Source organism: Temnothorax curvispinosus, unplaced genomic scaffold (assembly GCF_003070985.1).
Source record: "Temnothorax curvispinosus isolate PA1 unplaced genomic scaffold, ASM307098v1 QBEX01014279.1, whole genome shotgun sequence".
Taxonomy (NCBI): Eukaryota; Metazoa; Arthropoda; class Insecta; order Hymenoptera; family Formicidae; genus Temnothorax; species Temnothorax curvispinosus.
Window position 1 is genome coordinate 1 of NW_020224059.1, and position 71,476 is coordinate 71,476.

Here is a 71,476-nt window from a genome sequence, read left to right on the forward strand (position 1 = left end):
TCCGCGGGCGCGTCTACGGCATCCAGCTATCGCTGTCGCATCGCCTCGAGTTCGACGAGCAACAATCGGCGGAAAGGAAAAACGCGTCTCTTCGCGAGACCGGGCCCGCGGATCCCCGTGGAAGACCCGTCGGTTCGTCTTCTCAGGCTCCGGCTGCGATCGCAGGTCCCGCGTCGTCCCCGGACGCGTCGGCGACCGCGCGATGCGGATGGTCGAGGGCAGGACTGCGGCAGCGGCAGCGGCGGCGAATCGAACGTGCCGACCCTCCGAGGCAACCTACAACAATAATCGTCCGACTCATGGCGCGCATGAAGCGATTGGGTAGATTGTATCGGACACGCTCAATTGATCTATGGACATCGCGCCGGGACACGCGTCTCCGGGCTGCTTACGTTATGGCAGGTGAAATCGTGAGCGCGCACGTGCCCGACGCGCATCGTTTTCTTACGAGGCGGCTCGCGTAGATCGTCCGAGATACTTGCCGTTACGTTGCTAAACAATACTGATGGCGCGCTTTCGAAGCGAAATCACTTTGGACTGGAACTCATACCGCGTTTCGGAATGGAAATATCAATGATATTTAAAAAGTATATAAGCTACGATATTTTTCAGAATTCTCTTGGAATCGTTTCATAAATTTGGAATCATTCTGTGAACTAAAATAATAATTCACGAACCATATGCATAACTCGTTAAAAATAATCGGTATTACTTCGTATTAATTTCCTTCCAAATCCAAATCCTTCAATCCGTGCTTATTCAAAGAATGCGTATATTATTGGATAGAATATGTATTGAAGTTGAATAAATTTGAATAAAGTTGAATAAAATTTTATAACCAAGCGCAACGGCGACTGTGAAACACACATTCTATTTCTTTAACTCTGTAAAAAATTACGTGCTTATTTTTTGCATACTGACAAAAATATCGCACTTGTACTTTCTGTATAAAATTAACATTTTTGTGAGCACGATACCGCGGTAATTCCGTTTCGCGATTCAGATAATGCCGGTAATAGAAGCAAATCCGCCTAACACGACGATACGAGCGCTATCCGCGAGCACGTATAAGTAATATCACGTAGGCAGATGTGTACGCCGACGATCGCTCAAGAATTCAATACGTTTCTAAATGCCAGTGTCATAAAGAGCAAGTTGTTCAACCGGACACCTACGCGAGCGCGAACGAGAACAAGGGAAGACGCTCACCTCGATCAGGCTTCTTGAAGCTCGCCCTTCACTCCCGGTACGCCGTGGTGATGCCTCGAGGCGAGCTTGTTCGCCAATTCGTGCATCACGTCTCGGTATATCACGGTGTCCAAATTCTCACCCAGCATGTAGAGGAGAAACCAATCGCCGACCTTGCTGCGACGCACTATGGTCTCCACGGCGTCCCTCCGTACCAAACGAAACCTCATTCGCAACAGGTAGACCCTCGTGCGCGGCGAAAATATTATTAGGATCTGCGGGGCAAATAGCAAATTACGTTGCAAGAAAAAAAAGAGCTTAACTGCATTGTTACATTAATTATTATGGGTTACAATTTTGTAATCGGAAGATGTAACAAAAGTACGAATATTATTTTATCATCCAGACGATAATAGACTTAAAAAATTGAGAAGTTCAAGTGGCATGCTTAAATAAAAAGTATCGATTGCGAGACAAATTGTATTTTTCGCAGATATTATTTGTAAGATACAAAATACCGAAGGTATTTTTTTCCCGAGATTACTGACCCTATATAAAACCGTAAAGAAACTGAGCACGCCGAGGAAAAGGAACCAGAACCACAGAAAGACATAGATCTTCTCGTTCACGACGTTCAGAGGCAGTATGCAGACGGCGTCGTGTCTCTCGACCTCTCCGCTGACGCCGTACTTGTAGAAGGTGCACTTGGTCATTCGTGGAAAGACGTAAATCATTGGGTCCACTCGGTCCTCCTGATCGGATTCGAGGAATCTGAGCACGTCGATGCCAAAGGTCAAAAAGGCGCCGTCGAAGAAGCGGTTCATCAGAAACATCTGACCTGCGACAATGTGCTCGTTGCTTTACAATTTTCCGTTACCCCCGTCTGTCTTTATCTCGAAGGAACTTCGACAGTCGCTTATAAAAACTATCCATAATATGTTTTAGCTTGAAAATATTAAATCATGATATTGAGATAATAATATCGAATCATAACTTCGCATTTAATCAAATTATACGATATGTATTAGATATACATATATTTTTATATAGCTTTCATAGTTGATTGATTCACACGTGTGAACGATTATATTCTCATACACGTTTACGTTGATAATCATATCACATTGCAATTGGAACGCGATAGACATCGAATAAAATTGACGAGCTATCTCATAGCAAATCGGGTAGTCGAGTTCGCAAGCGGTTGGCCAGCTGTATCGCTGCCAACTTGTACCGTGAATCATTCATTCATTCGCCGCTCATTATACGGCATTCATTTTTCTTATAACGCGCGTTTGTAAAATTAACGCGGACGAGCTAGTCTAGAAATAGCTCGTTGAATTCCATTATTATCCTTTCTATGAAAATGATTGCATTGTTGCGCATTGCACAATCTTGAAAATTTGTTAACGTAGTTAAAATGCTTCACGTCCATAAAGAAATTTAATTTTTGTGTCGTTTAGGTGTATATATAAATGCTTGCACGAATTTTGAGATTACTTAATCAAGACTGACATAAACATGAATATTTCTTGACGCTTTAAAGATATTTGACGCTCGGCAGATATTTAATTGTTTAATTTTTTATCACGGCGTCTTTATCTGCTCTCTTGATATTATCGACGAAACAAGGTAAAAAATATAAAATAATGGAATATATATTTTTTAAACATTTATTCAATGTATGTATATCTATAGTAACGTAACAACGTAAAATAACAACAAGAATTCTACTTCTTAATCTCATCTGCGCGGGCACATGCATCTTGAAAGCAGCGAAAGTGAAACGCTTTTAAATACCATTATTCTTAACCGCGTAACTGGTTTATGTTTATCGATCGTAAACGGAAGATACGCGGTGACGTTCGCTGCCTAACGGGTCCGCAAATTCCGGAATTCGCTCGTGTTACGACATCACGACGGGAACGTACTCCTCGTTGTTGATCGAGGAGCTCAAACATTGACTCGACGCGGACCGAAAAAAAAGAAGGAGGGTGGGCTACTCACCGACCACATTCAGCAGCGCGAGGACCTCGCATAGGTAGTACCTGTAAGCCCACCAATTGTGAAAGCGAAGGTTCTCCCAGAGGTAGTCGAGCAGCATTTTCTTCTTTTGCTTTTTCTCCACCTCGGAGCAGAGTCCGATGTCGAGATCCATCATAAGGGCATGAATCTTGCCACCCTCCCAGCCCTTCCAGAGCCAGCGCGGGGTATAAAAGAGGATCGCCTGCGAGCAAAGTGCCGAGTGAATAAATACGCCGACGAATCGGCCAATCGGCTGATATATTACGGGGAGTTCTGTGGGAGGCGGATCTCTACTTACGTACCAGTGCATAACCGACCGCGATAGCACGCGAAGGGAGTTATCATTATTGTATCTCGCGCCCGATAATTGCTGATTAAAACAATGCACGGGGGCCGCTCGCACGTATGCGAATGAAATCCTATTTTATGAATTTTTGGCCGTTAAGTCTGGTTAGCCGCACCTCCTTTCGAAAGGCGGAGAGTATGTCGCAAGCTTAATTATTTCATATCGTTATTGCTATTTATCACGATTAGGCATCTGGGTGTTGTACGAAATTACATACCGCCCATTACTCATAATGTAATTGCGCTGTAACGAATTAACGGCAAAATTTAATTTGCAATTAACTAACTTATTAGTTACGTTACTTCACTGGACTTTTAACAGCCTGACACTCTTTTTTCATAACTCGGTTATAAATTAAGAATTAACGCTTAACGTACGATAACATTTAACATAGATCACGCAACATATTACTGTCGGAAGACTCGAGTCCATCGTCAAGTTTTATCGCACGCGATCTTTATCGCGATATTTTATTAACTTCCTGTAATATTTTTATTTGATAATATCTCAGAATACATGGCAGATTAATAGTCGTGCCTGGAGGGGTAATCCGAGCTAATTGAATCGAGGCAATCTTATCTCACATTAGAAATTTCCGAAGCGATGTCAATGCACTTATCGAGACCACGATGTGGGAGTAAACCCTTTCTCACGGTATATAAAGCTTTCTGGCTTATCGCCAGGGGCCTCGGGTCGTGCTTGCCGTAGTACGCGATCGAATATAGATACGTATACGCTCGTCGCGCGTTACCCCCTTACAACGTGTTGGCGAGTGTTCAGAAAATTCGAGCTAAATTGCAATTTACGGAAAGCTCGGATGATTGTTAATGAAAGTACGTGCTTAAGACGTGCGTCGGAACTTTAATGGGTTTCCCAAAACGTACTTTCCGACGAGCCACATTGTTTCTGAGAAGCGCAGAAACGACTTATTATTTTGGCTTGGAGACAAATGACGGTGCAAAATGACGGTATAATTTTGTTGCAGAGAATACTAAGCGGTCCCCCTGTATAATAATTGCGTAATATTGTGCAAATTCTATGTATATAAAATCTGTTATAAAGTCTATATAAAGTACAATTCAGTAAACCGGAGTAAAATTATATAATATAAACGATAATTTATTTACGACAACTTTTAAAATAATAAGCTTTTTAAAAAGTACTTTAATACCTGCATTAGTACCTATACCTATAAGCCGAAAAAGTCACGGCAACAAATGGCAGGAAGTTAAACTACTCTCTTATAAAGTTTTGCAAAAATGAATTATATGGATTATATAAAAATGTATTGAATGTTATATAACTCGTTCAATAACCTTAATGTACGATGATTTACGCATCGGCGACAGGATTTTTCAGAATGGGTGGTCTGACCTCGCTCTTGACGAGATTACGAAGAAACATAAAATAAACGCGCATGTCAGACCGATTGTACGATTCGCAGCTTTTAGTATTATCGCGGGAGAACGCCTGCGTTGTAAAGAGAAAAGGAAAATGCGTGACCGAAAATAGATCTGTGTGCTTCTCTTCTTCTCTCTTCCCTTGCTCCAGCTAGGATCGAACTGCGACCACATTTGCTGCCCCGCTGGAAGGACATTTATATCTCGAATCCCTTTCAATGTTCAAACTTGTAGATTTGCATAAATTCCTTTAGATATGCAAATAGGCTCAAACACATCGATGATTACGCATTTGCTGTTTGCTCTTTTTATACAATAATACAAAATGAAATAAAATGAAAGTAACGTCGTAATTAATTCTCCGTAGACTTTCAATAAATCATATAATGCTCATATATTTAAGAAAAACAAACAAATTGTATCTGAGCTTGAGAATGCTATAAGATATTCTATAAGATATATTTTTAGTTGTAATGGAACTTTTGCAGAGGGATGAAAAGGTCGTTATAAGGATATTTTTCTTATACAATGGAAGTCTAATAACCATAATTCAAAATTAGACGTGTAATAAGACGAATGGAACGAATTTATGTACGAATATATACTTATAACGAAAAATATTTATTTGAGAGAAGGAATCGTGTATATTTCGCCATGATTCCCGGCCGATGCGTAGCATCTATGTGTCACGTTTGCCTCGAATAAATTTATTTAAAACAAGGCTTAAAACATTCGAGAAGAAAGAAACGAAGAAGGAAGAAGACGGGACAAAGAAGTGTACTTTTAACGTGCGTAAAAATAAGTGTAACGTAAAATATAACTAATTTTTCAAGCTATTAAATATAAATTTATATATGTAATCAACAGAAAGCGTGTTTTACTAAATTTTATGAAATGTTTTTATTAAAATGCATTGTTATATTGTTTATTTTATAACTATTATCGAAAATTACTTATTTGAACAAAACAATTTATTTGGAAAACTTTCTATGTACCTAAATTTATTTTGCAGCTTGTTGTCTTGTGAATAAGAATTTCTTTCAAAGTGTTATTAATTTTGCAGGGAGATGTAAAATCTTTATAAGACTGAAAGGCTAGTTTTTTGAAACCATCCGTATACTACGTCACGTTTTCAATTTTATTAAACGTTAATCATGTTAGCGGTGTGCTTTGTCAATTTATTAGCGGTATATGTTATGGATGTTTTGTGTCAAACGTTGTTTAGAAAACACATTCAGATACGCAGCAATCAATTGCAAAATAAAAGGCGGATGCGCGATTAATCTAAGAGCGAGAGAGTTGTAGGAACATCGGACGTATAAATAGAGGATAGTGACTCAAGAAAAAGAACGATATTGTACGTGCGCGAAGACGAGTAATGCTTGAGGTATGGGAGGCGGAGGTATGATCAAAGATAGCATCGAAGGTACATATGCATTTTAAAGGCGCAACTATCTGTAACCTGTATTTATGTATTGACGTTATGAACAAGGATTATCAATCATAGATAAACGAATACACGCATTTGCCGATCGTATAGTCGTATACTGCTCATCGATACTGATTCATTCCTGCATTTTCTGAACTGTCTTAATTTAGATATGAACATTCGATCGCTTTCGCATGTTTCGTCATGTAAATAACTTTTCGCTTTTTCATATATTGTATAAAATTAAAGGCGCTCGAAGATTTAAATGTTAATCGATGTCCAAAGAGTCATATAATTTGCAAGAAGGATATTTCACGCATAGGGATAAATAAAAAATGATATTTATTATGAAAATTTCTAATATTCTTTAATCCAGTCGTTGACTGTTAGCATTTACTACAGAGAAAAGGGTAATTACAAAATAAAATTTAATAAAAGATAAGAAAAGAGATGAAAAATAGAGAAGAGGGTATAACGAAAGGTCGACAGAGATGCGAAAGGACGATAAGAGATCATTGCTTCTTACTTGCAGTAGCAAGAGGAAGATAACCCACTGATAGTATTTGTGCTGCTTGATCAGCGGGTGGGGCGCATGGCCGTGCCCTCCCTCGCCCTTGGTGTTTGACACCCCGGGGTAAGGCACGGCTTGACCGATGCTCATGTTGAACGCGCGTACCACGCTGTACGTGGTGTGAAGCCAGCAGAAGGTCTCCAGCACGGCCTTGTCCACGGCCGTAGTGGCTTCGCAGTGTATCGGCGAGCCGGAGATACTTTTACAGGCGAGGGTGAGGCAACCGGCCAGCAGCACCGCCACCGTGGCGCGATAATGCAACCGAAATATCATCGAGTCCTCGGCGATCCTGTGCACCTTGAAGAGCGATCGAATCGAGCCAAACAAATCGATCATTTTGAGCATCAGCGTCATGTTAAACAGATGGGGATCGGGGGAGAGTGACTTTGCTCAAGTCGCTTGGCAATCCCTCTCGCGACGTCTCCGTCCTTTTTGTCCTCTTCGTCGTTTTCTTTCACCAGCGAGCTGACTCTATTTTTGCACGGAGTAGTCTCGATCCCATTGGAAGTCCTTTGAACAAACTGCACGATGTTGAATCGCTTTTAGTCTTTCCTGGCTCATTTGAATATCTCGAGGCTCGAGGTAGCAATATCGAATAAAAGTGTAATTTTTATACTGGTTTATACATCTCTCTATCGTTGATGCGAATTTTAATTTTATATCTAAGTTGATTTTGTCGGATCCGAACTTCTGTTTTACTATTAAAGAAGCAGGGACGCCATTATCGCTTCAATTAAAACGTCGAAAATAGATACGGAGTAAATCGTTGGAAGAGCACAATTGCAATCGTACAAGTGGACCACCCGCGTAGTTCTCTTCGTGCTCTCTACGAGTCTTGAGATTGGACTAAAGGCGTAGTGTACACTGTATGCATTTTGTGGACATACAAACCGTCGTAAAAATCACATGGTACTGTTTACTTTCCTGACTTCCCTTTAATTTGCTTTAACTCCCTTCGTTTATTCTTCTCACTTCAATTCTCTCTTATTTTTTTGTCTTTCATATTTGAATAAAATATTAGTCTTCGAGCTTTAATGCTCTCTCCCTTATATGTAACACGTGCTGATTTCTTCTCATCTTTATAGTTGTATCAATGAAAAGAATTGACGCAGTTCGCCATATGTATTTTTTTACAGGTTTCATCCTTAAAAATGCCTTTACAAATTACAAGGCTGTTTTATAAACATGCAAGATCATGAAAACTACCTACAAACACTATTTATTCATCACTTTATTTAATTTTTAATAGAAAACTATTGTTTATATTTCTCGCACCTCCAACTGTTCGCACACTTTTATTCTTATTTTTTATTCTTATTTATTGCCGCAGTTAATGCATAATTCCATCCACTTTGTTTTGCGGTAGAATTTAATTTAATCCGAAGTTTAGACGGGACAAAACGGTTACGAAGGAGAAATTAAAAACGATAAACTAAGTTGGAAAAGAAACACGCACGTGAGTCTCGGATACAAGCTGTCAGAAGACTGACCGGACTTGAGAGGCATCCCTTGACCTCGATACTAAACCCATAACTTATATTATCTTGCAAGCGTCTGGGTCAGCATGATCAGCCAAAGGCTGATCGACGAAACATCAAAATGTATTATCCGCAATCTGACATAGTGTCACGCATCTGATATAATGCACGAATAGTTTCACCGAAACTATTTGACATTCAATGTATAAGAAATATGTTTTCAATTTTGTCATTTTGTTGCCAAGTTTGAAACGAGCCCACGAGGTCTAATATTATAGCGAGATTCTGCACATCTCTCCGAAATCATCTATGACAGAATTATGAATATTAATAAAGCTCGGTCACGTCATCGCGCGCGGTGTATATCGCACCGATGACGTTTCTCGAAGGTCAAAATTAAAACGGAAGAAAATTTTGATGCATAGGATACATTGATTGACGTTACATTGACGCGTAAACATTTATAATGCGAGATATTTAGAGCAAACTTTACGTGCGCGTAATTGAATTCGCGCGCGATAACGTATCATGGGAGAAATCTATTTTTGTTCCGAGGTCAAGAAAAGAATATCCGAAAGCAAGGTAATTAATGGCCGTGAGACGTGAGATTTCGTTTCCTAAAATCTTTTTATCTTTCCTCGTTACGTTACATGACGCGACGGTTACATTATCATAAGTATGAGAGCAACGGATTCCTGTAAGCTCATCGCTCTAATTGTATCGCGGATATGGGAGGTAGAAAGCGGTTCGACGATCTCCATCATCGAAAATACGCTTAATCGACCGTATTACGAGTGCGGCGCGCTCCACATATTCCAGGCAACGAAATTAAGCGCGTCATTACCATGTGTAAAAGAACATTTCGGCGGACCAAAATGTGGACACGAAGCCGCATTTGTCGTCACCCCTTTAAACTCTTTCCCCTCCCGGACCCCTCAAAGAATATAGGGAGCGATAAAAAGACGATGAAATCGACACAAGATATTCGCGTTCTGATTAAGAGAACCGGGATTGATCTGCTAGGGTACTCATTAAACCATCCTTTTCGTCGGCTCTTTTAGCCGCGGGATTTCGAGTAATTTCGCAGTCGTTAACGTGATCGTCCAATCAGAGAAACTGAAAAGAATGTTAATTCTTTCGTCCCTAATGTTCTCTGTCAGAGAGATCATCTTTTTTTCGTGTGTGATTTATATCTGAGCTTTTCAATGCTTTTTATAATTTTACAATTTAAACAAAATTTTTAAATAAATAACTATTAATTACGGAAGGATTAAAATAACATTTGTGGTGTACACGTTACGCGATGTAAACGTGGCAAAGAGCAGACGGAATACACGCGTATAACAGGCAGGATAAAATTCATTGTTCGATAAACGGCGAAATTAGCTCAACGATAATTATAGAAATACGTGAGGAGATATATCGACGTAAGGGAATACATCAGTAAAAAAGCAGCGACTACTCGCTGTAAACAGTACAGTTTGCTTTGAGACGCCGGGCGAAAAAACACACGGCGAAGGGAGACGAGGAAATAGAAAGAGAACCTTCGTAGAGGGATAGGCTGTCGTCGACTGAGTTTATTTTGAGACATCAATGCGAGTAGCATGAAAGAAACGCGAGAGCACAAGGAAAATACTACGGATCGCTATTTCAGGTGTTCGCGCCGCGCGCCATTAACCCGTTTCACCCAAACTTTCCTACGAACGATTTTTTTTTTTTTTTCATGAAATAATTAGCTGCGACAGGCGACAGCAAGTGTTCGATACTCGCTTTTTAACGGCAACATTATCGTCTACACTGCGACATTCGTATTTCTTCCGAATAATTTGCATATATGATGTTACTATCGCGCCAAAGCTCACTTATACATATTTTCAAGTTACGTAAATTATGTAATTTATAACGTACGGCGTTGTGTAATGTATGACGCCAATCATGCAACCGTGCGTGGCACACGGTTTAACTTTCCGGGGCCGAAAAGGCGAAGCAGTCCGCGATCGTACGACCGTCTTTGATCGTAATCGTCTTTGATCGAGCGCACGAGGCGACCGCACGAGCAGCCCTCAATGACGAAGTTTAGTGTATTGTTATACTTAAGGTTTCTTTCTTGGCAATGGACTAGATGGTAAGCCTTGAGCGAGCGACGTGTGCAGGTCGCTCGAGGCTCGAGCGCATAAGCAGGAAGGGATTGATGGATGAGTAACGCTTAACGAGTGCAGCGCTAAAAGCACCGGTACGTTTTATGGCCCGTACGCAAAACCGCACATTCGACGCTAAACGTGGGTGCTTGATGTTTCACTTGTCTGATAGACAAGGTGCGCGTTCGCGTTCGCGAAAGGCATCAGTTAGGCATCCGCGCTATTACATTTGGCGTTAAATAGACGCGTATAAATTTTGATGGGATTTTTGAATTACGAATTTCTGCGTAGCCCGGCCAGTTTTGCGTGCGGGCAATGTTTCGATATCCGCACTTGCAAAAACAGCCACGACATATATCACGTTAGTCACACACACTCGCGCAGTCGGCAGCTTGTTATTATTATTCAGCCATCCAAAGCTTTACTTGTTAATAGTATTATTCTGCCATTCAAAATTTTACTCGTTAATATTACACGCATTTACATGCATATATTTATACGTATGCATACATCTATCTTTTCTTATTTTTTTTACGCTTAAATTTAAATGTTCTACTAAATCAAATCAAGATATCTGAATTCTTCGCGCATACTTAATTATTATTAACGATAAATTCACCCGAATACAAGCGGTCGAGGTCAAGAACGCTGAACGAAAAGAAAAACGGCATATATCAATGATCGATCGATTACCTGGAGGAACAGCATGAAGCAGACCCACTGATAGTATCTGTACTCCTTTCGCTCGGTTTCGGGATACGATTTGGAATTGTCGACGCCGGGAAAGGGCACCTCCAGACCTTCTTTCTTTCGGTACGCCGCGGTTATCGTATATGTGCTGTGTATCCAGCAGTATGTGTTCAGGACGTCCTCGGGCAGGTCCTTACTGTGTATGCAGTCGATGGGATTGCCGACGTACTGGCGGGTTGTGACGATCAGGGAGAACGCTATCAGCAGGATCACAGTCAGGCTGTAATGCAAGCGGAAGACGGCGCTGTCGATGTGGATGTGCGAGATTTTTATGAGACTCTTCAGACCGCGAAATATGTCCAGCATTTTGGTATCAGAACGATACCAAAATAAGAGATCGGAGGCCACGCCGGGGCACGGCGGGTCCCCAGAATAACGCTGCCGCAGGACTTCGCGTCCTTCCACGTCGCTCTTTCGTACTTTCTCTATATTTTCTACCGTTCCTGATTTCGAGACCGTTTTTCAGCCGCGTTAAAGTTTCGCTTTTCGTCCACTTTTTCACTTCCGAGCACGGCACGAACCTATAACTTGAAACGAAAGTCCCGAAAACGCGCATGGATCTTGCTAAAAAATGTTAACTGTGTACATTTTCTTATTTCGTTTATACTTCCCAACTTCTGTAGACTTTTTTTTCAAAAAGAGATCTATTTCACTTACTTCATTTTCTTCGATTATTGTCTCTGCGGTCCTTTTTTGGTTTGCAAGAAAATATCTTCCTTTGATCGTCAAAAAATATATTGTACATATTTTATTTGCATCGCATTTTTAATAATCACTGTGGCATTTTTGATAGATCTATATATTCTATCTTTGGTCGATCCTTTGGTTGAACAAAACTGTGTGAAATATTATCTTCTTACGACTTATGCATTATTTAAAATCTTATCCTTAATGCTATAAATACTGTCTTCTTAAGTAGCGACTATTGTTCATCTTTGGCATTAAAATCTTCTGAACAACATTAGCCAGTCTCACATTTCTTCCCGTAAAGAAACGTGGTACAATCCTCTCACCGCTCCGTATCTCTCCTTTTTCTTCGCATTTACTTCGCCTTATTCGACGAATGAGCGATTTTTCTTCGGAAAAGTTTGCCGCACGGACGACGATCCCTCGATCGCCGAATCGCGTTGCGAATGTTGCGATTGGCGCTGACGGGTCTCTTCGAATAATCCGCTATTCCTACGGCAATAGTCCTCCCGCGCATTCTTCTCGTATTCTTACTCACGTTCGTATCGTAGCTTCCAATCTTGACTGTTCGAATACACAGATATTCGGTGTGACACCGTCGGCCTCGGTGACACGCGCAGATTCGCCGATCTCGCGCATCTCCGCGAGTTTTCGATTCGAGGAGCAGGCCGGCGAGAGATGCAGTCTCTTAAAATATCTTATCTCACGATCTCCCTCGGGTATTCTAAAAAGGAGAGTTTTCATTCAGATTCTTACTTTACGGTTCCGCTGTCATTTGCACGAGGTAAAAGTTATACGAAACGATCGCAACCGTACAAGATTGCGCGCTTTGAAATGTTTACACGAGTCCTTCGCGGGTTACCAAAATTTGTACCGCGGTATTCTCGGAAAGTGTCCGCGAAAGCGCGAAAAATCTTTACGACTCGCCCCGCTCGCATGTTTCGTCTCTCGTCTTACGTTTTGATGCCGCAATAAAGTCACCGTAAATCCCTCGCCGTTACTTTTCCCTTTTTTTTTTTAATGTCAAGGGGGAGCGGATATGATTTGTCTTATCGAAAGCCTGACGCTGTCGTCTAATTTGGAAACATCCTCCTTCATAAAGCGATGAGAGTGACGCGTCTCGGAAAATTTCGGAGAAAGCGCACGAAAATATCTGCTCGCGACTCACGTTGCGTTACGATGTTTTCTGCCCGAAAACATAATTAAATTGATCATTATAAGAAAATGTATTATAAAAAAAGAAAACTTTCAATATTAAGGAAAAATCCTCTCTTGCTGACGTTTATTGTTAAATTTTCTCTCTTGCAAAAACTAGTTAAAATAAGTATATTCCTACTTCTGTGCACGTTTTCGAACACAATAAATATTTATTAAATGATACAATTAAATTAATTATTATAAGAAAAGCATACGTTAAAAGGAAGAACTCACAATCAGTATTAAGAAAATACACCCTTCCTTTTGCAAAAATTACTAAAAAGGGAAAGGTTCTCTCGGAGTTTACGAAAAAACCCTTGCTGACATTTATTATTTTCCTTTATTTTATAAGAACTATTAAAATACAGTAAGAATTTTCCTTACTTTTGTGCACATTCTCGAACACAGCAAATATATTTATTGTTGTTCTTGGAAACAGGTAGGGCTTTCAAAATTGACCTGTCAAAAAAGATCGACTTGTCTTCCGTTTCACGCTCCGTAGAGAAGCGATTCAATTTAGTTTCACGCAAGTAAAAGATCCGATTACGCGTTCACCGTAAAAGCCGGATTAATTCTGCCTGACGAATTCGCGAACAAATTCTCATAGTCTCATACATCCAAGTGAGTTCGCGTTATTTCCGATTTTGTTTCCGAACGATTTCGAGATCAAGTATGAGCCGGTGACCGACTATTTTCAAGATAAAGTATTGCCGAGATATGAAACCGTATTTGCTCATGAACTGGCGAAATTATCGCGTGTGCTTCCTCGGGTCGAGGTTAAATCCGAAAACCGGGCTTTATGTTCGCGAAATTTAAACAATTTCCTCAACGAAGAAATACTGTTATGCACGCACTCGACAGCCGCGGCGGTTCTTTGTCGATGTTACGAAAGTATAAGGGTTTTCTTCGACTCGGTGAAGTTGTGTTGTTGGGTCTGTGCCAAGATAGGATGCGCTCGCCGTAACCATTTTAGAGTTGAAACGTTTTTGGGAAAATAAAACATTTTACACTTGTTTCCGCGCCCGCTTGCGCGCGCGGTCCGTCGATGTTTTAACGGGGTGACCGCGTGGAAATGGAAATGAGAAACGTTAAAACGTGCCAAAATTATCGAACGCTTCGAAACGTAAAGAAACAATCTATGTTGGACATTAACGATTTTTTTTTTCCCAGACTAAATTCCGAATAACCCTGATGGTTCTTCTCGCGTGTCATCGGTAGTGCTACATAAATCTCCCCGAGAAAAATCTACGGAAAAATCGAGATAGACTCCACCTGCTTATTAATACCTGCAAAAATATGAAGTGTAAAATCCTACGAACGTATCCAATAAGTCGTGTTTGTATCGCGATTCGCTTATGATACGCGAGCGCATTCTGATTAATCAACTTAAGAGCGTTATAATTTATACATAATCTTAATTTGCATATATAATTATCTCCATATTTTCAGTTTGCGATTTCAGATAGACGAGCGTAAGAACCAATATCAATTCACGTACTTAACTCTCCGTCCTGCCAATTAGCCACCAATTTCCTGCTAAGTCACTGCTGCACAGCGATGGCTGAGCGCAGATAAAGTTAATTCTTGAATATTAGCGTCGCTCCCTCCCTTTCCCCTCCCCCAAAGCGGATATCCGCAGTCCCATCCTTCTTATTTGACTTCGCGGAGATGAGCAACGAACGCGCGCGGCGTAAATACGAGACGCGAACGTAGTCGGGAGAAACTTTTTCCAGATGCGGCTGAGCGATAGGGAGTATCGCGGATGATAAGTGAGACAAGTGGGTACCGGCGGATACACAACGAGCACGGGGGATTGCGAAGTCTCGGCGAAATGCTCGAGGGGCCCCCCCTTCCCCCTCGCTTTATTTATAACCGGCGCGCGATGGGGTCTCTCTCTCGTAATTTTCCCCCCCTCCCCCCGAGTCCCATTAATGCCACGAGCCGGCGGCGGGCTCGGGTAAGCGAGAAACGATCGAAAACTCCGCGGCAATTAACGCACCGGCCACTTCAAAGGCACATCCGCTTTGATACGACCCCCTCCCCCCCTTTTCCCTTGTTCCCCCTCTAACCCCCTAGTTGGCGTATATCGGCGCGTTATGACGCGCCTCACCATCCATTTGTACCGCCGAAAATGAGCCGGGCTAGGCAAGAAATTAGGAGGCCCGTAATGCTGTTTGACGTGCGCGCTATTCTATTTTAGCGTTTACGCATGCGACTGCACTTCGCCGCCACGAGCGAAACCGCCCGGCGGCAAACGGTGCGGATAATGTGGGTAAGCGCTCCTCGGAAATACCTGAGGGCAAAACGAAGCGAGAGAGAGAGAGAGAGAGAGGTGCGCTAAAAGGGACTTACCGGCGTTTTCCGCGCGTCTAGCACTTTTAGGGTGGATTCACACCACCCGGGAGCGAGGGTCGTTCCGGTCAAAAGACAGGATTGTGATTTCAAAATTAGACAGTCCCATAATTCGAACTACGCATTGGATGACTAAAACAGCGTGGCCTTACTTAAATCAATACTTTGAGTAACATTTTATTTCTAACTACCATGTGTGTCGAAATTTATTATTTTAACACAAAACAGTATTATTTTAACTCCATTGTTTCAGTCAAACCAACGACATATTGAGTAGCAGTAGCGCGACCTATATAGGAATAGTTAAAAATTACTCAAATTGAGTATATTTTGACGAATTTAACAATGTAAGCCAGTGACTTGTCTCCGATATGCGACAAAGATTCTGATAAGAAACTGCGTGGCGCGATTTGATCCCGTAACAATAATTCGATACCGTTGTCAGAGATCCGAGAGGAGATTCGTTACGCGGAATCATATCATAACTCGATCCACGATTATCGATGAATATATCGGAATATTTGGAGCAATGTGATCGTTTCGCACAGTGTGAATCGAATAATCGTTTATTGCGTGGGATCGTATCTTGACTTTAACTGTAAACTACTAGACATTTTCTATCGTAATGTTATTTCCAAGAACGTTTAATCGAATCGCAAATGGGATCCGCGCGCACGATCACCTCTGCGGTGTAAATCGAGCCTTAATGCGTCCTGCTCCCTCTCGACCCCTTCGAGCTCATTCAGAATGTTTATCATCCGCGTTCTTTGCGCAATGGTATTAAGTATGGACTATGGCAATGCCATTCCGACTTTTTTAGCCGTTACCCCTTTAAGATGCCATTGCAGACATACCTTGAAAAGCGCTGATGGTAATCGCGCAAAGTCTTTCAGATTGCCGGCATCGCTCGCCGGACTTTATCCGTGATGCTTCTAACAAAAGAAGCCTTTGCAGAAAATCAAGGATACAATCCGATAAGCATCTATGTTATTACGCGAAATGATTTTATTTTTAGAGACAATATATAAATTTCTATACAGAGTAAATTGGGAAACAATATATTTAATTAACGGGTTGCTTGCGAAAGTAATTAAAATTCAAAATTAAATGCAAATTAATAAGTCAACCGGCTTAATATAATCAATAGAAAACAGCCCGCTAAGTTTTTACACGTGTCGTACAGAATGCAAGGCGTTTTAATGGACCGCACCTCGCGAAGATAACACGTGTAGCCTAAATAGCTAAATTAGTCCAGCGTGTCCACTTCTCTCCGCACGTACAAAAATACGAGCCTAATGTACGACTCCGGGGGTACTCTGGGGGTACTTGAAAATTCTTACTGCTCGAGTTGTATAACTCACTGTTAGATTACACAACGTTTGTAACGGCACTTCGGATATTTACTAATGAAGGAACGCGCGAAGAGCGACGGAAGTGATACATCACCGTTAATAGGTGATACTCAAGACAATCGCCGAGGAGAGACCGATATAGAGGACGTTCACGCGCGATCTCGTATAACCGGGATTTGTGAATTAGCGCTGACGCGCTTGTAGTAAACGCGTTTCAAGCGGCGCGGGCGCGGATTTAAATAAAGCGTGCAGCGCGGCGTTATTCGATTAGGATCAGATCGGGCATCGTGCGGGCCGGGCCCGCGTCGTGTCCGCTTTATATCGCGCGCGAATCAAGATATCCGCGATGACGAATGGAGCTCACGACACATTTACAGCCGTTTAAATTGATACAACGGCGAAGATCAACGTATCAACGTGGAAAGGTGGACGAGAAAGCTTTCGACCGCATGTCTCGTCTCGCGTTACGTTCCAACTCGTATATATCTCGTCTCTTTTGACGTAGCGCAACTTTTCGACATTCAAATACTCTCTGTGTGATGATGATGAAGAAGACAGATGAGGAAGCAAATGAAAGTTTTATTGAACAACGTAAATTAGAATTGTAGATATTGTTACACTCGTGGCCGACATTGCACTCGCGGCGATTGCGAGAAACGCGTTATACGCACTTTAATTCGAATGTAATTCAACGAGCGGTAATAAGTCAGGGGGCAAGAAGTAACGGGAGGTTCGACTGAGAGATTTGAGACGTCCGTTTGCTGTGAAGGACCGCGGCGGACACGTTATTGTTCTTTGTTCTATCGTTCGTATATATGTATATGGTAATATGTTCTTCTTTATACTCTTCGGAAGTAATTTTATAATTTCGGTGCTATCAATGTAGAAACATAAAAAACAAAATGTAAATTCAGATAACAGAAGCGTAGTGAGAATGTGTAGCACCCGTGGGTATTCAAGCTCCAAACTTTTATACAAAACAATTTTTCATAAAATTAATAATGATCACGTGTAGATACATATTTTATGTTTTCATATCTAGTCTCATTATCTAAACATCGAATAAAAGGGCATACTAAATATATTTCACGTAAATATAATCTTAAAAATGATTAAATTAATTGAAATCCGATATTAAGGTCAGTAAATTTATTAAATTAATTATTTACTAACCCCAGGTAGCAAAGTGACGTCAAATGACGTCTTAATAACGTCTTAATGACGTCAATAAGACGTCTCTAGACGTCATCTTTGCTACTTGGGAAATGAATATTAATTCTCTCTCTGAATCTTTTACGTGTCATAAATCGTGGTGTCATTATCGTTTCTTTGAAATGATCTTTTTTTATCTTTCGGCACTAAGAAAATCATACAAATGGATTCACATGTCTTTTATGAATTATATATTTGTTGAACTTGGTAATGTGCGTAACTCATGGCAGTTTGAGATATGTGTTATATATCATACGTAGCTTCACTGGCGGATCCTGGAAGGAAAGGTTAAACTCCCTTCTTCCAAATAAAAAGAAATCAGTTTCGCCGGATCTGTTTAAAAAATCTAAATGCATTAAACGTTAAAGCAGGATCAAAAGTTTCACCACGTCCTCATCGTTGATCCTGGAGTAAAAGCTTAGCACGCGTTCTCGTGACTCTTCCCAAAACTTGTTCAAGATTACTTAATCCTGTTTCCCTTTGTTTCCCTTTGTTTCTACTGTTCATTCTCTACGGCTTTATTAAGTGGTGAAAACAGTATAGAGGAATGAGCGTAAAACAGTGATAATGGCATGTCTTTCTTATCCGTCTCCTTCATTTTTTCTGCTCGCACAACTCGCCGAGTCGTAAAGACGAAGCAAAGTTTACTCGATATATCATAAACGAAAATATAAGAAAGAGCGAACTCTTTCGCGCGCGCGCTTTTTCTCTCAGAATATTCCGTACCCGCGATTTCTCGTAAAGCGAGACCGATAGTCTAAACACGGGGCTCCGCGCGAGATGCATGAGACCTTTCGACCGATATTCCAAACACATGCAGAATCCGTGCGGGACGAGACCGTGCTCGGTCGAGTCACTCGTCCAGCATGCTCGCCACGTTCGCGAGCAATGCATCATCGCGAACAAGGGTCGTCCGAAAATATCCGAGGCGGCAATCAGCGATTGAAATCCGCGTAATTTTCGCCGAAACGCGGTTTTTCCGACTTCGCCAAACAGATAAAAACGCCCCTCACGTCGAGGTGTACCTTTCATCAGATCCTCAATCAAGCGAAGCGGATATCCGCGGCGTTGAAATTTAAAATACTTGAAGTTACATTCCTGACGTTGGAGAAATTTTGCAACGTCACGCTATTAAATATTCAGAGGTGAAATTTAAATCAATACTTTGAGTTGAATAACATTTTGTTATTTTTCACCACTATGTGTGTGGAAATTTATTATTTTAACACAAAACAGTATTATTTTCACTTCATTGATTTAGTTAAATTAACGACATATTGAGTGACTATATCTGAAGAATAATTAAAAATGACTCAAATTGAGTGTAATTTGACACTACGAATTTAATAGTGCACATCTCGAGTACGGTAAACGCTAAAAAATCTCGCGCGTCACTTTTCACGTAAATATAATTATAAACAAGTGCGACAATTTCATCCTACACTTGCATTACCGTTCGCCGTATATACGTTCGCTAACGACGTGACGCCGGGATTAGCGTTTATCGCGCACTCGAGACACGCGGATATGCCGTTGCATTAAATCTCTATAATAATCCCTCGTATAACCGCGCGAAGGAAGTTTATCCCGGTGTATCCGTAATCTTCTATAATCTCGCGCGAAGAACAGAGATTTCTCCCCGAGGCACCCGCGGGAAGAAGAGGACCTACGTTTTCCGGTGACAATCCGCGACCGGCTGGAGGGAAAAAGAGAGAGGAAAGCGGAGATCGACTTCATTCTCATGCTTGTCACTCGCGTGGTGCACGCGCGCCGATCGGCGAACCGATCTCTCGGCCTGGCCCGGCGTGGCGCGGCGTCGCGTCGGGAGGATTCTAGCCCGACGACTTCCGGCGGTGAAGCCTGGCTGCGCGTCGCGACGCCGTGGACGACCGGCGGTGGCGGCGATTCGTCATTCCGTCGGCGCGATCAGTGAGATCAGTCGCGGTCGTTCGTCGCTGACCAACGATTCCGTCGCCGTCGCGACGCGACGGTCGGTCGACCGTCGACGGATGAGCGACAGATCAGCCGCGATGAATCGCGGTGGCCGCGGCGCGATCGCGTCGACGACGGCCTCCGCCTCCTCTTCCCGCTCGTCGGCGTGCGGCAACGTCGTCGTCGTCGTCGGCGTCCTGTCCACGTCCACGCTCCCGTCGATTTCGTCGCACGCGCACGCACATTTCCGGCGGCCGCTTCCCGCCTCGCCGCACCGCGCAACGCGTATTGCACACACGCTCGGTTCCGCGCGGGCGGACTCGCTCGCACTGCGCGCACGTTCCTCGGCTCGTCGACTCGTAGCCGGGATCAGAGCACGGCATGGCATGGCATGGCACGGCACCTCCGCTTAGGAGCACGGAGACGAGGAGTCGGGCACGCTCCAGGAATAGAAACGCCGAACCCGAACCGAGCGTGCGGGCACGAGCGAGCGTTGCGCCGGGAGCGCGCGTCCACCTCGCGCGTTGGAGACGCGAGAGGCGAGAGAGACTCCTCGCCGCCGCTGCCACCGCGTACACTCGTCCCTAATTTAGGACCGATTCTTACGGCATCTATTAGCTCTGATGGGGGTCATTTTTATCTTCCACTTTTCATTACGCCGAATAGATAGGCGATTTCTCATACGAATCTCGAAAGCACCAAATTGTTGATCACGATGGTAGGTACTTCGTGACGTTGTTACGTTGAAATAATTTAAGATTCTATCAGTTCAGGTTCTGTCTCTCTTATATGTCCAATTATTACCGCTCCAAATTACGCGAAAACAAGATGAAAAACGAGACAGCCAGGAGAATCTGTCTTTAACCAATTACGCGCCTGATCGCAATTAAAATACATAAACGACGTGTCTATCATGTCATATTGGGCTGACGCGGGGTTCACGTAATTTATTTACCGAGCATCCCGCGTGTTTCCCGTGTCCATTATACTCGCTGATGCTGGTGGTAGCGTCGGGAACATCCGGAATGCCATCGAAAAATCGTCGTTTTGAAATGAATTAGGCGCGATAAACTCGAGCGATCCCTATTTATTTAGAATATTCCAATAACGTGATATTCAGTGCACGTGTACCTTTCAGATTTGCGCGATAATTTCGCTGAGCTTTCGTTTGAGCTTCTCATTGTTTAAAAATACATCGCACGTGTCATGATCACAACCGTGACTTTTACTCTTGTTTGTACGTTAATTATTTACTCTTTGAAAATATATTATGTGAATAAACAGCGGCTGGAAATAAAACAAATATGATAGAATTTATATACGGTATTGCATGATTGACTGATGGCTGTTGATTTTATCCGTTTATTAACACTAAGACGGTATTAATGTTTACTTAGTGCTGAATTTGCAGCCAAAATTCGTCGCATTGCAATAACGATAGACATTCCGTCGTGCTTATTATTTCAAATTAATAGAAAAAAAAACAGTTATTTTTCATACCAAAAAATGCGATTGTAATAAGGCAAAAAGTGCATCTGATTTTCTTTCTTCAAGAGAAAATTGAAGAGAAAGAAAAAATTATTTTTTTGAAAAGAATAAAAAAATGTCTAAGCATAAATTCTGGTATATAAAGTTAAATTAATTTTTTATGTATTCCACTACACGTGTAACGCGTTATCGTATTTTTTTCTTGCAATTGATCGGCGATCGATCAATTGGTAATTTAACAAGTTTGGACAACTGTATTTACCGACGTGAACGTTGAGCAATAGATGTTGAGCAGAGGGCGCCTATGACAAAGCGCTATATCCTGTTCTTTTTCTTTATTATGTAATAAATCCGTAATTTTACCATATCCAAGTCGCACTGTAATTTCATAAATTCGCATAATTTTCAGCACATTTAAATCCATATAGTTTTAATATATTTAAAAGTCACTCAACAATAAATTCACCCATAATTATACTCAAAAATCATTTTATTTTACTATGATATTATTTATTTTTATTCTAGAAATTTAGGAGATAAAACTATATAAGCCTGCGATGATATTGTTTATTAATAAATGATTTTCATAGTAGAGAGAGACCCCCATATAACATGGGTTCACATAACACGCACGGAAAAATTTTAATATTTGTTTTAAAAAATATTTTACTATTACATTTTTAATATTTATTTTTTTTTATAATATAAAACATAAAACATCTTATATCTTTCACGAATATGTGTTCCCGTATGCATAATCCATATATAATTTCCATGTATAATTTATGTGACTCGTATATAACACGGATTTATATAACACGGAATGCATTCCTAAGTGTTATACGGGGTTCTATAAATTTGAACTATTGTACTTCTATAATAAGACTCTTCATTGTGTGTTTTTGCGTAAGTTACTTCTTTGTGCACTAATAAAAAATTTTTCTTAGTTCAAGGCAGGAATGATTAATTCGCACAATCATTATAAACTTCCTACAATCACTCGTTAATAACGTTAATAATAGATTTATTAACAGATTTAATAACGCAAAACTATTAAATAAAGGTTGTGAGAATGGCGATTAAAAATAATCTCGTTGCAACGATTATTAAATGTACAATTATAATTTTTTTTTAAATACCTGCATAATTGAGTATAATATATGTATATGCATAAGCAATATGTTGATGAAATAATAAAAAGCTTTACAGACCTCTCAGTAGGAGAATTATATTGAAAGAAGTCGATTTTAAATATACATTTACACATACAAATCGTTATAGCATTCAGTTATGTACTAAATTTAAAAAAAATACCTGGAATCGATTTCGCTTTATTTAATTTCAGAGGATTTTATCTCATTCTATATTATTTTATAGTATTAATTTTGTGGTCAATTTTGCTACGCACATTTAATCGATTCAGATAAATTGATTTTGAAAAGCTTCCTGTTATGTTCTATTTAAACACTCTCGTTATGCATCATGGCGTGTGAATTACTAATAATTACGAGAAACATCTGTATCGTGATCATTATTACCACGTAAAATCAGTCTACCAGACTTCGATCGTCATTTTTTAACCGTGACATGTACGAGGATCGTCATACTTCGCATCATGAGAATAATAATTCTTACGTCAAGCGTTCTACCGTGTGTAAATAATGTCGCTTCTTTATAATTAATTATAAGCGTATGTGAATCATTATATACGGGATACGCTGAAATTACAGCGAATCGGGTAATGGGAAACTAGACTAATTGGATGTCCGTGAAAGATAAATATAAGATAACATCATTTATAATCACTTAATTTTGAGGGACTGATCTTAATGGACACAATTAAATTATTTATTAATATTAATTAGTAATTTAATATTGAAAATATGCTCTAAAATGTCGATATAAATATTAAAGGTCTCTCACTTTAACTCACTTAAAATTGTTTTTAAATCTTGTAACACTTTATCAGAACTGTTTGGAGTTTAATTTATTCACAGACGTGGAAAATGCGTCATCAAATCATACGAATGCGGTTACGCGATGCTCATCTTAATCGCGTGTGGAAACGTTAAAACCTCGATACATAAAACAATACTCGTGTACCTGGCAAAGTGCAAAAGCAATCGATATTATTCATGGTTTCGACAATGTCTTTTAATGATCGCTGTGTTTCCAAATACTTTTACGAATAATACGTTATTAATCAAATACGTTTTTTTATTAAAAGTACTATTCTACACGAATTTAAAACTCGCTTTTTTGTACGATTTCTATAATTTATTTACTAAATAAAAATTTAGTAAAATATATGAATCAGGAATTATTTAATGAAATCAGGAAATTATCATTTTGCATTTTTTTAATTATATTTAACTTCGATAAAAAATTCAAATGCTATAAATTGTAATGAGGAGAACAAAATGGTATTTCCAGTATTAGACACATTTGATTTCTCTTAGTGTGAAATTTAACGTTTTAATGTATCTGTCAATCTGTGTCCCATTTCATAATATGACGCAATAGACACAGGACAGCTGGAAATTCATATTTATTATGAATCATATCTCATCGTTTTTTATTTCTTTTTATTATGAATTATGGTGACTTCGCAAAAGTTTCCCGAATTGATTCAGCAGTCGGACATCTTAAACTCTTAAACCATTTTATCTTCAGCCAAATGTGATCCATGTGTCACGGTGTGCAGGGACCTTTACCGCGAGTCGCGTCAACGAGCGTCGCGTTGAAATCTCCACATTGTCCCACATACGCCCAAGGCAGAAAAACCACAGACTTCGGCTTAGGTCGTTCAGAATCTTTAATCTTTGCACATCTTTGCTCGTAGATACAATGAAACTCTTAAATGCTAGGAAATTTTTACGAACGAATCCACGATTCCGAGTGGAAGTCTTGTCTGACAACGGCGTGTTGTCCGCGGAACACAAACGGGCAAAAAAATCTCGCGTGTGCCGACACTCGAAGATGAGCAGGTCGGCATTAAAGTTTTTTGTGTCTCTCTCTCCCTCTTAATGATTTCTACCTTTAGTCTCTCAAGAATGTTAACACTATTTATCACATCTTACATAAGATAATACAAACATGCACGTAATTACGACGGATAAATCCTGATATGGTCATTGAAATAGTAGCTTGAGAAAAAAGCTGACAGTTCTCCCTAAGATACCTTTTGGTCGTCGCAATCTGCGTGCAGTGACCATTTTATAAACTAGTCGCACTAAGGCCTTATTGCAAACAACGCGATTTTCTTGCGGTCCAGGATGACGCAATCAGTTGGCAGCGAAAGTAACATTCAAACGCGTACGCGTTTGAAACGCGAGGGATAATTTGCGTCAAAAAATTATTAGAAAGAAGGTAAATTACATACTGGACGGTACCGGAAAAAATTTTCTACTTCGACGACAAATACCATAATAAATCGATTTCTGTTAAGCAAGAATTACAAAGAGTCGTAGTCTGTTATTTCTCCTATACGAAATATCGGTCATGTCAATCGCACAAAAATTTAGTTGTAGAAAAATCGACACCAAACTGGTAAACTATGGTACCAGCTGAAAAAAAAGTCAGTTTCTGCCGCTGAAACTGAAGTCGAGAGTTCTAGGACACGCTATATAACAGCTAACGGAGATTCGTATGTGACGCCAAATCACGCTCTTTTCTAATGTAGCCTCTTCTCCCTTAATTGACGTGTAGGGAATAGCAATGACGCGTATATCACTCGTAAAGTGCCTGTTGCGTCGAATGGATAAACGTTCGCTGAAAACGTCGCGACAGGTTCGTAACGTGCGCGTCACGATAAGTTGCAACTTCATCGGTCATTTCATGCAGACAGGCAACGGAAACCGCTTAATCCGATGTTAACAGTTAGATTACACGCTGCACCTTTTTCCAAGGCCGTCACGACCGACGAACCGAATTCTCGAACGCGACTATGGGAACGGGATAAAAGTCGATACGCTTTGAGCAACCGGCGAACATCTATCGCGAGTATAGTACAACTATTTTTTACACAACTATTTCAAATGATTATAAAGTAATATGACGGTAATTCTGACGTATGTATATTTGTGAAATTAAATTCTAGTTGGCTTTTGATACGTGAGACCAAAATTTGATCGAGTTATCGAGTCTCGATAGTAGATTTGTACTTGAATTATAAAAATTAGTATCTCAACTCTATTTTGAAAGAAAGAAAAAAAATACAATCAACATTTTTGAAGATAAAAAACTTCCGCCTCGTTACATCTGTCTTTAATGAAAGAAAACTTAAGGTCAGAACACCCTTTATATATCTATTATATTATATACATGACGGGTGTTGAAAATTGAGCTAGATTTTATTTACTTAGTCGCGTCCATATCAAAATTGTGTTAGAATCACTTTTCAAGCTAATTTAAGCTCTTCTTCGAATAGTCCATTGTTTTTTATATCTAGCTTACATCTATTTAGGTATCCTAGATATAAGTTTTTCGTAAAAAATCTCATTCACATGAGACTCAGTACAAGATCATTGCATTAATCTTTCCCAAGCAACTTGCATCTACATATGTCAATTGAACTATCCGCGAGATATGGATATACATGCAATATAAAAATATCTGATAAAAATGAGATATACATATATATATGCTTAAAAATGATTGCTTGAGAAAAATTAATTATTTACAATAGGATTCAGATTATTCTTCTAACTTTTAAACAAATAAATGATTAAAACAGAACATTACAAAGCAAAATAACATGACACGATTGATCGATAACGATGTATTTGGGTCCGATGCACCTGGGAAAAAGCTAACGATAAATCGATAATGATGTATTTCGTTGTATGTATAGTTTTTAAAAGTTAGAAGTGAGAATAATCCTGAATCACTGTCTACAAAAACAATTGAAGTCCAATTTGAATCTCATTTCCTCTCGCATGTCTAAGGCTACATATCGTTACAATATATGATATACGAAAATATAAACTATGTGGGTCCTAGCGATATTTCTGGTCCTAACGATGTTTGTAGGAATGCGCCGCGAGGTGCGAGTCAGTCCGTGTATAAAATGTAATTTAAACTAAGAAATTCTCGTACTATACATGTACAGCGCGGCGAGGTGCGCGTCCAAAATCTCGCGTTTACGCGGTCACGGACTTCGAGGTGGTATTACCCATCTTCTTTGTGAACTCCATAAGGAAATCCCTGTAGAGGAGCGAGTCCATGTTGGACGAGAGAATATAAAGTATCCACCAGTCGCCGAGGTCAACTTTTCTGCTGACGCTGTGGCAAGTCTCGATGGGCAACAGTCTCGTTGACAGGTGCAGCAGTCTCGGCCGTATCATCGGGGCGAAAATGATCAGCACTCGATATATTATCAGAGCGATTAACATGACGGCCAGTATGAAGAACCAGAACCAGATGAATATGTATGTCTTTTCGTTGACGATGTTCAACGGCAGAATACAGAGCGAGTCGTGCTGCTGTATTGTGCCTGAAGCTCCGTATTTGTGGAATATGCACTTGGTGACGCGAGGAAACACGTAGACCATGGGGTCAATTCGCTCCTCTTGCGGCGTGTCCGAGAACTGCAGTACTCGCAAACCATAGCTGAGGAATTCGCCGTCGAAGAATCGATTCATCAGATAGAGTTGGCCGACTATGTTGACGAGGCACAGAATCTCGCAGGCGAAGTACCGATACACGTACGTGTTGTGATTCTGAAAGCACAATTCGTCGCTGAATTAAAGCAAATTGGACTCAATGAGGACGAATTGGACTTAACGCGGTCATCTCCCTCTCTCATTATATTGTTCCCTCCCTCGCCTCTCTGGTCGTTCTCCAACATTCTGCCTAAGTGACACCGGGACATCTCGCATAATCTATTAAACGCAACGCAGTGTGACTTAGAATTTACCAAATATTTTACATCGCAAAAAAATTATGATTGCATCCAACGGGATTCAGATTAGAACTTATTAAGTATTTTACATTGGAAGAAATTATGATTGTATTTAAGAAGGATTCAGATTAAAATTTACTAGTTGTTTTATCAAATCTAATGTGAAAATCATCTTTATCTTCGAATAATAGATCATCTTAAACACTGCTTCTTTTAATAATTTTTTTCAGCGAGTTCCATGGTTATCTATAAGTCAATCTAATCTCCCAGTATATTTTGAAAACATTGCGAGAATATTATGGATTATGGCTAACGATAACAATGACACGTGCGACGTTGTTGAAACCCAGTAAGTAGATATCAGTGACCACCAAGGGCGGCAAGATACCAGCTAAATAATGGATCGGTTTCTACCTTCTCACTTTTCATATATTACTATTTTTCATCTGCCAAGTCAACACTTGTCTAATCGAAACTTTTGGAGCCAAATTTGTTCGCGTTCTTACCCTGATGTGCATCATCAAGTAATCCATGAGTGCGCCTTTCTTCTTTTTTAAGTTTTCTTCGCTGTCCATGCCATAATTCATTCCCATGACCAGCGCTTGCATCAGGCCGCCTTCCCAGAAGCCCCATAGCCATTGCGGGATGTAGCACAGAACCGCCTGTTAACAAAAAGATAACTGAGTAAATAGATCAACATTACATTAATGTTATTATAAGCTAAAGAATAGACTGACAATGAGTCAGTTTTGTGATGTCAATTGTGTTACACGAAACTTATCGAGACATGGGAAAGTGGACTCACAAAAGTTGACTATTATCTTTTTTCACAATTTTTTCTTGTACATACATTGAACGCTCTCAAAAATAGAATTCTCTCTATTACTCTCTAATTCTCTAACGCACAACGCATTCGAAAATTAATTGAAGATCAACGTGCAATTTTTTTCAACCTTTTTGCCTCACAATTGTAACTATACAAATCTTTGCGGATGGGTATCAAAGCGACCATTTATGATCTCCTACGCACGAGTCCGCACGTGGGCCGCAGTCGGCCACCAGACATAAAGGACAAGCGTGGATCAGCGGAAAGACACAAAGCGGACGAGCATAAAGAAGGGACAACACCGAGGAGAGACCTTCAAGGGTCCTCCCTTCTTACGTTACGTGGCGCGCGTTCGCCGTGCGGCAAGAGGCAAGATCGCCGATAAAGAGGAGGGAGGCGGGCGAGGGGGTTGCTCTCTCTCTCTCTCTCTCTCTGCTTACCTGGAAGAACAGCACGAAGCAGACCCACTGATAATACGTGTAGTATTTCCTCGCGTCGACATCCCCGAAGTCGTTGGCCACTCCTGGATGGGCGACCTCCACGCCGACCTGCGGAAACACGAGACTGCAGTGGTGCGGCGATAACGATGACATACCGCGCTATACGTATCCCGACGCGATAAAGCCATTTGACCCTAGCTCCTTAGATGTCGATAACGAGAAACCTCCTCTCCCCCCGGGTCTGCATTGTTTTATTAGAAGTTGACGCTGGCACTTCTTCGCCATCGACAATACGAGTCTTTCTTTGCGCAACAATGCACAACTGAACGTGCGTTTTCTTAAATGAATAGCCCCTCGTGATCAGCGGACTCTAATCAGGAAGGTCAAGCGCGCTATTACGCGCTCGCTTACGAAGGGCACAACAATATTAGAGACAATTAACAGTGTGACAATTAAATTATGTTTATGCTTTCAAATTATTTCACTCATTTAATTTCCCTAATTAGGATATCGCAGGAACCCGGGCGATATTTTAACGGAGTCGTTGATAATCGTTGATACCATATGGTACTTCATCGCGGTACACAACTCATTGCACTGATATGCACGTAAGCAATCTTTTATCTTAAAAATACCGCCGGTTCAGGGCTAATCAAGGGAGGGGATACATAAATTTGTCAAAGATTGCATTTATATCGTAGTGCAGCGGATATAAAAGCGGATATAAAAAAAGCTTTAAAAAGATATTAAAAAAACTTCTCGCAAAGGTGATCGAGTCATGGTAATTTTTATCCGTTTTTTTTTTTCATCCCGTAAAGACGATTTATCAATTCACACGTCTATAAATGATGCTGGCGGCCAAATTTTAAAGTATAATTTGCGAACGCGTTGTATAAATTAAAATCAAGTATAAGGAATTATGTTTATATAAATTCTCTTTTAGTTTTATACGATTCTCTATATTCGCATGCATAAATTTTAGCAACAATGTAACATATGGAGGCTATTTCTCTCGGCTCGATTTCCTTGCGCTATTATCATTACATGGCAAGTACGTGCGAAATTCAATTGTCCCACGTATTTCGATTAAGATCGTGGTTGACTGCCTACAATTTCCAACATTTCGTCCCAATTTATCTTGGATTAATTATCCCCGCCTCATTTAACCGTGTAAAATGGCATTCCCTCTGCTTATCCTCTTACATCTGCACATTTAAACATTTCGAGCGAAAATGTTGAGCTTGTCAACCTTCATTTCTGCCAATAAATTCGCGCGGCAGATTCTTGTAATGTAATCCGCAACGATTTTGTGCTTCGATCGCAGAATTCGAATAGATTACAGATACTGAACTATCGATAATAATAAATTTGCGATTATTTATCGTATTGCGAGTGCCGCCCTTACAAAATTCACGCGTAAAGATATGTGTGCGAAACCCCATATCAGGTTTATCACATATGGAAATCAAATGCTGATTGTGTATCCGCTACCGACTTATTGGATCGAAGCTGTAAACGTGACAAATTTCTTAACCGCAAAGCGATATCGAAAGCGATATTATATACAGTATGATGCAACGAGATGAGGAGATCGCGATATATCTGGATCGTAATCTAGAATAGCCAAATAAACTGTTGTACGAGTGTAAGGCGATTTCAAATGTATAGCTATGGCTTTCTATTGTAAAAAAGAAACTATAAAGATTAGCTATGCTCGCGTCCGCAGCTTTGATTGGCTCAATAAGTCGCGGGTCAGCGGTAATACAATCTGTATTTGATTTCCATGTGTGATAACTTGGCGATATATAATTTCGCATATATAGCTTTTATTCGACGCGCGAACGTCGATGGATATCAAGTAGAGACGATATTCACAGAAGCTAGCTGCCTATTAAACAACGAGCAAATTCCAAGTATTTTAAAATAGAAAAAAAATTTACAAAATAAGTCGCCTCTATGAAATGACGGGAATTCTTGTAAGAAGAGAATGAATACCAAGAACTTTTGCACTTTCTAAGTAATTTAAAATTTAATCAGCGTGGTGATGTAACAAACAATTGCCTCGTTAATCACTCTTTTTGCCGTGAAACATCTTGCACAGGTATTCACAGAGTGAATTAATCTTACTTGTTTAAACATTATACGATCAACAAACGGCAGCAGCCGTGGAAACTTTTTCGTAACTTTAAAGACAATTTATCCATCAATAGGGAAATAGTGTGCAACGATTGTCGATTGACCAAGTTCACACAATCTCAAGTATGATACGCAACGTGCTATTGTAGTACGATAGACAACATTAGCAACTGCACTGCGCTAATTAGTTTTGTTAATAAAATACCCACGGTAAAAAAATGGACAAATTTATTAGCAAATTGCCAGTAAATTCGAGCAGTAGACATCAAGGCCCGCATCGCTCGATTTTCGCGGTTAATCTACCGTCATCTTTCATCGTCAAACTTCATTTCCGCCGACAGCGCGCGGCAAATTCTTATATGATTTATAACGATTTTCCCGCCCGCAAAACTTGTGTGCAAACACTGAGAAATCTATTCCCCACAAACTTGGCTCGCGTTTGAATACCCAACATAATATAAAGCAAATCGAGAATTTAAAAATATCTTGAGAGTAAAAAATCTCAGGGCAAACCGACTTTGTAGAAGTATCTTATTCGCGATTTCGTGCTTCGTTAACAAATTTCATACATAGCGATCTTCTTCGATGTTGTTCACCTTGACACGTAGACTTTTCCAATGCTATATATATCGCGATATAATTTACGACGTTTTTATTGCAATTAACATGTCGTTCTCGATTAGTTAATGATCCGTATCGGTTAATGAGTATCAATGGAGAGCGGGGATTACGCTCGTCGAGGTCGAGGATGAGAATAAGGTACGTTACAATCGGAAATCTCACACACACCTGTCGATTGAACGCGTCCGGCATGGTGAACGTGGACGTTATCCAGCAGTAAGTATTGATGACGTTGACGGGCAGGCCCTGGACGATGCAGGAGATCGGGTTACCGACATATTGGGTGGCCGTGATCAGCAGCGAGCACGTGAACAGCAGCACCGTGGTGAAGTGGTTGTGCATACGAAACAGCATCGAGTCCGTGACGATCTCCTGCCGCTTCAGGTACTTGCTGAGTCCTCCCAGTAGCTTGTACATGATCGCGTCTGGGTGTCGCTATCGAGCAACCGCGAGGACGACGTCCTCCACGAAGGAGGACACAAGCAACGACCAGGACGCTTTTGAAAGACGAGGATTCACCGGTGGTCACCTCGACCGCCGCCGCCACCGTCGTCGTCGTCGTCGTCGTCGTTGCCGCGCGCCGGCCACTTCCACCTCCACCTCCACCGACACCAACCAACACCACGTGCGATCGTCGCTAGAGCGCGAGGTCACCTCCTCCTCACCGGCGGATTGCGAATTTTAACGGCGGATTCAGGACCACGAGGACGAGGACGTACCATCAACCGGCACTAACGAGCGTAGCTCATCCACCGCGCTCTCGCCGCGCGAACGAAAGCAGCAAAACGAAACGAGAGAGAGACACGAGCGTGCACGGTTGTGTCCACGCGGCGTGCCTCTCTACCTCCCTCCTTTTTTCTCCTCCTTCCGTCTCGCCTTCTCTCCGGGTACCCCGGGCTTCGCTTCGCCTTCTTCTTCTATTGCCCCCTCTCTCCTTGTCTCACCTTCTTCCTCCCTCTCGCTCGCTCCCTCTCTCTCTCCTTTTCTCTCCCTCCTTCCGCGTGCCCTTCTTTCACGGCCTCTCTCTTTCTCTCTCCGTAATCCCTCTATCCCCGCCGGGGGTCCTTCCCTTCCTTCCCTCTTCGACTCTCCGTACCGAGAGATCGGTCACCGAACCACACGCTGGACGAGTTCCCGACGAGTCCTCGACGTGTTCCAGTTCCTCCTGCGAGAGAGAGAGAGACAGGAGAGAGATCGCCCGCCCGGCTCACGCGCCCGCGTGAATCATTTAGCGAGCGGGCAATAAAAGCGCCGTTGCGGGTTGCGGGAAGGAAAGGGACGAGGAAGAGCTGCGGACGAGGCGCGGGTCGCGTCTTCGTCCCTCTTCGCGCTACTTCCGTTTCCTCGAGTCCTTCCTCTTATCCCCGACGCTTCCGCTCTCTTTTCAGTCCTGATAACTCCCTATACTATTTTATTTCCTCTTCGTCCAGATAATTTTTTTCAATATTTATCCTTTTCCACAATCTCCTCGGTAATCAGCCGACGAATTCCTTGAACAGTTATCTCCTCAGGCACACGGGTATCCTTCTCTTGAGTAATTATCACAGAATACATTTGTGGAATTCCCGCGCGTTCTGTTAGCATCCGACTGCGACGGACGCGTAAACAAACGCGGCGCCACACGCTACGAGGATCTTCCTAGTAACGATCCCTCCGTCCTTCTTCTTCTCCTTCTTCTTCTTCCTTTAGCTTCTCGATTTCTCAACCGATTACCCTCGATCTCTCCAACGATCCCTCCCATTCGCGACCGCGGGACGTTAAGGCAAAGAGCTAAAGGTCTCGTCGTAGACGTTCCCTTCTCGAGGACGCGAGATTTCCTCCCTCCCCTTTGACCCCCCCCTCCCTCTTTTCCCAGTTTCCCTTCGGTATTCCGAAGGACTCGCAGGACAGCAGAGCTCGCGGTACTCCACGTTCACGGTGAACGCAATGTGGCCGCACACCGCCGTCGCGTATCGAGGAAGCGACACTAACTACCAACTGTCAATCGCGCCAATCCCCCCCTGCTCTCTTTCTCTCTCTTTCTCACACTCTTCCTCTATCCCCCTTCCCGACAAAGTCGTCCCCTCTCCGCACAATCGAGTGAATCGAGCCTTCGTGCACGCACGATGCGAAACAAAATTGTGCAGCGCGGCGCGGCGCTCGCCGCTCTAGGTGCCCCGTCTTCTGCTCCTCCCGCGTGGAGGAAATGCGCCTCTCCTTCCTCTCTCTCCCGGTCTTTTTTTATTCTCCCACAGAAAACTACCGTGAGACAACCGCAACGTAGAGTGCCGGCGTGTTGCGGCATGTGCATGGTACGTTTGTGCGCACGCACGTCGCACGCACGCATAAACGTAACAATATCTTAAGCGGCAACTGACGAGAAGTCGCGGTTGTTTGTTGTGTCGTCTAGCTAGGGGAAGGGGGCGACGGTGAAGGGACGCATGGGAGACGCCAGAAGGCTCAGCGAGGGTACCAAAGGACCGACAGAACGGCGGACGTGTAGTCGTAGTCGTGTACAGGGAATGGCAGGCAGGGGGGCCGGGGGAGATCGGTTCGTTGATGGGGAAGGGTACCCGACGGAGGGGGGCACGATGCGCGTCTCTCAGCTCGGGCGCTATAGTGCGCGCCGTCGACGTTGTATAATGCGTGCTGCGCGCGCTCGTCTACTACCGTTCACCGTTGGCGTTGCTATGATCATCATCCTTTTTACAGGCGGCAGCATTTGGTTCGGGAAACGAGGGGACGACCCCAATGTTGCTGCCGTTGCCGGCGCGGCGCGGCGCGGCGCGCACATGTGGGGTTGCTGGCGTCGTCTCCCTTATACCCTCCTTCCGCCTCGCTTTCGAGACCCCGAAGGGAGATCGACACCCGAGGACCCGAGAGATTTTTTGTGGTCGGAATCGTCTGACTCGCGTGCGCTAGGAGAAACAGGGGGACAGGGGGGAGAGAGGAAGGGACGCCGCGCGTTGGATACTCTTGTGTTGTACGTTTGTCCAGTCATTCTACCTTCCACCACGCTAAAATTTCGTAGTATGATGCAACATTACAGCACGGTAACTTGTAGAACATCGATTACCGAACACGTACGAAACGCTTCGTCGAGGTCGAGAGCATTTTCATCGTAAGCTATATCCGAAGCGTCATTAGAAAGATATGTCATCATCCTCCTTTGTATAAATAATACTTATCTCAATTATGTAATGATAATTATCTTGCAATAATTGAATCTTCCACATCTTGTTGTGTAAGGTTTCGTCAGACTCCAATCTCGGTGGGAATCATTATTGCACTGGTTATATAATTGAACATTTCGTGGAAGTAAATTATTTCAACCGTTCGCGGTTTTCAATCAGCGGCAGCTTTTGTATTTGTCAACGACGCATAAAAACATCGACGAAGATGGTCGAAGATAAGCTGAAGAGACTCGCTAGCTCGCGCCATAAAGAAAAACCTATTAAAAACATATTATCACAGGCATATTCAAGCTGCTGGAGTGTACAAATATGTATCTGACGTCGGAAACGCTAATTCGCAGTTTATCTTACCAAGGAGAATTCCCAACATAACATTTCATAGCTGTGTTCATAGTTGTGTTTTCTGCTTTGTAAAACAAAAGTTCCCAAAAGCCGTGTTAAGAGACATGAATATTAATAATTCTGAACAGAACTTTGTTCGTCCATTATTTAAGAAATTTTATTACGCGAAGTGTAATAAAAGTGTCTCCATTTTATATCATAATAACGCAAAATTGTACGTGAACATTGCCCGTGTGTTCTTAACTGGAGTATCAACTTCCGTCTTACCTTTTAATTAAAATTCTGTGTTATTAGAATTCACGATTCTAATATATAATTTTATCTTGCTTCAAGTCTGCTTCGCGTTTTCGCTAGTACAGTTAACGAACAAGTCCTCCAAATAACGAAATCTTGTTTGCCCTTGTGAGATTCTTCGTATTTCTCGAACTTTTCAGGGAGAAGCAGCTTTCCATCTTATCCTTGAGTTTTTGCCTCTACATCTGTACGCTCCTTGATATTCCAAACTCATTTACAAATGACGGTTCTCATTCTTATCTTTCTTTTTTTCGAACGTTGAAAGAAAATTTAATTAAAAAAAAAAATAATAAGATAAAGGATAGCTTTGAAAGCCACAAAAATTTGTCGAAAATATCTGTTTGTTAAATATATTTAATATATTTTTCTATCTTATACAATAATATATAGATGAATAACCAACTAGCTCAACCACAGAGAAAATATTAAATAAACATTTTTTAGAATTAGCCCTATTCGCTCCAACCAGACCTTTCGTGTCCCCGCGAGTTTCTAATCCTCGCATCATAACTCACGAACGAATTGACGAAATTTAATGTTCCAAAGCGCAAATTAATGCTAAAAGTAGTAGCTTTAATTTGCGCTTTGGAACATTAAATTTCGTCAATTCGTTCGTGAGTTATGATGCGAGGATTAAAAAGACGGAAAAAGGGGTTGGAGTGAATAGGGTTAGTATCCACATAAATAAAAAAATAATATAACTTAATAAATGATAACATTTATAATTTTTAGAATTTTCATAATATTATCATTCTACGCGATTACTTTAACCACAAAAAAGGATGAACCTTTCTCACGCTTTCTTTCAGAATACTAATATTATTGTAAGTGTAATATTATCTCATCCTTTTATGGGGAGTGATTTGTTATATTTTCACAAAAGTACAAAGTAAACTTTTGATCGGGCCTATAATCTCGCACAATCATCGTGACTCGTTGCACATTAGCGTTGCACGCGATGAGTAACGCGTCCGTTTGTATGAAAACTCGCGACTCGCGAGTGTGTGATCCGCGAGCTTCGGCGATGACTCATTCGCGTAAGCGTTATCGGAAGTGTGAGAATTACTACGGATTCGATTCCATTCATGCGAACTCGCGGATGCGTAAGGACGTTTGTATAACAATCCGCGCATCCGCGGAATCTGTTACATCCGCCGTTATACGTTTTTCGTCGTCTCCGCGACGATGCGATGATGCGCTCGGTGGACCAGATGGACGAGAGATGACGCAACGAGACAGCCAGCCCGCGTGCATCTTATGCAACGCCGGGGCATGTTGCATGAACCGTCTGTATCCTCGTTGTGAACTCTGCAACTTTTCGCGCCGTTTTGCCTCGCTGAAAATAATTGTATCTCTGAAATAGGCGAGATACGATTGCGACAGAAAGCGCAATTTACCGTTTACCTTAATTAGCTCGGGTGACTGTTTAAATATTTATCTTTTATCTCGTGTACATATTGTAGTCTCCGTAGTAAAATTTGCTGTCAATTATCTCGATAAAATTCATAATTATCTCGATATTGAATCATTTACAATATGAACGCCACGCACAAAAGGGTTATGCTTTGCGCTATAATATCCTTCGTTTCTCCGCTAATTAAACCGAAAACGGAAGAACCGACAGGTTCAACCGCATCTTTAGTACGTCTTTAAACATCGTTATCTTAATTAACATCCGCCCACGTACGCTGTCAACGAACCGTTTGTGGCATACAGGTTGAAAAATCGCCTCCGCTCTCTTCGGAATTTTTCCGTGTGGATTCAGAAGCCGCTATTGTTGAAACCCGCCGACGCGCACAATGGAACACGTTTGTTTTCCCGTGACTCTTAAACGCCTTTAAAAATTACAGCTCAGCCGATTGATTCTCATCGTGGCCGCCGCCGCTGCTTCGTCAGTTGTCCTCGTTAACTGTTCATATTGACCATTGCATCGCTTCGTGTATGAGTGCGTGTATGCAGCTAGCTATGTGCAATGCGTACCTTGATAATAAGTCACGACGGCGAATGTAATTTGTATTTTTCCATCGCGATGCGCGTTAAGGACATGATGCATTTCATTTTAAATCGACGAATTATATACGCGTGCAAACGTACAGGTGTTGCCTTATCCAAATTTTCGCGATGCTGTAGTGTCATTGATTTGCTCTGAAAGATCAATATGTTAAACAACAATTAATTTCTAGCATAAATTTCTTCGGTTTTTATTACAGAGATTATTTGGCGCTATTTCGAAGAAGCAAGGCGCACAATTTCGCGGTTAAAATTTTATTAATTCTCTATATGCGTGAATATTATATCTAACAACCTGTATACGAGTGAACGGACAGGATCGATCGCCGATATCTTGCAATAAATGGAAATAATTATACAGCGCGACCGCTTTTTATCACGGATCGCCAAGTTCCTTAACCTCGGCGGACCTTTCACTTGTGTCCCTTATTATTTTTTTTTCTTTGCTTTCGGTACGTTGTCCGGCGAAGCACTTCGATCGCGACCGTAATTCGTCCCGCACACGTGGAACCACGCATTCCGATCTCTCGAACGCTATACAACGCTACCAAAGGCTGTGCAGACCGGTTTGCGGGAGGACTACGAAATTGAGAACCGTCGTCGTGACTCAATCGTGTCGCCTGTGACGAATTCATGCAGCGACAGTTTCCCTCCGTCCCGTCGTTTGCCCGTCCAATGTTTCAAAAGCGTATTTTGATCTAAGGCTGAAAGGATCGGCTATTAAGTATACTACCGTCTTCAAACCTGAGTTTCTTGTAATCTGTATACTCATTTACGAGCCAGAACGGGTCAACTAATTTATGGCGCAAAAATATTTTTATACTTTTCGAAAGTTTCGATGTTACACAAAAATATGTAATACTTGGCATAATTAGTTTATATAATATTTAATTGCAATATTTACGTAGCTTTAAATCTGTATTTCGTTATATTTTTCTTTGGATGACAGAATCAAATTTCGTAAAACAAAGTGTTTTATACTTCTCAACATCTGGAAAAAAAAGCACACGTATACGAAGTAAAACATACAATGCCAAACCACACATCTGGCGTTCTAGATAGATTAAGAGCAACCTGTTGCTCGCGTATGAGGACGTTTAATGTTCGTCGTGTCACACGTGTGCAACATATACGCTGAGAAAAGACCAGATGTACGTCACCGCGAAAGATTGCGTATTGCTCTGATCTTGAAGTTTCCTATCTTCGAACATATCTCACAGCTCTTGTTAACCCTCCGGCTGTAAACGCATACGCATCAACGTTTATGGATCATGACGACTTATTCACAAGGCGACTAAGACGGATTTCTCAAAGAGTGCATCTATATTAACGTATATCGGGTATATATCTCTCCGAGCGCGCATTTGCGAGATAAACGAAAACATCCTCTACGACTTACGACGCGCTGGAATGCGCAACATACGCGTCGTTCCGCGCGACCACGACGCGCAACTCGTTATACCGACATCCGTCTTGAACCGTAGATTTTATCGTCTTTTACGTGAAGACGATTCGCGCTGCCCTCGGCATGCAAATATCGCGTGCGCCCTTGCGACGTATCGCGCGGACGCATCTGAATTTTCTCACGAAGATCCGGTGGATGTATAGTATAATCCCCGAACGAAAAATGAGCCGCGTTCTGCATTGCATCCACGCATTCGATACTCGACTCTCGCACGCCATCCGCATATATTGACTGCGGCTATAGTACACGCAGACGTAACGCCATCGGAAGGCCACCCCTGTTAAGGAGTTTCGTCAAAACTGATCGAACTGCGGTTTAAAACTGATTCGGGCCAAGTAGATTTTCGTTCTTCATATCAATATCGATCTTCTAATATTTTCATCGTTTAAACGCTTTTGAATCGCAAGATAATTCTACGGTACCTGCAGAAACAATTAAGGCATATATGTAGTATGTTTTATTAACGTTATCGCTAAATATGAAATGTAATATTTCTTTTTGTTATCAAAACCGAAGTTATAGAGTAGAGAAACATAAGAAACGAATATAAAATAATAATTGAGGACTCTCGAAATTGGAAATTCGTAATAGAATGGCTATGAGAGCAAACGCAGTTGTCTGTGCGTAGATGATCAGTGATCTCCAAGCAGGAAACTTACCACTTTGGAATGGAGAACTGTGCAATATTTTAATTTTATTCGTCGTTTGATATCGCTGAAGATGGCTCGATCAATGAGCTGAAACGTTCGATTGTATTTCATTTGGAATAAATCAGTGATTCTGATCATCTACGCACAGACGACTGCGTTTGACTCTCATAGCCATCCTATTACGAATAAGAAACGAATTTTCGAGAAAAATATTTGAGAATAATTCTTTATATAATTAGAATTCTTCTCACACAGAGATAACTCTATGAATATTCTATAAAGAGTTTTTATAGGATGCTTTAAATATATTACTGTTTCTCAAAGAATGCTGGTCGAAAAGTTCATCAAGATGAAGGAAGAATTGGGAATGTGACTAGAGAATTTAAAACCGATAAGGAAATGTCAATCCAGGCCTAACCCAGATCATCCGGTCGCACCAGGGCCTAATGCAACCGAACCATTTATCTCGAAAATGCACAGATGCTTTCCAGATTTTTTTAACCGTCATGCGTGTCTTCCTTTTCGGCGACTTTCTTCCTTCCCAAGAAAAATAAAGGTTTTGTTTTAGAGAGCGTTTCGAATTCACGAATTCAAGCTCAGGTTACCGCACATGAGCAACATACGTGTTTCAAGTTAAAACAAATGCGACGTCATAAAATTTGCATTTATATTATATAGAAAGTAGTCGGCAATAACTGTCGGAGCGGAGAAGCTGTTTGTCTCTCGGAACTGTTCACGGCATTGAAATCGTATAATTAAAACTTAAATTAACTGGAAGAAAAAGTGAGACATTTTTTATATATATATATATATATTTCTATAAAAACGTGAAATTATTTTTTATTGGAATATTCAATTTGAAATAGTTATATGTAATTTTAAAAAGTTATATCTTCTACAAGTTTTGAATTATAATTTTAAACAAGGTTATTTCACTTTTAACAGCTCCTCACACAAATGCGTTCATAGGGGAGAACCTCTGAAAATTATTATCTTCAACACCCGGAAATCCAACATCCGCTAATATTAATTCTTGGGCTAATTGAACTTTAACTGGCCGAAACGTTATCTGAGTCTATCTTCCTATTTCCTCTACAAAAGTTGGATACAATAATATAAAGTAAAAGTGAAGAAAAATGTCATTAAAATCATTGATGATCAAACAATATCGATTTCAAACTATCCCCATGTTATTTGTAATCATCTCGTAATCGGAAGGGCTCGTACGGGCTTTAGATATATGTTCCGTTCACCTAGACGCGAGATAAGCCTAGTTATAGAGGTACCCGTTGCTTCTGAAACACCCGCTACGGATATCGTGTCGATCGATCGGTTTCGCCGGCTTGATCCGCGGGTTTGACGCGAGAATGGCGCAGAACAAAGGAAATACGCGAGCCTTTTGCCGGTCCGATCGGTCTGAAGTCCAAGCGCGCCGACACGCAGGCACAAGGCTTCCTGGCAACGCGTCTCTCTTTTTCTGCTCTCGTCGCCTCTCATTTCCCGAGAGAACATAATGGACGGAGTTCCGGCCGTGACGATTCCAGCTTGCCGACCCGGACTCTCGGGTTTCTCAGTATGCATCCGCACAAAGACAAAAGCCCGCTGTAACGAGAGCTCTAAGCGTCTCGTTGAAGAACTTCTGGATGAAGGATTTCGTGCCTCTCGTGATCCGGCCACGTCACGGTTTTAGCATATTCACATTGTCACATTCAGAATTGTTATAAATACCGTGGATATCAGTTTCTGTAATCTATATGTGTACATCACTATAAATCTTTATTGACAGCATCTGCATTTAAAATATAAAAATCTATATATTATATAAATACTATGTTTTTGCTATAACATACAATATATTGCATTAATATTTAATGCAATTTATGCCAATCGGTTATGTAACATCTAGATGCAATTATTTTAAGAAACCATAATATGGTTTTTACAACAATTTTATAAGGATGAAAGTACGGTCGATTCAGACGAAAATGATTTCTCTCGTGAAGACATGGCGAAGATATATACTCGATGCAAGGTGATAAGTATGAAATAATTACGTGAGACCTTCTGTCGAGTCGATATTTTCGAACGACCGATAAAAGACACGCGGGTAGTAATAACTCTCGCGAGCGGCGGCCCCGGCGAGAGTCGTACCATAAAATCTAAATGTATTGAATGTTCGATACTAGGCCACAGCACAATTCCAATCAGAGGCCTTAACGACTTAACGATCCGAACTATTGTCGGGGGCCCATTTATCGAGTCGGTGCAACGTACGGACGTATTTACACGTATATAACCGCTTGCACGCGCATGTGCTCGACATACGATCGCACGTAACGCACACGCGAATCTTCCGTACGAGGTAGTTAAAAAGACGATCGACTGCGCGCAGTTATGTCATGCGTGGCGCGCGCGCGCACAGCTACAAATGCGACTCCCCGACGACGCACGCGAGACGCATTATTCTACAATCGTAGTAAATCGCGGCTAAAGTATTATACATTTATACATAAAGAGGCAATTTGGCAGTGTTATAATACGCGTGCGAACGCACGCGAGATTGTCCACGTATAGGTGCGACAATATAGTTTCTTGCTGTCTGCTTTGTGTAGTCTGCATTTTTGCACGCGAGATAGCGATCTCAGATTTAATGGCGTAAACTTTACGCGATAATCGTCGATAATCGTGCGATAAAAGTCGCACGATTAATTGGGACAGATTTATTCGATATTTATCTATTAGGACTATCATTGGCTTTCTGCCAACGTTCTCATAGGAATTTTGACATATTTAATAGAATATAAAAATAATATGTATATTATAGAGCTTGAATTTCTATCAAAAATGGACAATATGGATCTTAAAAGACTGATCTATTTATCTCCATCATTGATCTTTCCGATTCTGAAAATCATCTATTTACAGATAATTATTTAGCGGCCCATTTTATGCTCGTGTTCAATTAGGGACTTATGGGAAGTTTAACGTTATCTTCCCATTGCTTCTTCAGCAGTTCTTGCTCCACGTCCAGCGGCAGGATTTTGTAACGCGCGTGACGTTTGTTCTCCAGATCCTCTGCCAAACTCTGAAGGAGTTCCTTGAATACATAATTGTCCAGATTCTTTGCGATGTAATAGAGAAACAGCCAGTCACCGAAGTAATACTCGTGAGTGACCTTGAGCACGTTCCACGGATTGTACTTTCCAGGGCACGCCATGGAGAACACGAGTTTGTTGAATGACGTACTTCTGCAAGTGAAAAACCGCAATGAAAGTCGCTCGCCCGCGGCATCGTAATCGTGGTCTGTCATCATTTTTATATTAAAGAGCTCTTATCGCGGTGCATTAACGTCACTGTTGTTACTCTGTGTATATATTCTTTCTTAGTCATTTTGGTATTTTTAATTTTCTTAGATCTCGCCGACGTATATCTGTCGAGCCTTACACGCACGCGGTATTATGAAATGTTTTATAAAATATAACAACAATAATGTATTTTATAGTATGCATTTTTACGGAATAATATTAGGAACTTTACGTTATAAAATTTATATAGAGAAGATGCTATTAAATAGTATTTCATAAATGAAAAAAGAAATAGATTTTTCCGCGGATGATACATACACGAATATTCTACACTGAGGAAAAGAAAGCAAACCGTAATAAAACCGCGAGATGTAGGTACTATTTTTGCATAGAGATTACTTTTGCAAACAACGTGTATGATGTACGATACTTGTAAAATCGTCAAACGAGAATTCCCAAGAAAGAAACCAATGAGCGAGCACCGCGATGAGAATTTATCAAGCCACAAAACGTGACAGGCTGACGGCGGAAAAATATGTGAAGACCAAATGTAGCAACCTCGAGTGAAGGATCATGGTCAGTAGTCTCCAAACCAATCCCAAACCGGTTATCACTGCCAGCACGATGAACCAGAACCAAAGGACTGTGTAGATCTTCTCGTTAACGATATTCAATGCCATCACACACAGCGCGTCGTGCTTTTGTATGGTACCCGAAGGGCCGTACTTATGAAATTTGCATTTGGTTACCTAAAAAACATGGTTGTACATCCATAAATGCGATTGCATCAGTTAGGTGAAAAATCCTGACGTTTCGCAAAGAGCAAAAGTTTGTGATAAAACTCTAAATGTTAATAAAAATTAATAATCAAAGAAGTTTTAAAGGACGAGAGAAGGAACAGTTAGAGTTTATAAATTTCGATAGTCAATAAAACGTTTGATAAAAATTCTACGCTTTAAAATCGGATTTCAAGCGTTTATGGGGTTGCATTATAAAAGATCAATGATTATAATAAAATTTGTGCATTACAATAATTCAAATAATCTGATATTAATAACTTGAACATTTATATAGCATTGATTGTCACTATAAATACCATAGCTATCAATATTACCCCGAAATATTATATAATTTATATTATATCAATTTTTAGACACAATATCTGCTTTAATAATAATATTGTGTCGAATATAAAAGTGGCAACATATTGAAATTATACCTTTGGGAATACTATATCGAGTGGGTCAACTTTATCCTTAGACGCCGGCTCGGAGACCGACCGGCCGAGATCCAGGAAAGCTCCTCCGAGGAACCAGTTGGTCAAGTAAATTTGCACGATCACGGTTACGAAATTCAGGAACTCGCAAAACATCAGACTGTATGCCCACGGGCGATTCAAATGCAAGCGATTTATAAAGCCGGTGCGAATCTGTTGTATTTTCTCGTCGCGATCTTTTTTCGACGGTACCTTCATATTATCGTTTATCTTGAGCTCCGTTTCATTTAACGACAAAGATGTCATGTGCAATCCTGATACCAGCATGCTTAAACGACCGCCTGGAATTAAACAATTGCAAGAATTACGACGGTCTTTGTGTAGTTGCCGCGATGGTGCTCGTAACAATCGCTCGAAACTGCGTTCCGCGATATTCCGATTCGCAAATGTAAAATTGTCAGCAAACAGTACATTGGAGTATTCAAGAATGTCGAAGAATATTCAAATGTTCTGCGCCATTAATATTTTTTTCGAAGAATATCTGTCGACCGCTTCCGTTGTATGGATTACCATTCCCCGGCATTACAAAGCATTTATACAAAGTAATTTTTCCAATAGCGTAATGTTACGCTGTAAGTGGGACACTGTATACTGTACGCTGTATGCAGGTGTTATGTGATTAGATCATGACGGCGAGAAAAGATTAATGATGATTAGCTCGCCGCTTGAGATAAACGCGCGCGGTCGTAAACGTCGCGCGATACGTCAACGGATACGCGAGGCACGAGCTGGTAACGACCTTCCGTTTTCCGCCATAGGTAGTGCGGCAAGTAAAAGAGAAGCGCCTGGAAGAACAGGACAAAGGGCACCCATTGGTAATAAGCGTGGTGTATGACGGGGTCGTCTTTGGCATTTGGTCCAACGCCCGGATGCGGCAATTCGCCCTGCAGTACCGCGGTAGCATTCAGATGCTTCACCTGAAGAGTAAATCAGTTGATAATAAGGAGCGTCTGCGGGAAACAATTGTACTCCGGCTTTGAACTCTCACAGATGGGAGAAGAGAAAAGATTCTTTACAACACCAATAATTCCTAGGTGTGACAACTTTATTTGGACTATTAATTTCCTTTTAGTTGTAACATAACAAACGCATACACGCGCAATATATCAACTTAGTTTAGTAATAATGAAAAAAATCACTGAAAATGATATAGAATCAATCGCGTCGTTTATTTTCGTCAAAATTTTAGACTTACCACGGTGTATGTGGACATGAAAAAGCAAAAGGTGTCGATGACGTGAGACGGTACTCCATCGTCGGCGATACACCTATTCAAAATAAGAAGAATCTATCTTAGAGAGCGATATTATATTGCTTAAATCTAATATAATTGTAAACAATTTAATACAATGAAAAAATTATACAGTTTACCGCATGTATACCTGATATGTTCCCCGATAAATTGTCTGGAGGTGACCAGAATGGACGAAACGAGAAGCAACAAAAACGTAGCTCTATAATGTAATCTGAAAACTAAGCACACACAATCGTATATATATAACCTTTTCTTTTTATCCAATACCACATGTCTTCTTTCCTACTTATCATAATACCGCATATTAAGTACATGTTACGTAAAAGCGATAACTAATCGATAATTAAATTTATGCGATTAGTGAACTGCGCGATAAGTAAAATTCTTCTTCCAATCGTACATCATTGTCATCATTAACTTCACTTGTGTTAAATACGAGAGATAATTAATTATAACATAGAAAACACATGGTTGTTAGAATCGAGATATCTGTTACCGATATTGTCAATGGCTACTCGGTTCTGATTGACTTTGAATTTGACGTGATCCTTGAGGACCGAGAAGGCAGCGAATACGGTGCCGGGCGCCATCACGGCTGATTTTCCACGACTCTTCCGGGAACAAGGTCAACGTTGTTTACGTTTGTTCGAGCACAATTAACTTGCGAAATTACGAACTCGCGTTTACGTCGCGCAGCTGATACAAGCATGAACTATCGCGTAAGGTGAACTTCGTGGCTGCCGAAATATTCGAAACTCCGTATTCAGATCGCGAAGCACGACGCTCTATAATCCATATAGAGTACCGATCGAGAACGTACTGAAAACTCGAAAGCATCAATCTCGTAAGCGTTATCAGAAACGACGATTACGCAGCACGTCTCTAGACGTTCCACAAAACTTGGTATTATCGAGAGAGAGGCAGTCTTATTATTGTTAAAACGTTCCATTCGCTCAGATAAGAGCAGATAGCGCGGAGCTGGCGCGAGAAGGCACGGTCATAACTGCGAGTCGAAGAAATAATGAGTCTGTAATACCGATTTACGACATTGACGACAATCTTCTTGCGAACAGTGTGGATGAAACGTCGACCTATGACCCAATTGTTTGTAATTTATCAACGCGAACCCTTGAGCAATAGCTGCGAATTGAACAATGAATTTCAATAGGAAAAATGTTCCCGAAGAACAAATATCTTTTTTAAAGCGACAACTCTTTTCGCAAAATTGAAAGATGATTGCGGTGAAGATGGTTGCTCAGAAGGGGAAATAATAAATAAGCGAAACACGAAATTTTTTTATTAAATTATATTTATTTATTTCAAAAAGGTAATTAAGAAACATTCTTTATCAAATCTTTATTTATTAAATCTATTAAAACATTATTAAATATTTATGAGAAATATTATTTGTGATATGCCAGGAATTGGCATCTCATAAATATTTAAAATTTATGCGTTTTAGTGATTTCATCACTGGAAAGGCAAATCTTAAATTCTGTAATATATAGCGCCAAAAAATAATTTGAAAAAAATGCGATTTTTTACGTAAAAAAAAAAAGATTCATAGACTGACTCATAGAATCTCATTTGTAAAAAGATAATTAAAATTTTATGTGCAAACATACGTCATGAGATATATCATTCCATATATCTCTGCCGAGCGAATATTTTATAAATTATTTTCACGAAAAAAAATTAGATTTATTATCTTTCGGAAACAACGCGTGAAAATATAATTGAATTATTATGAATGACTCCTTCTTGCATAAACTATTTTGTCCATCAATATAATGAAAAGAACACTTTATATATAATAGTTGTTCTAAAAGGCTTCATAAAAACATGCTAGACACAAAATATAGCGCCGTTAATATTCATTCGGCCTATAATGAGTTCTCGCAAGACAGCGAATCGCCCACAAATTACAGGTAAGTGCCGACAGGAACGGATCGTCGCGTTTTAAAATATGAAGCCGACGATTTCTTGAAATCGTGAAAGAAAGCACGCGTCAGCGTATGTCTAGTTTCACATGCGATAGAAAATTTAAAAAATTGATAAATATTTTCGAGCAAATTTATCCCGGGAGATTTTTCGTCGGTCGAATCATCGATTAAAACAGTAACGAATCATATAGAAATATAAAAATACAATTAAAATATTCTCATGTTTATTAATTGTATCGCATCTTTTTTGTATAATTTTTCTTTATTAAGAGTTGTCAAGAGTTAGCAGCGGGTCGCCAAACATTTTCGCTGTGGCATATAGAAGATATATCTATATCATAGCGACTTATCGCTAAACGAGTCGCTAAACAAACTCGTTAAGCGCTTTCTTCGATGCTTTCAATTTACGATAATTTGTACGGACGTGTTAACTGTCGTGACGCATCTTGACTCTTTACACAGAAAAGAATAGCATTTCCCCCGCGCCATATGGCGGTAGTGCTTTCTGTAGCTTCATCGCCGCAGAAAGATCAGTTATTTCAAGTCTGTATTAGGTCTGCATTTTTCTTGCGGCGTTAGAAGAGTTGCGCAATTGCGCGTTCTAAGCCCAAGTCTGTCTGGTTTTCCCGTGCAGGATCCGCCCCTGGGATGAATTCGGAATCATTGCCGCGTATACGGGCAAGCGAGCCATGTTGGTCGAGCCGAACGATGGAGACCAACTGTGGCGCTTGCTTGCCCGTAGCCGTACACGCGCGCGGCACCACAACGTATAGACGGTAGACGTTGAGCGTCGACGTGGACGGGCGAGGACAGGAACCCTTTCTTTCGAGGACTCGTTCGTTCTGCCGGCGGCTCGGCTCGCCGGGGCCGGGGCCAATGGCCGGTCAAAGTCCCACCTTCGACGTTCACCAGCTCTGCCCCCTCGTCCTCCTCGCGCGGCCGCTCTTCGCGCTCTTTGCCGGTGTGTAGCGGTCACCCTTGGCGGTCGTCCTCCCATAGCTTCGCCGTCCCCTATGGCCCCCTCGACGTCCGAACTTCTTGCGCGTCCGACGCTCATGAAGGGGGGCCCGTCAAATCGGAGCGGAGCGGCGCGGCGCGGCTCGCCGCCGCCGACCCATCGCCGAGAATCCCGATTGCCTGACCCCCCGTTCGAGCACGTCGTTCCAGAATAAATCCTACCTCGCTGATCGATCAACGTGTGGATCGAATATCCATGTGAATGATGAAACCGAGGCTGATTCATGATCACGCGCGGGCGCATTATCTACATTCTACGCTTAAATTTGAACCCGTGACGGAAACTTTTCCTCCGAAGAATGATAAGAATAAAACGCGCTTCGGAGTGAGAATAACACTTAAATTCCCGAATCTCTTACGTAATACCTTTTATTTCAGAGTCAACATTCAAGATTCTCGGAAACGAAACTGATGAATCAAGATTTACTCTGCCCGCGCGCGGCACACGACTTCGCGGGAACTTGGTTCTGGGGACAACGACAGAAAATCCAGTCCGGGTTTATGGCGGTAATCCGCATTAGCGATTCCACCGGATTAGCGACCGACACCTCGTACAAGCGCAGAGAAATATGTAACGCGCGTCCCCAACGCGGACACGTACGACTCGAGTTGCCTTTGTATGTACAGCCGCGGTATCGTATCGTAGGTATAGGTATATCGTTTCGTTCCTATGATTCGCTCGGTTTAATAGCTGGATTTGTAATTGGAGCTCGCTCGCACACACGAGCCGAACGACATTCGTGGAGAATTGAAAGAAGCTATCCCAGCAATTTCAGTTTTAATTGATGATGCTACGACACACGCAACGCGCCGCCACTCGTCGATTAACTCGCGAGAACCAATGATTTATTCCCGGAACACGGGATTCATCTTCGTGAATAAATAATTATCTACCGCGAGTTAGTCTATTGATCAATGGTGCATATGCGTAATGCCGTTCCGGGAGTCATAAATTAAAATCAGAATATCCCGTGCGTTGTAAACTCCTTCGTCTTCATTCGCCCCCTTAATTAATACCTCGAACATGCCGAGCGAGCAAGTCGCGAACAAGAGCCGTCGAGCGAACGTACATTTAAGCCGCTTGAGATTAATTTATTAGACTATTTCTGTCCACTGCTTCTCTTTGTCTCTCTCTCTCTGAATCTACATCCTCGTTGTTTACTCGCATCACGTTCCACCGCCACATACGAGGGTATATTAATTCATCGTGCAATGGCGGATTTGCTCGGGGCCTTGTATAACGTCCTCGTGTCATTGCGTGCTTGTAGCTATCCGGTTTTTTTTAATATTTTATAATCGTTAGCTATGCGTGTGCAGCGTGTGACGTAGTTATATACATAAATAAGGCGATAATCCATTTTACTAAATAATAAAACGAGATATTTTTCGTCCCTCCGTGAATGTTGGTCTTGGGACCTTACTGGAGAATTTCTCTTTAAAAATCCCGTCTTTTTAAATCCTACTAGCCAGTTTTCCTTCCGAGAGATTTCCAAGCTCTCCATTAAGGAAACGACAGGTTCTTCTTCTAAGGGAATCCTAAATTCTCCACTAGCGTCGCTAGTCTTACACTCACGTCTCACGTCTCACGTCTCTCGAAAGACGAGCGAATTCAACTCACGTTCCTGGCCGATTCTGAAAATGCTGCTGCTCGTCCAGCCGGTCACGTTACACGTGCGATGTAACGTGACCGCCACCGCTTTATTATTCCGATCTGGTCGTTAACGTCAGATTACTGTCTGCTCGCTATGGCATGCGAGTCGGCGCGACGAATCGTCATAGAGATGAACGTTTCCTTCGGGATAAATACAGCCCGGCACGCGTGGAGTCAGGCTGCGTGTAACGAGCGCGTCATTGTACAACGCTGCTCTTTAATTTATTATATGTCGTTGTGTGAATGCCCTTTCATGAACGCCCACCGAGGTAATGTATGTGACGTCACATCGTGTATAAATTGATACGTAAAGTCGCCGATGGGATGGCATATTAAGATACAATTGTGAATTCTCATCGGACGAAAAATTAAAATTAAAAGATATGTTAAAACTATATGACACAAACGAGATTACATAATACTTAATATTAATATTTTGTATTATCCTTAATACAATATATTATATGCGATCGACCATGTGATGATTTAACATATTATTTTGGGATAATTATATATTAATTTTTTTTTATTACCAACTTTCTGTACATTTTAACATTTTGATTATTAAGTATTTTATTAAATTAAAAATTATATTTTTTTCTTCAAATTTATATTGTCACATTTCATATGAAAGAGATTAGATAATTTTTATCAAGAAAGGTATGGTTCAGATATGGCTAAACAATGCTAAGCGTTTATGATAAAAGCCGTGGTATTTCCTACAATATTGTCATCATTTACAGTACATAAATGGCTTGATCTACTATCTTTGTGCACACATGATATCCTGAAAGCTTGTAAACGAGAATATACAATTTCATTTTCAAGGATATAACATTATATATATATATATATATATATATATATATATATATATATACATATATATATATATATAATATTATTAAAAAATATATATTATATTACAAATATATATTATATTATAAAAGTATATATTACATTAATTATACATGCTACATAATATAATACATTTAATGCTATTTAGTGTATAAATTCAAGGTTGCAATAATTACTATTCAGGCGTAATTAAAATGATAATTACTGCAACTAATTACATAAAAAATCAAGCGCAAGTAGTACTCATTAATGCGCTCTAACATTTCGATCTTGCGCATCAAGATTCGTCGGCAAGGTTTAAACTCCACGGTTCTCCCCTTCGGATAATGACGGCCAATTTCGTTGGCGTGCGGGAAAATTTAGTTCGCTAATGCAGTTCAAGTGCAATAACGTACCTGATGATCGCGGGAGGGAAGTGAATCGCAATTGCTTGGACCTCGAGAACGCGACGCGCGCTGCGGGCCTGCCGTTCATAATCGCGGAGGGCGACACGCACGTGCAGAGGCCCCCCTCGTTAACGGGCCCCACACCTACGCGTTCTCGTGACGCGACGCAGTATAATGAAATCGACGTCTATGTAGGAAAACTAAGGTCACGACACGTTGTTTTTAATATTAGCGGCGGCCAATTGTGCCATGATCCCCGGTGATCTTTACGGCTGTCATTTGCATCTTAATTATTGCATGTTATTGCTACTCCCGTTAATTGCGGGATTTTGTTACCTCGTTTCGTCAGTGCCGAATTTAGAGAAAAAAATATTTACGTGACAACTCATTTGTTAACACAAATGTAATATATGACCGTAAACGAGAAAACAATATATTATGTTACTTTGGAATATGCTTATTTATAATTTCAAGAATTACTTTATTTTACGAATAATGTCTAAAACATTTTGCGCATTACATTTTAAGCATTGTCAAAACAGAAATAAAACAGAATGTCACGGCACCAACAGTTCAAACACGACGCCTGATTAAGAGCCACTTTAGTCTTGAACTTATCTCTTCTTATCTATTTTATAAATGTTAAATATAAATAAAGTGACGGATAAGAAAATACTACAGTTTTTTTCATATTTTTCCAAATTAACAGCGGCTCCATGTTGAATCCTGAGCGATTACAATCGAGGGGTTCAATGTTCAATCATCATTTATCATTAACCAAATAAGACGTGCTTTAATATCGTTTTAATACCTTAATCGCCCGGATAGTGGATTCCTGAAACAAGTTTTCCTTCTACACCCACGCCCTTCTTACTTACCATTGACCTACAAAAGTTGCGCGCTTATTGCGCGACGAACCGTCAGGAAAGAAACGGGGTCACTAAAGAGAGAAAGTGAGAGAAAAAAAGACAAAATTTAAGACAAAAACTTGATCGTTGCTTAATCGTTGGTATTTATTAGTTTAACTTCACAAGAGAAAACATTTTGTATTAAAATATATATATATGTATATATATATAACATTCTCATTCCTTAGGAGGGCAGTGTTTTCTGGCCGCGATTGAACCACGCGCGGTCGAAGAGCGAAGAGACGATAAGTAAAAAAGATACATATAAGAATATAATTTCCTGCTCGACCTGGATGCGGCGACGTGCTCTGTTCTTCGTTCTTCGAGTGTGTGTGTGTGTATGTATGTGTGCCGGCAAGCACGGTGCCCTTTCTTGGACCTTGCTACAAATTACTCTTAATCGCAACGATTCGGCATTTGGCGATCGGTGCAATTTCGGTGCGAGATCCGATCCCGACGCGCGAGAACGATCCACGGCGACGGGCGTAAAGCGCATTTTCCTCCGAGCGGCGCGGCGGCGGTCCCCCGGTCGGGGGAGGGAAACTCGCCGGAATCACACCGATCACGGATAACAAACACCCGTGACGACATTCGTCGTTCGACGCCGACGTGTACGTGATGTGTACAGCTACCGTTTCTTAAGCCCTATCGTCATATCGCAGATAGCATATCTCTCCTACTCCTACCTAATTCTTATAAATATCGTCGATACATCAATGACGGGGGGAAGAGAAAAAAAAATCAATCCTAAATGTATAAAGAAGGCAACATGTGTCTATCGATTATTTTGTGCGCCCTTCTCATCGACACATTCGAACGAATGCTGTACCATTCTCATCTATGTACTTTGTGTATCTCTCCCCTTCCACAAAGATACTACATATTTATTCTACTATAATTGTTTTTCTGGCTTATCACTGTGTTGCAGTAGGCGCGAGAGCTTGGGCGACCACCCTTCTCCCTGTCTTTTTTTTTTCTTCTCCCTTCCGGTTGAACAGAAATCAGACAAAGCAATACATGTGTATATCGGCAGCGCGATATCCTATCTACTCGTCGCGATGCATCTCTACCGCTGGAAGCGCCGTATCCAAAGACGTATACGAAAGGAAGCGAGAGGAGTTCTTATCTACGCTTGGCAGGATGCAGGCACTTTTGGTTAGTTACACGGCGAATGATTCCGTTACAGCTATATCTCGTCTCGAATGCACATGGATATCCTGTCTCTACTCGAGCGTGCGCAACTGCAGTTTCCAGATAAAGCTGCAGTTTTCAGATAAACAACGCTTGCTCGGCTCTGGTTCCGACGTAATTTTCCATGTCTTTAATCAACGGAATGTCGGTGCATTTACGCGGAAATCACATCCCCTTTCTCCTCCTCTAGAATTTCATCTCTATTGGACTTCACAAAGTCTCTCGATTACGGAGATCACGAATTTCGTGAACTTCGAAAATAACTTCCACGGAGGCGAAAAGGGTGTGCGTGTACATTAAAAAAATTGTATTTGTTTTTTCGTTCGAAAACGACCGCAGTCTTTATTGGAATGTCGATTACTTGTATAAGGGAATGCACTTTGTACCTAAACGCTAAACAGGCACTTGTTAGGCGTAACGCACATGGTGAGTGTCGCGGTTAAATTTTTCTAGGAAGTAACATTGAAACGATGAAGACAAATGCCGGCCGAGACAATCATTATTGCCGCGCGAGAAACGGAAATAAAGCGAGGCGGAAGGGAAAAACGCCTACACGAAAAAAAAGAGATGTATATTATGCAAATTCTAGCGTTATCTCCGACTGATGAGTGACAGGTTGAAGCCTCGGAGAAAGTAACGCGATATGATATAACAGGACAACAGCGTTGCGTTCGTCGTTAATAATAATTCTATCTCGCGTATACATCTAAAGGCGATACAAAATCACGACGACGTGGAGTGTTTCGATTACCTGGCAGTCTTACTTTGAGCACATAGATCTTTCGGAAATGTTCTAGATGGCAAAGAAGCGAATAATATAAAATCGCGCCGCGTTTTATCCTCTCTCTATATAACTCCTTTTATCTCTCTAATAAATCCTACAGCGCTACCCATCCGTATGTTCCGTACACGTTTTGTCGCCGAAAATAGGCGTTTTTCTTTTTACGCGTTCGAAACACGAAACTGACGGTTGCATTACAATGTCGCATTACCGTGATATCGGAATGTCTGTATTATATCTACTATTAAATCTACGCTGATATTCGATTCACTAAAAATTTTTCTTCTTTTGAGAACTGTTAATTATAGAATGCACTTGCAAACTTTTGATTTTTCTTTCAAGGAAATCTCGATCCCAAATTATCGTGTACACTGATAAAGAGATATCGGGAATATTGACGTGTCATTTTCAATATACAATTGTGTCGGTACAAGATTAAGATAAGAAAAACACGGGTTGCCGAATAATAAGTTTATAGACCGGTCGTATCAGTTTTCTAGCAAAATAGATCGCGAGGCATTTTAGTGTCGCGCAATTCCCCGAGCACTACATCCTGAACGTTTAAATCCCTAAGCGTTATCTCGGTGCCGTTATCTTGATAAAACTTGGACAATCGTCTCGAGCGTCAAATCAACGGGCTGTTAATTTTTCACGCTCGCATATCTTACGCAGCAGAAAGTGTCGCTGACTACGGGCTACCGGGCAGGTCGTCACGTTTCGAACTCCGTCGAATAACACAAACGCGAGTCGGCTCAGATAGTAATGCGATATTAGGTATTCCACGTGAACACGTCAGTGGGATATTAAAAGTAAGTGACGTTCGCTCGCGGTCTACGTGCAGAATATACGAACGGTAAAAGGTAGCGCTCTCCCTTTTTTTTTCAATATTTATTTATCGTTTACCTCTACGTGTTGAAATATCTGAACTATCACTTGTGAAACGCGTGTGATGTCGATGGACGAGTGAACTAAGAGCAAACTGCATTTCATCGTTCACGTAATATTACGTTATATCGCACATAAATTACTTAGTATAAACAATTTAGGTGTCTTCACTTACGCGCAGTACAGTTTTTTAACGTTACGTCAAAACGTCACCGCGTTGTTACAATAACATTCGCCGATTCATGGTACCCCAGTCTTACATATTACCATTAAAAAAAAATCGCTGGCAGACGTGTACATACTTGTAGCGTTGCGCCTTGGCCCCTCGACGTATCACACTTTTATATCGTAAGTCCGTGTTGTAAAAAGGAATTATGGGGCAAAGAATAATCTGTGTGACGACTTGGTCCATTCAAAAATATACATTAATTTTACGTCGTATAAAAGAACTGATGCGCGCGAGATACTGCGCGTCGATTTTGTAACCTAGTTTATAAATCTAAATTTCTCGGTACTCGCGATACGAAATCGCGGGCACCATTCTTTTTTGTGCGCGGAATGACGAAGAAGACGCGCGTTTAATATCTACGCACTTATGCATAATACATTCACACGCACACACACACGGCACTCCCTCTCTCACTCTCCCATCTCCCTCTTTCTCCCCCTCATTTTCTCTACATGCTCACCATACATGTACAAATCAATTTTTCCTCTCTCTCTTTCTCTCCTATAACATATATATATATATATATATATATAGCGACCTACAATGTACATGCGTGTTCTTACGACACGCTTCTAGGATATAAGAAAGATCAACGTGATCGGTAGCGTAAAGAAACCAAAAGTTAGATTAGGTTCGCGGGGGGCGGCGAGCGCGATTTCCCCTCGCGTGAAAGCGATCGAGGGGGAACTTCGGAGTCGCGGCGCGAGAACCGACAGACTCTCGGCGTACGAACGCGCGGATGCTGAAATCTTTTACCGAACACTCCCCGCGAGGAGATAAATCTCACCGCGAAAGGGCACGTCCGGTTCCTGCTTTACGCGCTCACAGGATCGTCGCCGGCCCGCGATTCACGCGCCGAACTCGAGAGACATGAAAACGCTCGATACAATGGAACGAGGAAAAAAAAAAAGAAAAGAAAGAAAAACGAAGAGAACAGCTAAGGCAGGAATGGCTGCTGAAATAGCACGCGAACGCCGTCCCCCGCTTTATCACACGATCCAAGTCTGCGAACGAAGGGCTTCCGAGAGTGCCTCTGGGAGCACACTCGCCCTTTTGTTTCCATTTTCCTTTAAGCTCTCTTTCACGGTTGTTTCTCTTTCTCTCCTCGTTTTCGTCGAAGGACAGATCCCCCTCGTCCTCGGGGATGATCGCCTCGAAATGGCGAAAAAGCTGCGACAATATGCGGGGCACAGTGAGCACAAGTTGCCGACGCGCGCTCACGCGGAGCGGCGTGACAATGGTAACCCCCCGGCGCGGCGGGCGTGCGGCTCCTTCCCCGCATATTTCCTTCGTTCCCGAGTATATATTCCTACGAGGCAGGCCGTCGTTCCGTTCCATGTACCTTCCTTACGGACGTACACGGCTACACGAGGAGCTCCGTAGGAATGCAAGCGCGAGGAACGGACGCGCGCAGGAGCGCGGCGAGGCGCTTCGCGGAAGGCTAGATTTTTTTTATTCTCCGCGCGCGCGTGGAATGACGTTCGTGATGAGGGGGGCTTTATCCGCGGTTGCGTGTGAGCCCCGCTCGCGAAGTACATGCGTGGATGGGAACGATAACGGTGACGTAGGCCAACAAACTTGCTCCGATCTTCGCGTCACCGGCTCGATTTCGTGTTAATTTGGCGTTAAAAAAAAATATGAAAGAATACGGTCCATCTTAATTTCCTGATCGATTAATTATCGTAATTACACGAATGTAAAACAATCGAGTCGAGCTGCGGTCGTGTGACTGTTGGTCAATTAATTGTTCGTACGTCATGGCAAAAATAATCGGATGACTCGAGCTGCCTCGTAGAATACATGCCTCGTAAAGCAATCTATCGTTTTAACGCTTATCTCGGGGTCGGGAGTTTCATTTCTATATTTATAAAAATAAAGGAGAATAACTCCCATTTTCTTAAATTAACTTAAATCATTTTTACATGAGGCTGATTGAAAGAAATTGTATTCGATTGATACGATATACCAAATTAATTTATCACAAACTGAAAAGATATTTTAATCTATATAAAAAAAAAATAAGCTATTTGTTGTAAGAATCCAAAATCCGACAATTTGTGTTACTCATTACGAAACACAATTCGCTAAAATCCAATATATAAATGACAATAAACAATAGACGGTAAGAGTCCGACGCGTGGAGTCGACGAGTTGTGGAGCCGCGAAGTTCTTGCTCGAGGAAATGTAGGAATGCGCGAGGGTAAAATGAAGGAAGCGGACAAATGTAGAAAACAAGTGGAATGGGCGGCGTATAAAATCGATGGGAAACTCTCCGCAGGTGAAAGGATCCGAAGACGAGGTGAGTTCGACGCGAAGACGAGGAGAGGCGAGGAGACGGGCGGCGAACTGCTGCGCGCTTTGTCTTCGCACCGCAAACCCGACGTCGAATGGAAGCGTGTACTCGCGCGTAAAGAGGTACGGCGAGACATAAAAAAATCTTGTCCTAACTACCCGGGGCCCAATTGCACCGACGCTAATGCTGACTTCAACCTCGATCGACTCGGGGATCCTGCCTGAATTCAGAATTGGAATCGGGAGAGAGCGGAGAAACCGATCTAAATTCCACGTCGATAACAATACTTGTTAATTATACATAATTAGACATAATTAGCTAATTATACTTATTTATCTATTAAATTACCTATAAATTGAAATAAACAAAGGTTTTTTGTTTATCAATCCCGATTCGTCAAGCGGATTAACTTATCTCGATTGACTAAATCTCGCTTCTTTATCGACGTACATCTAGATCGGATTAACATCCGTTCGTGTGAATTGACAATCCATAATTGACTCCGATCGAATTAATTCGGAGCATCCCTGATCGTCCGTCACGGTGACGATTAAATTCAAGGATCAATTTAAAACTAATTCCAATTAATTCGATCTTCCTTCCTTGTCTGTAACATGAATAAAATACAATACATAAAGGCTAATAGTCCTAGAGAGAGATCAGATAGTCGTCGGTGCAATTCAACCTAAAAACGCAAACAATTCTTCCAATCCTCGCTTTGTATCCGCGATATCGGTATGGCTGTCTCCCCCTCACCCCCTCACCCCCTCAATCTCTCCTATTCTCGTCTCTAATCCGGAGACGGTCCTACCGTTCGCTTGTTCCCTATGTCGGGCGGGGCATCACTCCGGGCAGAGAGATGAGGAACCTTCCGGAGGACTCGGGGAGCGTCCCTTGAAGAAAGTCCTTCCCGACCGTACGGCCGTTAAACGCTCTCCTTGCCCTGGAGCTTAGTCGCGAGATCGGCGATGAGCTGCTTGTACACCAGCGGATCGATGTTCTTGCCGAGCTGATAGAGGACGAACCAATCGCCGATCTGGCACTTGTCGTTGATGGTCTTGATCTGCTCGTGCGGCGAGAGACGCGAGCGCGCTCGCAGCAGCACCATCCGCACCTTCGGCCCGAGTACCACCGCCGCGCGATAGAGCAGGCTGAGGCCGCTCAAGATCGACAGGATGATGAACCAGAACCAGAGGAACACGTAGATCTTCTCGTTGACGATGTTCAGCGGGAGCACGCAGAGACCGTCGAATTTCTGTACCGTGCCGGACGCACCATATTTGTGGAACGTGCACTTGGTCACCTTCGGGAACACCTTGGACATGGGGTCGATACGCTCCTCCGGCTCCATCTCCGTGAACCTGATGACGTCGGAGCCGTACGTGGTGAACTCGCCGTCCAGGAAGAAGTCTATGAAGAAGATCTGACCGACCACGTTGACGAAGTTCAGTAATTCGCACAGGAAGAAGCGGTACGCGTAGAAGTTCTGCGAGTGGAGGTTCGAGGCGAAGTAGTCGACCAGCAATTTACGCCGGTCGCTCTTGCAGTCCTCGCTTACCACCGGACAATTGAGGTCGAGCACCAGCATCTTGATCCGGCCACCTTCCCACGTTTTCCACAGGTAGCGCGGCACGTAAAAGAGAATCGCTTGGAAGAAGAGAGTGAAGCAGACCCACTGATAGTACTTATGATACTTGACCTGGTCCTCGCCTTCGACGTGGGCGGCGACCCCGGGCTGCACCAGGTCCTTACCGACGATCCCGGTTCGGTCCGGGATCGTGAAGGTCGAGTAGATCCAGCAGTAGGTGTCCATCACGTGCAGGGGGATCTCGTCGACGATGCAGTCGATCGGGTCGCCGATGTACTGCCGGGAGGTCACCAGCAGGGAGAAGACGACTAGGCCGATCACGGTGGCCTTGTAGTGCAGCCGGAACACATTGTTGTCGATGCACACGGAGTCGAGCTTCAGCAGCCCCTTCACCGAGCCGAACACGTCGAACATGGTGGCGGCTGTGCGTCGTTTTACCCTCTTTCCTACCTTTTCTCACTATACAATCGATTCCTCTCTCTCTCTCTCTCTCTCGTCCTCGCCGTACGCGCGGCTTGCACACGCGTCACCGATGCGTCCGACCGGTCCGGTCACAAACCGAATTCGTTTTGTCCCAGTGTCTGGCCGTGCAGCGCTGCAGCCTCCACCACGTCCACGACGCGACACCCGTCGTGCGCGTTCGAGTCACGCTCGGCAGCTTCCGCGCTTCCTCGTTTCTCACTCGCGTAAACGCCAACCCCTCGGTGGCGGCGGCGGCGGCGGCGACGGCGGAGCGGTGGCCGATCGGCGTTACGTTAATTCGTTCCGTCTCGCGGCGGGGCACACGTGCGCTCACGCTCCTGCTACACGCCCGTACTACGCGGCGTCGCGTTCGGCGGATTCCTACTTTCCTTACGTTCGCGCGTTCGACAACACGCTATCGTCGCGCGCACGCGTTCACTACACTACGTTACCGAGCGTCACCGGAGCGGCTCTGTCGTAATGGCTGCGCTCGAGACGCCGTATACGCGACACAAGCGCACGCGAGGACACGACGCGCGTTCCACGAGCTGCTCCCTTTTCCTTGCCTCTCTTTCTCTCTCTCTAGTCCTCTCCCCCTCTAGCGGCCTCTCCGTCTCGCTCGCGCGCCGCGCGATTCCCTCCTTCTCCACCTTGTGGACGGACTCGCAGGGGCCGGGCCGGTCGGGGACCGAGAACTGTTCGCTTTGCCGCTTGTGCGGCGCGGCAGGGAGCAGGGAGAGTCTCTCCGTCCCCACCCACAACGCTACAACACTGACTTTACTCTCCTACTCACCCTCCTAACCCTGTCCGTTCTCGTCCCTCTCATTCTACGCCGAGCGGCTTCAAGCGGCTTCTCGCTCTATCCCATACTACGATCGGCGCGCGCTCGGCCGCTCTCGGTTTTTCGTCTCGTGGCGCGTTCGGCGAACGTCGGCCGGCCTCGGGCACCGTCGTTCGCCTCGCCGCGCCGCGCGGCGACATGACTCTCGCATGGTTGTTACCATGGCGACTGGCTACCGATGCCGCGGGAGCGTGGGATACTCCGAGAGCACTTTGATCCGTCTGCAATGTCTGCATCCAGTCGCGATCGGCGCGCTAAGTCATTAATTCTATTCTTTTTTCGCGTCTATTAGAGCCATTATTCTCTATATCTTCGAGGTGTATAGAATATTTTTTGCATTTTCATTTATATTGATAGAGTTATTAGGTAGAATTTAAGACAGATTTAAGCGAACTTCTAGTCCGAATTTTAATTTCGATGTAACATATATGGAAATTCAAGCCTGAAACATACCGCATCAATTAATATTGAGCGTTGATAGCAAAAAACTAAATTTTGTTTATTCACGCTGTAGCTGTATTATAAATAAAAACAATATATGTTAGTTTATCAATTTCAATGGTAAATGGCGAATAAAAACGAATGCGTTTCGAATTCGTGTCTTAAACAAGTTGATTCTTAAATATTTTTTTTTATACATTTTATCTTAGAGATTCTTTCACAAAATGGGTTCCTGTTTTACATCTTTCAAATCATACTCGTATGTGAAAACTTTGTTCTATTTTTAAACCTGCTGCAACGAAAGAGACTGAAAAGCAAGCGGGAATATCAAATTTATCGTGCCATATCGTTGAAAAAACCCGCAAATTGTTTTTACGTTCGCCTCTCTGGGTCAGTGACACAGAATTACACGTTCTGGAGTGTGACGTAACCCATGAATGAAAACGGATGAAAAACTGTACTGCTGTAACTTCTTTCTTTTTTTTTACGCGCGCAACATTGCGTGACAAAGCGTGACGCTCGCATGACGCAAGGATAATATCTTTATCCAAACGTGTGTGGCTTGTGCCGCGAAGCTCTCACGCCGTTTTACTCGTGACATTTACTCTGAGAGACTTGCGCGGATCTTATAGCGCGAATTATACGCTACGAGATTATAGTAGTAACAACAGTATTACGTGCTATAGCTATAATATGGTAAAATATAATATGAGCAACGGTCGCATTTCTGAGCTCAGGAATTCGGCCGGGTCTACTCTAAATCCCTTCCCGGACTTGATTTTCTCAGGAGAAAACCTTTAACAAGTGCTTTTTTCTTTTGTCCAGGACCAGAGCGCAGGTCAAAGGGAAACTAAACTTCTGGGAAACTGTTAAGGAGATTTAGGAAACTTCTAAATCTGTACAAGAGTTTTTCTACCCATGGTCTTCGGCAAAAGGAAAAATTTTCGTACTGGAAGACTCAAGTTATAATATTCGCCGTAATATTTAACTGATTATTATGCTGAACTATAGTAATTAACTTAACTTGGTAAGTGATTTGTTTATCTTGGTAATACCACGGTATCAATATACCGAACAAATATCCCGCAAATATTTTACATTATTAATACATTGAAAATTAATTAAATAATTGAAATTACAACTTGACTAAGCGACTAATGAATATTTAAGCGTAATCCACTACATTATTGTAATTATATGCATTATTAATATAAAGATATTAATCATTGTATAATTATATTATACAAATTAGTGCTTTAATTAGTGCGTTAATTCCACTCACATCCTGCGCACCGAATCGTAAATCATTCATGATTATCGTACGCCATCAGGCACGTGATCCAAATATAGACCTAGTGTGATGAAACCTACACCTCTTCGCTGATTAATTATTCTCGCTAAATCTATATTTAACAGATTACCGCTTAGTCTATCGAGGACCGAGTAACGGATAGGGATACCTCGGCGAGACATCGTGTTCGTATATCATCGTTCGCGAGTAACGTCAGCAGGATAACGTTATCTAGCCGAGCAGCCCTATCGTGTTGCGTTGAGAAAGCGTCAGACGTTAAAGTATATAATAGCCAGCTGTTTGAGTCATTTCGCAGAAGAATCGCGTCCGAGTAACGTCATCTCGTTATCTGCCGTCTTCAGGTAGGACCTTATACTCACCTTACCAGGCACGGGTTCGGATGAATCAGCGAGCTGTTTCTCGCGAAAAAGGATCTTTAACTCTGGTAGCACCACGAAGGGGCCATAAAAAACTCAAAGACCAAGGAATTCAAACCGGTTGAGCTTGGTCGATTCAAATTTCGAAGCCACTCGGACAAAATAATCCTTTTATTTACTCGTGACATTATTGGCGAACATATTTTTCGCCTCTGTCGTGTTTCGACGAAAATTGATTGTTTCACGCGAAACGATTTCTTTAATTATATACGATATATATATAAACGATATATATATAACCGATATATACAATATATTTCCTGTCGGGTCCGATGCACTCGGGAAAAAGCTAGTAATAAATTGCAATTTTAGTTTAAAGTAATTTCAACGTTTCATCAATAAAAATCTTATAACTCCCATCTGAGTGGATCTTATCCTCTCTTTACGCGACGTAACTCGCATATAATACAATTGTACATACACTGACTGGCACAATATTGATACCAGATAAGCGATATATCTATCAATCGCAAAAAACGTAGATAAGGTAAATTATATTCTATATCTCGTTCAATCATCTGGTGATCTTACAGCCGTTCTTATTGATATACGTAATCTGATCCGAGAGATAAAAACCATAATATTACGGTTATTGAATTTACAATCGGTATTACACACGTAATATCGCTACGTGTGATCCCGCACGTGCTTGCGAAACTCGGACACGACGTTTAACCCAAGAATAGTTACTTGAGATGATTTTTACACCCCAACAGAAAAAAAAGCTTTTAGTTACAGTAGTTTACTGATTAAGAATATCTACCTATTTTTTAGTTTCTCCTTACTTTTTTTTAAATATGTTGAGTAAATCTATATATATAATAGTGTCAAATATTGATAAATTGTAGAATAATCAATAATATACAATATGTAATTAATAATAGTGACTTCTAAGTGGAGTGTAAGAAACACCCCAGGTGATTGCCGGATCTGACTACGTTCTTGAATTAATATTAATTTAAATATTAGTTTTGGTCAGTCTCTTTTTAAAGAGAAATTTATTATTAATTTCGTTTAGTATTATCGTTTTCAGATTAATATCGTGATATTGTACCGTTTATGATTTGAAAAGAGAAAGAGTTATCTGTTTACCAACATATTTTATTGTAAATTTACAGATACCAGAAAGTAATGATTAGCCATTATTTTTTTAATAATTCAATAAACTGCGTATATATAGATCGTGATGTCTCATTAAAAGAATTTATTTATGATAAAAAAACTAGCTACGTAGCACGACTTTATGGCCATCCTACATATGATTCAATGCACACAAAACTCGATAGAATATGTCAGATAAAGTCAGATTTTATTATAAGTGACATAGTGGTGATTTATTATCTCACGTTTCACAAGAAAGTAATGAATGTAAACAGTTTTATACCTGTCACAGAACCCATACGCTCAAGGACGGTCCTGTGGCGCAACGGATAACGCGTCTGACTACGGATCAGAAGATTCCAGGTTCGAATCCTGGCAGGATCGTGGAAATTCTTTTTCTCATTTTCTTTGCTCAATTCGAATTTTATTCGATTTTATTTTGAAGAAATCGCTCATTATTGTCAGCAGAAATTATTAATTTTTACTGAAACGTAACTGGTTTCAAAAAAAGATCTGAATATTGCATATTATCTGTAAGAGATATTCTCTTTAATAAACTTGGACAATAATTGAATTTCTGAAGAATTCATTATTTTTCCATTTATTTTATTCATTAAAACAAATGTTATGCTTTCTAAAAACGTTTTGAATAATAAGATTATAACAAGATTTTTATTCTATGTTACTTCTATGAAACGATCTTTAATTGAAAACTATGTGGATACATGTTATGTGCTTGGCCAAGTTCGTTTTTAGTTATATTTGTCAAGAGACAAGTATTCTCATATTGATAAGTACATTAGTCATAGATACATTCTCATTATTCAATCAATTGAGATCTAAATACTGAACATGTTAATAAACCATAAAAAAATGAAACAAGCAGAAGATACTTCCTACAATCTTTTATGTTATTTTTTAACGTAAATGATAATTTTATACTAAAGTTCCACGTGTAGAGCGATATGTATTTCTAGATACAATAAAATTGAAGAATGTGTATATCCTATTCTCTCATTAATTGGTTAATTATAAAATTTCTTAGGACATTTAAGAAGCTTCGTATTTCCAGAGAAATGAAAAAACGAATAATTTTAGTGTAACAAACTAGGGTGACATTTCCATATAAATATCCTGCGATATTTTTCATATTAAGGATGTTCCCATCTCAATTTGGATTATATATTTTATAATACACAAATATCTAGCTCTTTAAACGATGTAATTCGTATCTCTTGACAAGAGATCTTTCATTTATCAGCGTAATTGGTGTGATGTTATGATATTATCTTTTATTGTGTATACTTACATAGAAGTCATGCATTATATTCTATTATTTCTATTTACTCACTTGATTTTGTCATACTGTGTCTCTCTGTTAGAAATAGGCCGGGTTAAGGAAGGTCCTATCGCATCTGCTCTCGTATCATATTTAGAGTCATAGTCGCGCATATGTTTCCGTCGTTATCGCGAGCGCAACGCGTGTAAAAGAATATACCTTACTTAACGTTGCGCCCAGCACTAATTGCTGTCGCGCGTACTCGACGGGTCAAATAAATTAACCCGTCGCCGTTGATTTCTTGTTGCATGCGAGGGCCGATGGTAAGGGGCGCGTAAGCCAAGAAGGGCCATCAAGAACGACAGGAATCCGGCGGCTATTTCGACGTGTAACACGCCTTCGTGTCTATGCCTTCTTTGGGTTAATGAAAAGACGCGCTTCTGATCTTTGAACGTCATTTTGTGATTCAAAAATAGACGGAGAGAATGTTACATGTAGATAGACAGTTAATATATTAATATATTTTTGAGTTGAAATTTTGCATGTTTTAAATTATGTATATTTATTTATCAAAATAACTTTAATTGTTTTGTCTTATCGTGAATAATTACGACCATTTTGTCACTTGATTTTTTTGTCACGAGCAATTACTATCATCATTGAATCTAGATGAATTTCTGAAGTTTTTTATCGATCTATGATTTTTGAACAAATATCTTAATTTGTTAAAAAATATTGATTTATGTGATGCTGTAAAGGTATGCGTTTTAACTCTAGATTAACTCTTGATTTAAATTAGAAATAAAAAGCTTTAATAAATGATGGAAAAGAATAGCGTTTTTCTTCTTATTTTCGCGAAAAAATTAGAGTTATGCCGGCGTTTGATGGAAACTAATTTTAATTTTTAAGCTTTATACTTAACGTACGTCATCTCTTTTACAGCTTTATTTCCATTTCCTGTGATTAAATTCCGAGGAGGAAACTGGAGGATCTTCTCCATCCGTGACTTTACAGTGATAATCTAATCAACGTTTATGATACGACAACCATGACCACCAGTCCCTCTCAAAATTCGAGGTCGGTGATCTTCTTGGTATTTCAACATACATGAGAGTTGGTTTGTCTTGAAAAAGAAGCTGCGGTAGCCAAGTGAAGTTGAGTGAAGCCGAATTCTTATTAACTACAATACTACGTTATCCTACGTTTCTATCTGTTATGCTAATATAATAAAGTGCTGATAATAAAGTAACTTTACCAATTTTTTTTCTCCAGACGTGTATATTTTGTAAAGTTATGCAAATATTGTAATTATTTATTTTATTTTTATAAATTTGATTTATGAGAAAAAATTTTTAATAATAAGTGATAAAATTTTTAATATATAAGGCGAATCTCACTCCCGACTTCTCGTTTTTTTTTTTTAATTTTTTTTAATCTATATTGTATCATATTAAATACATTCTGCAGCATTTACAATTTGGCCTTTTAAATACAAGAGATGAGAATTGCTTCTACTCTTAAAATCTTTTTTTTCTCTCGAGACACGTTTTCGTGGAATACGGTACTTTTCTCCATTCGAGACTCCCTTAAATTCGCAAATGGATTGACTTCATATGAGATCGTCAGTTTTCGAAATGGAATTTTGGCAATGCGACACAAACCGTTGCGACGTCGGCCGGCCAGCCGGGCATTTCTATGAATCAGCTCGAGAATTTTTGACTGCGACGGGTTTCTCTTACCTGCGGCCTGCGGGTAGGCGTCGACGCGGCACGATTCTCGATACATCAGCTGGTGCGGGTACCTGTAACTTCTCCCTTTCCCTTCTCTCTCTTTCTCTCAAACGGAGGGCGAGCGACGTGTGTGAGAATCGAACGGAGAGAATGATTAAGAGAGAAAGAAAGGAGAGAAGGCCGGTTTTTCTGGTTTTCCACCTCCGCAACCTCGTGGTCTTCTTCTGTAGTCTTCTCTCGTTACCTTCGCACAATGAGATGCGTATGCATCTTCACGTGACCGTCCGATAAATGAATAATAATAATAATAAGTTATTATTATTGTTACTATTATTAATTATATACATATACACGCGAATAATATTATGTATAACTTTCTAAACGGTTATATATATAGCCGATTAGAAAAAGATAAAAAAATTGTAATAGTTAGCATTCCTATACGCAACAAAGTACATCATTCCGCTATTCATTTATTCTCGCTATTGCGACAGCATAATTGCAAATTTATCATATTTTAAACGTTTGTATGTTTAAAACATATGTTTAAATATGTTTAAAACATATGCTCAAAATATGTTTTAAACTTTATATTGTTTTAAGATTATATTCTCAACATACATTTGTTTTAAGCATATTTTGACGTGTTTTAAAACATATATTTTAGGGAGAGATTTGAAATATAAGTTTTATAGAATAAAGAGAGATATTAATATAATTCTATCTTTAATAATTTTGGCAACAAGAGCCAAGCGTATAGTAGTTCGCGCGCAATATAATTTATTACAATTAACAATTAGGACTTGCGTACGTTTCGACCCTATCTTTGGGTCATCTTCAGCGAACTACTGCGCTTGGCTCTTATTGCCAAAATTATTAAAGATATAATTTTATTCGAGAGAGTCTTTATATTCTTAATATTATTAATATAATTATTTTTATTCGTTATAATATTGCCGTATAGGTATTCGTTATAAGGATAATTTCATTAGTTATTTATTTATTTGGTGTTTCCTAATACATAGAAAAGTAAAGTACACAACGTATATTTTGTTTTCATGATAAGTAAATCGAAGTAGAAAAAATTTACGATAATTTATTACTAATACTGGTCATAAATTGAGTCTGAAGTGACTGTATGTACTATATATATATATATATATATATATATATATATATATATATATATATGTTGTTTTATATTATGTATATTTATGTATATTATGTATATTATGTATTTTATGTATTATGTATATTATGTATATTATGTATTATGTATATTATGTATAATTATGTATATTTTGTATAATTATATATATATTATGTATATATATAATAGGTATGATTTTTAAATATCAAAAGGATAAGCACGAATATCGCAATATTTCAAATATAATAAGTCACTACTAAATCTTGCAACATATAAAAAATACATCTATCTACTGTAAAGTAATATTCTCTTATACATTTATGTATACATATATATATTACGTACATTCATTTTCCAGAAAAAAAAAGTTGCAGAAATAAAAAAAATACTATGAAACGCGAAATTACGCACAATCTGTAGTATTAGCAGAAATCTGTCATTCGCCAGTATAAACTATCCATATTTTTACGATTTACGTTCGTTGCATAGTATAGTTCTATACATGAACCAACATGGCGTGCAATTATAGTAATAATATTATTGAATAATAAACTAAAAATAAAATTGATTGGAAGCACTTCTTTTGATATTTGACGTTCAATTTTGCTCTGTGACATTTCAACTAACACATTTATTGTATTGGCGATATAATTAATTTTAATATATATATATGTGTGTGTGTGTGTGTGTGTGTGTGTGTGTGTGTATTTTTAAATATATATATTTGAAATATTAGAAAAATATTTGTTTTGTGTTATTATTGACAATCTTAACTATCTATCCTTTAGTATGAAAATCCTTAAAGTTAATGCCAGATTATGCACGATTTGCGATTTATAATTGATTATCACGAATTGATTGATTTGTTTGATGATCTCGTAAGAAAATTATCCGTTGTCAAATCGACATGAATGGTAAACGTAATATGCACTTGATAAATCCTCTCACCCACATTACTCACTAGTTTTATACGATTGGCGAATAGCAAATTATACGTCAAAATGGTCTCAGCATGGTCTAAAGTCTTAAGTCGCAAGAAATACTTTTGTGTTTCATACTTTCATGTATGTATCACGTGAGAAAAATGAAGAGGTGCATGAGACGCATCTTGGAATATATTATATACATATATGTATATACGTACATAATTTGTCGCATAATTTGTCGGGGAGATCGGGATTGAAGAAAATTTAATTTAAAGTGATTTGTGTTTTAGCTTCATATGATTTTTAAGGTACTTCATCATACCGAAAGCTAGGATACGCTTTTCGCCGAATACCCTCAATAATTCGTCGTCACAAAACGCATACCGTTTATCCTTAGGGTCCTGTAAAAACAGTCATTTTCTGGCAACATAATCTTTGTCACGTATATATATATATACGTATATATATATATATATATATATATATATATATATCATAAAAGAGAAAATATCGATGTATAGAAAATAAGTATGAAAATATTAGATAAATGATTACAAATAATACTCACAAAAAGATTCCTTTTTTTTAGGATGCTCCATATTTCTTTTACGACTTCATAGCAACGCATTTGTTTTACTCCAACAACCGCGGCAAGTTCTGGAGTTAATGTAAAGTACCCCTTGTCTTTGTCACTGTCTCCCTTCTTTGCTGTGCTTCCTGGAGTTTTTTTGTTTTTACCCCTTCCCTTCTTCTTTCCTTTCTTGCCAAGCTTACCTACAAAAAAATATTAACACATTCCATGTAAGATTTTTACTAAAATCTTGATAAAAAATATAATTATTATAATAAAAATAAATATCTTACTTTTTTTTGATATGTAATAAGATTTCTGTGGGGTGTAATCTTCGTCGCTAGTATCATCATCACTAGCGCTAGCGCTTTCTTCATCATCGGAGGATTCCTTCTTACGTTTGTTAGGAGTCTTTTTAATATAATTTCGCTTAGCTAGCTTTTTCTCTTTTTCTTCCTCCTTTTCAGATCCGTCTTTCTTTTCCACCTCATCATCTTCAGACTCTTCACTAGCAGCCTTCTTCTTTCCCTTCTCTCTTGCTTGAAGACATTTCATGATTAAATCATCCAACTCCTTTTTTTTCCTATAAAGAATGAATTCCACCTCATCATCTTCAGACTCTTCACTAGTAGCCTTCTTCTTTTTCTTCTCTCTAACTTTTTTTTCTTGAAAATATTCCATGACTTCATCCATCTCCTTTTTTTTCCTATAAAGAATGAATGTAAGTTATAGATATTATTTTTTTATGTAATTATTATCAATGCAGGGATAATCTGTAAGCTCAGATGTAAAAGCATGTTAGAGGAGGAACGAGGTGGTAACTTTCTATTATACTGGCAGTTCCACTCAGAAATTCCTCTGTTTTTTCTAGAACACTGAGAGACTCTCTTCTGCACAATTTTATAGTGCCTATTATATGCCCGTTTTAAAGTGATTCAATTTCAGGGATAACAATCAATAAAATACATTTTATACTAAAAGACAAACTATATCGTAATAATATCATCTGCGTGTCCATGGATACTCGTAGTATGCACATTGACAGACACAGCCAGGAAAGTGCAGCGTGTCATATATCTAAAGAAAACGGCAGTAGTTTCTAACGAGGATTGCCGCGAGTAACAACCGTGAATCACTTGCTTATCATTCCCTGAAGAGTTAACTGGCTGATCGATAATGGGTATGTCCGTATGTAATATTTCGACGCAACTTCCGCGTGATCACGCTTTTTTAAATGTGATTTGATATCTCATTTGATTTTTAAGAAACATGAGCGACCGGAGCAAACGATATAAATCTAAGGAGCTGACGGAGCGATTCTTTAAATTCTCAAGGAAGGTAAAACAGATGCTTTAAGTCTTTTTCTACGGGAATTATACACTCAGAGAAAAAAATTGTTGCAGTAACTACGATTTCACTATAATTTTTAGTTATTTTCGATGTCAACTACATTTTTATAGTTATTTTAACAATGCAAATTATAGCTGACTCAATACTACAATACATTATTGTTGTCATAGTTTTAATACGCATTTATTCAGCCATACCATGATTTTATAAACTATAACCTGTGCTTGATGTGTAGCAAGTCGTACTATAAATATGATGAAAATGACCATAATTGAAACATCTATGCATATAAGATTATTTTTACTAATATTATAGCAATAATAACTATAAAAATAAGAACCTCAACTATAATTATTTTACTATGCAATTATAGAGTTGTAAATATCAAATACTTTTCTCTTAGTGTACAATTCCAATACAAATTTAATTTGTTACAGCTAATTTCGTGAATTAAAAAATAAAAAATAGAAATTTTTTCCCTGCTTAACATTATAAAATGTATATCAGTATAAAATTACCTTTTTCAAAAAAGGTAAAAAAAAAGGGGACCAATAAATTTATCTATCTATCTATATGATTCAGACATTTATTCTAAACAAAATTATTAGATTAATTTTACCTGTCCAATCTATTTAATGATATAACGGGAAATTTAGGCCTTGCACTTATTGATGTCACATTCCCACTGCGCGATATTTTGGGAATCTCAGTTAATATAGGAATAAAATCGTTTTCTTTTGCTGTCTAAAAATATATATAACAGTTAAAATAGTATTCATACATAGAAATCGCTTTGTCAAATAGTATTAATTATTTTATCGTGCTTATATTTCCCTCTTTTTTCTCATTTATATTTTTGTGTATAAATAAAAAATGTTAAATGTACAAATAAAGATATGTTACTTACCCCTGAAGTAGAAGCAAGTT

At 40.5% G+C, this 71,476-nt stretch overlaps 5 protein-coding genes and 1 non-coding gene across 8 annotated transcripts in view; 1 reads left to right on the plus strand and 5 right to left on the minus strand.

Moving 5' to 3' along the window:
* Window positions 1–9: 9 nt before the first annotated feature.
* On the minus strand, window positions 10–19,862 carry LOC112464536 (innexin shaking-B). The gene is made up of 6 exons (XM_025031582.1): window positions 19,796–19,862; window positions 11,269–12,736; window positions 3,196–3,415; window positions 1,737–2,026; window positions 1,210–1,463; window positions 10–276 (listed from the first exon to the last, which is right to left on the minus strand). Exons 2-5 carry the CDS (start codon window positions 11,629–11,631, stop codon window positions 1,215–1,217), a joined length of 1,122 nt encoding a protein of 373 aa, XP_024887350.1. The 5' UTR covers window positions 11,632–12,736; window positions 19,796–19,862; the 3' UTR covers window positions 10–276; window positions 1,210–1,214.
* Window positions 19,863–24,342: 4,480 nt separating this feature from the next.
* Window positions 24,343–33,449, minus strand: LOC112464528 (innexin inx1). Its single transcript, XM_025031569.1, has 4 exons — window positions 31,639–33,449; window positions 28,714–28,821; window positions 27,954–28,109; window positions 24,343–27,265 (listed from the first exon to the last, which is right to left on the minus strand). Exons 1-4 carry the CDS (start codon window positions 31,885–31,887, stop codon window positions 26,687–26,689), a joined length of 1,092 nt encoding a protein of 363 aa, XP_024887337.1. The 5' UTR covers window positions 31,888–33,449; the 3' UTR covers window positions 24,343–26,686.
* Window positions 33,450–41,166: 7,717 nt separating this feature from the next.
* Window positions 41,167–46,152, minus strand: LOC112464529 (innexin inx7-like). Its single transcript, XM_025031570.1, has 7 exons — window positions 45,737–46,152; window positions 45,368–45,458; window positions 45,181–45,253; window positions 44,725–44,902; window positions 43,929–44,266; window positions 43,268–43,458; window positions 41,167–42,652 (listed from the first exon to the last, which is right to left on the minus strand). Exons 1-7 carry the CDS (start codon window positions 45,828–45,830, stop codon window positions 42,367–42,369), a joined length of 1,251 nt encoding a protein of 416 aa, XP_024887338.1. The 5' UTR covers window positions 45,831–46,152; the 3' UTR covers window positions 41,167–42,366.
* Window positions 46,153–55,968: 9,816 nt separating this feature from the next.
* LOC112464507 (innexin inx2) lies at window positions 55,969–60,264 on the minus strand. The gene has a single exon (XM_025031518.1). The coding sequence runs from the start codon at window positions 59,382–59,384 to the stop codon at window positions 58,308–58,310; it is 1,077 nt and encodes a 358-aa protein (XP_024887286.1). The 5' UTR covers window positions 59,385–60,264; the 3' UTR covers window positions 55,969–58,307.
* A 3,590-nt stretch (window positions 60,265–63,854) lies between these two features.
* Trnar-acg lies at window positions 63,855–63,927 on the plus strand. Its single transcript has one exon. It is a non-coding gene; the product is annotated as a tRNA-Arg (tRNA).
* A 3,999-nt stretch (window positions 63,928–67,926) lies between these two features.
* Window positions 67,927–71,476, minus strand: part of LOC112464534 (DNA ligase 1-like) — a 6,804-nt gene continuing 3,254 nt past the window's right edge. For all 3 annotated transcript variants that reach the window (XM_025031579.1, XM_025031580.1, XM_025031581.1), the window contains 4 exons: window positions 71,169–71,293; window positions 69,493–69,905; window positions 69,197–69,402; window positions 67,927–69,029 (listed from right to left, as the gene is read on the minus strand). In XM_025031579.1, coding sequence (XP_024887347.1) covers window positions 68,898–69,029; window positions 69,197–69,402; window positions 69,493–69,905; window positions 71,169–71,293 — 876 coding nt within the window. In that variant the 3' untranslated portion in view covers window positions 67,927–68,897. The remainder of the gene's footprint in view (window positions 69,030–69,196; window positions 69,403–69,492; window positions 69,906–71,168; window positions 71,294–71,476) is intronic.

Bases quoted from the DNA above. Each gene is read 5' to 3' on its own strand.
- LOC112464536 (XM_025031582.1), bottom strand. From the start codon at position 11,631: ATGCTGGACATATTTCGCGGTCTGAAGAGTCTCATAAAAATCTCGCAC. The intron at 3,416-11,268 runs GTAATCGATCGA...CTTTGCTCGCAG, and splicing joins GCTTCATGCTGTTCCTCCAG to GCGATCCTCTTTTATACCCC. The intron at 1,464-1,736 runs GTCAGTAATCTC...TTTGCCCCGCAG, and splicing joins TCTTTACGGTTTTATATAGG to ATCCTAATAATATTTTCGCC.
- LOC112464528 (XM_025031569.1), bottom strand. From the start codon at position 31,887: ATGTACAAGCTACTGGGAGGACTCAGCAAGTACCTGAAGCGGCAGGAG. The intron at 28,822-31,638 runs GTGTGTGTGAGA...GTGTTTCCGCAG, and splicing joins CGGACGCGTTCAATCGACAG to GTCGGCGTGGAGGTCGCCCA. The intron at 27,266-27,953 runs GTAAGAACGCGA...TTGTGCTTTCAG, and splicing joins ACTTGATGATGCACATCAGG to AATCACAACACGTACGTGTA.
- LOC112464529 (XM_025031570.1), bottom strand. From the start codon at position 45,830: ATGGCGCCCGGCACCGTATTCGCTGCCTTCTCGGTCCTCAAGGATCAC. The intron at 44,903-45,180 runs GTAAGTCTAAAA...TTTACTCTTCAG, and splicing joins TCATGTCCACATACACCGTG to GTGAAGCATCTGAATGCTAC. The intron at 42,653-43,267 runs GTTGCTACATTT...TTTCACTTGCAG, and splicing joins ACCATGATCCTTCACTCGAG to AAGTACGTCATTCAACAAAC.
- LOC112464507 (XM_025031518.1), bottom strand. From the start codon at position 59,384: ATGTTCGACGTGTTCGGCTCGGTGAAGGGGCTGCTGAAGCTCGACTCC.